The sequence below is a fragment of the Etheostoma spectabile genome, unplaced genomic scaffold, assembly GCF_008692095.1.
Source record: "Etheostoma spectabile isolate EspeVRDwgs_2016 unplaced genomic scaffold, UIUC_Espe_1.0 scaffold00007266, whole genome shotgun sequence".
NCBI classification, from domain to species: Eukaryota; Metazoa; Chordata; class Actinopteri; order Perciformes; family Percidae; genus Etheostoma; species Etheostoma spectabile.
In genome coordinates this window covers 1-70,279 of record NW_022603473.1, presented here as the reverse complement: position 1 = coordinate 70,279, position 70,279 = coordinate 1, and the positions used below count along the sequence as shown (strand labels likewise).

General features: G+C 39.7%; 6 protein-coding genes and 2 long non-coding RNA genes across 11 annotated transcripts; all 8 read right to left on the bottom strand.

Annotated features, from left to right (window-relative positions):
* Positions 1-2,262: 2,262 nt before the first annotated feature.
* Positions 2,263-4,482, bottom strand: LOC116678399 (CD209 antigen-like protein C). The gene is made up of 8 exons (XM_032508319.1): positions 4,425-4,482; positions 3,902-3,973; positions 3,654-3,743; positions 3,027-3,161; positions 2,785-2,813; positions 2,655-2,729; positions 2,463-2,575; positions 2,263-2,386 (listed from the first exon to the last, which is right to left on the bottom strand). Exons 1-8 carry the CDS (start codon positions 4,450-4,452, stop codon positions 2,263-2,265), a joined length of 666 nt encoding a protein of 221 aa, XP_032364210.1. The 5' UTR covers positions 4,453-4,482.
* Positions 4,483-5,253: 771 nt separating this feature from the next.
* Positions 5,254-5,619, bottom strand: LOC116678405 (uncharacterized). Its single transcript, XR_004329235.1, has 2 exons — positions 5,510-5,619; positions 5,254-5,433 (listed from the first exon to the last, which is right to left on the bottom strand). It is a non-coding gene; the product is annotated as an uncharacterized LOC116678405 (long non-coding RNA).
* Positions 5,620-6,437: 818 nt separating this feature from the next.
* On the bottom strand, positions 6,438-9,822 carry LOC116678400 (C-type lectin domain family 12 member B-like). The gene is made up of 7 exons (XM_032508320.1): positions 9,572-9,822; positions 9,392-9,463; positions 9,117-9,206; positions 8,486-8,677; positions 8,235-8,398; positions 6,563-6,582; positions 6,438-6,459 (listed from the first exon to the last, which is right to left on the bottom strand). The coding sequence occupies exons 1-7, from the start codon at positions 9,597-9,599 to the stop codon at positions 6,438-6,440; spliced, it is 588 nt and encodes a 195-aa protein (XP_032364211.1). The 5' UTR covers positions 9,600-9,822.
* A 1,677-nt stretch (positions 9,823-11,499) lies between these two features.
* LOC116678404 (CD209 antigen-like protein E) lies at positions 11,500-13,338 on the bottom strand. The gene is made up of 7 exons (XM_032508328.1): positions 13,152-13,338; positions 12,970-13,044; positions 12,668-12,757; positions 12,261-12,423; positions 12,014-12,179; positions 11,762-11,874; positions 11,500-11,685 (listed from the first exon to the last, which is right to left on the bottom strand). The coding sequence occupies exons 1-7, from the start codon at positions 13,297-13,299 to the stop codon at positions 11,553-11,555; spliced, it is 888 nt and encodes a 295-aa protein (XP_032364219.1). The 5' UTR covers positions 13,300-13,338; the 3' UTR covers positions 11,500-11,552.
* Positions 13,339-16,658: 3,320 nt separating this feature from the next.
* LOC116678406 (uncharacterized) lies at positions 16,659-17,094 on the bottom strand. The gene is made up of 3 exons (XR_004329236.1): positions 17,082-17,094; positions 16,900-16,974; positions 16,659-16,700 (listed from the first exon to the last, which is right to left on the bottom strand). It is a non-coding gene; the product is annotated as an uncharacterized LOC116678406 (long non-coding RNA).
* A 4,273-nt stretch (positions 17,095-21,367) lies between these two features.
* On the bottom strand, positions 21,368-45,550 carry LOC116678401 (CD209 antigen-like protein C). 4 transcript variants are annotated; one of them, XM_032508323.1, is made up of 8 exons: positions 45,449-45,550; positions 36,775-36,851; positions 36,524-36,613; positions 35,909-36,043; positions 35,523-35,686; positions 35,331-35,443; positions 35,137-35,254; positions 34,653-34,742 (listed from the first exon to the last, which is right to left on the bottom strand). In XM_032508323.1, the coding sequence occupies exons 1-8, from the start codon at positions 45,487-45,489 to the stop codon at positions 34,737-34,739; spliced, it is 744 nt and encodes a 247-aa protein (XP_032364214.1). In that variant the 5' UTR covers positions 45,490-45,550; the 3' UTR covers positions 34,653-34,736. The 4 variants fall into 4 exon arrangements, with proteins under 4 accessions (XP_032364213.1, XP_032364212.1, XP_032364214.1 ...); XM_032508324.1 differs by lacking the exon at positions 45,449-45,550 and adding an exon at positions 37,299-37,356 and having other exon boundaries at positions 35,523-35,692; positions 36,775-36,846; XM_032508322.1 differs by lacking the exons at positions 34,653-34,742; positions 35,137-35,254; positions 35,331-35,443; ... (3 more) ...; positions 36,775-36,851; positions 45,449-45,550 and adding exons at positions 21,368-21,836; positions 21,913-22,025; positions 23,079-23,242; ... (2 more) ...; positions 24,248-24,325; positions 37,299-37,361.
* On the bottom strand, positions 38,132-42,480 carry LOC116678402 (C-type lectin domain family 10 member A-like). Its single transcript, XM_032508326.1, has 7 exons — positions 42,363-42,480; positions 42,183-42,254; positions 41,909-41,998; positions 41,299-41,469; positions 41,048-41,211; positions 38,391-38,503; positions 38,132-38,314 (listed from the first exon to the last, which is right to left on the bottom strand). The coding sequence occupies exons 1-7, from the start codon at positions 42,388-42,390 to the stop codon at positions 38,179-38,181; spliced, it is 774 nt and encodes a 257-aa protein (XP_032364217.1). The 5' UTR covers positions 42,391-42,480; the 3' UTR covers positions 38,132-38,178.
* A 758-nt stretch (positions 45,551-46,308) lies between the features above and the next one.
* On the bottom strand, positions 46,309-47,993 carry LOC116678403 (C-type lectin domain family 10 member A-like). Its single transcript, XM_032508327.1, has 4 exons — positions 47,803-47,993; positions 47,549-47,712; positions 46,631-46,743; positions 46,309-46,554 (listed from the first exon to the last, which is right to left on the bottom strand). The coding sequence occupies exons 1-4, from the start codon at positions 47,990-47,992 to the stop codon at positions 46,422-46,424; spliced, it is 600 nt and encodes a 199-aa protein (XP_032364218.1). The 5' UTR covers position 47,993; the 3' UTR covers positions 46,309-46,421.
* Positions 47,994-70,279: the final 22,286 nt, after the last annotated feature.

The following is a 70,279-nucleotide window of genomic DNA, read 5'->3' as shown; positions in this document are numbered from 1 at the left end:
TTTATTTTTTTAAATAGTGATGTTTTTTAGGCCACGATAAATCAATACAGGGTCTGAGGGTCTTATCCTTCTTAACAAAAAAGAATCCTGCTGCAACCGGTGATGAAGATGGACGGATGATACCGGCTGCCAGAGACTCTCGAATGTAATCCTCCATCACCCGAGTCTCCGGGCGGGAGAGACTGTACAGGCGACTGTTGGGATAAGGGGGGCCAGGCTGGAGATCCACGGCGCAGTCAGACGGCCGGTGAGGAGGAAGAGCCGTAGCGTTGTGTTTGCAGAATACAGATGCCAGGCTGAGATATAATTAGAGCAGAGAGATCAGAGCAGAGAGATCCACGAACTGCAGTGGGGCTTGGTGTGGGGTCTCAACTTTAGTGTCAGCTGGGTTCATGTTCTGGTCAGATCATACGTGTGACACTATGTTGAACCCAAATGCAGACAACAACGCAGAGACAATGTCCAGGTTAGGGAATGCAACAGGGAAAAGCCAAGTCCAAATCAAATGGGAATCGGGGTAAAGAGCGTGCGTGGTACCGTGTTTCCAAAGGCCTGTGTCCAATGATCCAGAGGTCCAGTGTGGAGAGCAGGACTGATGGATAGCAGGAGTCAGGTTCACAGAACTGTGGCAGAAAGAAAATAATCAGGGCGAGTAAAACCACAAACAACTAGTACAAACGGGTAGAGTGACGACAAGACTCACGTGGTCGTCTTGACTATGATCTGACGAAGAGTGGTAGGCTGACCGGGTATTTGAAGCAGAGGTGATTAGTGTAGATGAGCTGCAGCTGGAACCCTGACTCCTGCACACCAGGCTTCACTCCTGCATATGAGGACAGACAGAGGGGGGGAGAGACAGAGACAGAACTACCAGCAGCAGCAGGCCTAACAGAAAAATTCACCAGAATGCAGAAAATGAAGTGTTTCAGTTTTGCTCGACAGTGGAGATCTCAACCCCCCCCCCCTATTTTGAACCCAAAGTTACGCCCTTGTGACTGTGAACTGTGTTGCGTTGTTGGGTATATGGATTGGACATGGCTCTGCCCAAAGAACTTCCTGATGGATACATAAAGTTCAGTGAACTGAACTGAATTGAAGGCCAGAGCTGCTTCTGTCTCATCTGGATTAGACATGTTCTGAATAAGGTTGGTCCTTCTCGTAGTTTATTAACATGTGCTGACATGTTCGAGAAAAATAAGAGAAAGAAAACAATATCTGGCATACACTTTATTCAATGTAATGGACTAAAATATGAAACTGTTTCTAGATAGAAAGATGACACTTAACCATCAGCTGTATAAGTACATATAGAAACAGACTCTGGAACATTGTGTTGAGAACAAGTGATGCACCGCCCTCTGCTGGCCAATCAGGAGCAACACAATAAAATGTCATAGAAACAGGAAATATAAGCACTGCCAAAGATCCTCTAACCGGTCTCTGGCATTGCATCTCTAACAAAGAAGAAGAAGAAAATCACCTTTAAAATTATTGATAATTAACAGTTTAGTGCCCTTCAGGACAGTCACTGTATGTTCTTAAATGTTGGTGTCACACATAGACAATATATTATTGATATTAACGGTCTATGGTGTCACACCATAACTCTATAATCCAACGTCTAACTCAGTTACATTTAATCTAGGTGTCTACTTTATCAGACACACAAAAAAAGCATTGAAAGTCTTCATAGTTTCATATCTATAAGCCAGTTGATATTCTCATGCAGAACATGACTGCAGTGTTTAACCCTCGTGTTGTCTTCACGCCGACCTGCAAAGTTTGGTTTTTCTGAGTCAAAATTTAAAAAGAAAAACCTTTTATCAACATTTCGCTTGTCTTTGGACACTTTTGAGTCTTTCCCCCGAGGTTTTTGTCACTTTTTTTGACATTTGTCAACTTTTTCCGACCCTTTTGAAATTATTTTTTGTTGAGTTTTCTCCGAAATGTTTTTATTTTTTTATTTTATTTTTTTATTTTTTTACATTTGTCACTTTGTTCGGCATTTTAGTCACTTCTTTATACATTTGTTCACATTTTAGTCACTTTTATTGACATTTTTCTTTTTTTATCTTTTTCTTTATATATATATATATTTTTTTTTTAAATATATATAATATATATATATATATAAATATATATCTTTAAAATTGAAAACAGAAAAAGTTCAATAAAAGTTCAATTTGTTTGAAAGAAACCTAAATTTCTGATGTAGAAACTTTTTGAAAAGGGGTCAAATTTGACCCGAAGACAACAGGAGGGTTAAACTCCTAAAGCCTTCTTTTTGCAGATCCATCGTTTTCTGTCAGCACAGCTCGCTGATGTCCAACCGACGCCCTGGACAGAAACTGCACAATGACCGTCAAAGGGAGGTCCTATCCAGAAGCTGAGGGAAGAACAAGACACTTAGATCAAGGAAGATAAAACTTTATCATTCAAAGCGTTAGGAATATGTATCTTACTCTACAGCCAGATCACTTCCATCAATCCACTTCCATCTCCCATTTTCAACTCTCAGGCCAATCCAGTAGCCACTCTCATCCTGCGTCCCCCAGCTGTAACCACTGATCATATCCTGACAGACACACACGGTCATCACATATTTAAACATGATCTACATCTCACTTTCAAAGTTCCCGCAGATTTCTCATTACCTTTTCCTCTTGTCTATGTACAACAACAATCTGCGTTGTATCTCTGCAGTTTGCCCGAGCTTCTTCCCAGGTTTTCTGATCAGAAGGATCGGCGTCGTGTATCTCATAGCAGTTGGACTCGTTGAGGAACCAGTCCTCCTGACAAGCGTCTCTCTGAAACTACAGACACCAACCAAACAACTGCATCGTCATGGTATTCTATTGATTATTGTTTGACTTAAAGCAACACTGGAGAACCTTTCCCACTTCGATCCTCCTACAGGTTGGAAGCAGAATTGTCCGTTACGTTAAATTACCCCCTACCAACCTGCAGGGGGACCGAAGCGGGAAAACTTCTCTAGTGTAGCTTTAATTAAATGGATCCGTACAAACCGTTATTTTCTTTGGGGCAGTAATCATCAACTGTGGTCATGTTTTGTATCTGTGTCTCCAGCTCCTGGTTTCGGGCTTTAAGCTGCTGGTTTTCTGCCCTCAGCTTGGCGTCATTTTCAGAAATGACAGAGGTAACTATAGTGACAGAGTTTGGGGCGTTGAGACTTTGTTTAAAGGGAAGAATCATATTATAGAAAGACAACGAAAGAAGCAACTTACATGATCATATTAGAGATTAAAAGATTGGTTGACATGTTTTAAATCTATCTTTAAACAATAGTCAGGTGTTATATGGACATTGAAACGGGGGTTTCTTGCTCTGATCATTCCTCCAGTTCATTCTGGAGAATAATCGATCCCTTTCTAATGTACTTCCATTATAACGGAAAGGGGACAAAGTCCACAGTCCTACTTCTGTGATAAAACACATTTGTAGCTTTATCTGAAAGCAACAGGAGGTTCAAGTAGTGTAAATATCTTCCTTGTCTCATCTTCATCGTTGCAGGAAGAGGAGAAAGGATAACAGCAAGAAAGAAGTGTTTCTACGTACATATGGGCATCTGACAAAATGTGAACCGGTCCTTTAAATAAAGACCAAAAACAACAAGCTAAGACAGTGGTACTCACAGTAGATCCGAAGGCCCATGATGACTAACAGTATCAGCCAACACACTGCTATCAGTGGAGAAGACCGAGAGAAGAAGAGAGACCTCTGGTCTGAGAGAAGAAGAAGAACTCAGTTAAATACATGTTGATTTAAAGGTACAGTTCAAGATGCTTTGAAAACATCCCAGACAAGATTTCGTGACAGATAAATAAAGATCATTAAACATCATATCATGCTCAGCAATAATAAATAAATGTGAGAAATGTACCTGGAGGGGCTGCCACTTTCTCCACAGTACATACTGGAGCATTAACATAGCTAGCTTCTTCTATGATTTCCTCTGGAAGATCAGAATCAAACACACGTTTACATGTTTAAATTCAGTTTAACTGCAAATATGTTGAGAAAAGAGGGATTATATGATCAATGTTAACATGGTAAAATCATTTTCTGACAGTCATGCAAAGCAAGAAGATCAATAATCAACAATCCTAAAATCCTCCTTTTTAAAATACACAATTTTATGTTTCCTTAAGTTGATAAATCGTCAGGTTTTTTTCACAATTTACACAGACTAAATAAATCAAATCATTCCCAATGTGTTGAGCAAAGCAGAAAACTCACAACACGGCATTGGAGATGAATGTGGACATTTTAAAAACCTGTTGTAAAGCATAAAAAAAAACATCTCACATTTGAAAACGCACAAAGAATGTAGACAACATACTGGTAAGCATAAATATCTAGTAGATAAGATGTACAAATATAATAAAAACAATTTTTTAAAGTACCAATTTCCTCCTGTGGGTTCCTCTTCATCCTGACCAGATGTGTGAAGTCCTGCTGCAGTCCTGTATGAGGGCTGTTAGGGGGGGTCTGCTCCGCTGTGATGCTCTCATTTGAGGTTGTGTCCTATTTTTCTCAGTTTATGGTTGATTGTCATTTTTTCTTTCAATGTGCTTCTCTCACACATCCTGTTCAATGATGTTGCAACTTCCTGAATTATGTTTGTTCTACATCGGTGAAGATAGTTTCAATCAGCATTATGTAAGAACAATAAGAAAGACAATGTAAGACAATAACATGTCACAGCGTTTTTATTTAATGGAATAAATCATGCATTTGCTTCTAGATAGATAAATAGAAAACATTTTACACGTTAATATTCCTAACATGCTAAAACCAAAATCTCTGAGGACATTCTGTTGAGAACGAGTGATGCAGTGCCCCCATTTTGGCCAATGAGTAGCAACAAAATATGCCACATGATACACAGGAAACAGGAAACTGAGCAGTCTGTCTGTCCCTGTCATCAATCTGCTGATATACAAATTATAATCACATCTCTAATAAAGCAGAACAACATTCAGGTATCAATGATAACAGTGCCCCTTCAGTCTAGTCACTGAATGTTTCACAGACTTAACATTAGAAAACCTTCATAATCAAATATCTAAATGCATGTCTGTTTTTATTTAAACGAAACGTACAAACAACTTTTAGAAATAACTCACTGTAACTATTACTTTTCTCTTCTTTTTCTACAAAATAAATCACCCTGAATATTTTTAGTTCTGAAGACAAAACATTTAAATTGTAAGTAGAAGTATTCATAGTTGATATTTATAAGCCAGTTGATATTATCATGCAGAGTCTGACTGCTGTGTTTAAACAGATAAAGCCTTCATTTTGCAGATCCATCTTTTTTTCTCACCACAGCTCACTGATATCCAGTTATAGTTCTGGACAGACATTACACACTGACCGTCAGTAGCAGGAGGAGGCTGTGGTGTCCAGTAGCTGAGGGAAGAACATGATGTTTAGATCAAGGCTGATAGATTTTAGGATTCAGAGTGTTTAGGAATGTGTCTCTTACCTTTCAGTCAGATCACTTCCATCAATCCACTTCCATCTCCCTCCTTCAGCTCTCAGACCAAACCAGAATCCATCAGTTCCTGAACTACCCACGCTGACTGCATTGAGTATATCCTGACAAGAGAGAACAGTTATCAGATATTTAAACACTATAACTAAATAATCACACTGTTATCTACAGACTCAGTGTTCAAACCTGGAACCTAGAGGATATGTGTAGTAAGAAGTCTGGCAAAGCTGTTTTATATTTACATGACTGACTTTGTTCGGCTCATTTTATAGAACCAGTGTGGAGCATGAAAGCACGGGGGGGATTAGCAAGCTAGCCCACGCTAAGAAGGTAAATCTGTTTCATTGGGTTTTGAAATATAAAAAGCTGTTGAATTTCTAGCACTGAATATATTTATGTATTAAAATTATTTCACATGCAATTGCAGGCGTAATGACATCACTGGTCAGCAGACACACACGTCATTATTATTCATAAGTACAGTGAGGAAAATAAGTATTTGAACACCCTGCTATTTTGCGAGTTCTCCCACTAAGAAATCATGGAGGGTCTGAAATTGTCATCGTAGGTGCATGTCCACTGTGAGAGACATAATCTAAAAAAAAAAATCTAGAAATCACAATGTATGATTTTTTACTTATTTATTTGTATGATACAGCTGCAAATAAGTATTTGAGCACCTGTCTATCAGCTACAATTCTGACCCTCAAAGACCTGTTAGTCTGCCTTCAAAATGTCCACCTCCACTCCATTCATTATCCTCAATTAGATAAGCACCTGTTTGAGGTCGTTAGCTGCATAAAGACACCTGTCCACCCCATACAATCAATAAGAATCCAACTACTAACATGGCCAGGACCAAAGAGCTGTCCAAAGACACTAGAGACTAAATTGTACACCCCCACAAGGCTGGAAAGGGCTACGGGGACATGTCCAAGCAGCTTGGTGAAAAAAGGTCCACTGTTGGAGCAATCATTAGAAAATGGAAGAAGCTAAACATGACTGTCAATCTCCCTCGGACTGTGGCTCCATGCAAGATCTAACCTCGTAGGGTCTCCATGATCCTAAGAAAGGTGAGAAATCAGCCCAGAACTACACGGGAGGAGCTGGTCAATGACCCGAAAAGAGCTGGGACCACCGTTTCCAAGGTTACCGTTGGTAATACACTAAGACGTCATAGTTTGAAATCATGCATGGCACGGAAGGTTCCCCTGCTTAAACCTGCACATGTCAAGGCCCGTCTTAAGATTGCCAACGACCATTTGGATGATCCAGAGGAGTCATGGGAGAAAGTCATGTGGTCAGATGAGACCAAAATAGAACTTTTTGGTCATAATTCCACTAACCGTGTTTGGAGGAAGAAGAATGATGAGGACCATCCCAAGAACACCATCCCTACTGTGAAGCATGGGGGGGGGTAGCATCATGCTTTGGGGGTGTTTTTCTGCACATGGGACAGGGCGACCGCACTGTATTAAGGAGAGGAGGACCGGGGCCATGTATTGCGAGATTTTGGGGAACAACCTCCTTCCCTCAGTTAGAGCATTGAAGATGGGTCGAGGCTGGGTCTTCCAACATGACAATGACCCAAAGCACACAGCCAGGAGAACCGAGGAGGGGCTCTGGAAGAAGCGTATCAAGGTTCTGGCGAAGCCTAGGCAGTCTCCAGACCTAAACCCAATAGAGAATCTGTGGAGGAAGCTCAAACTCCGTGTTTCTCAGAGACAGCCCAGAAACCTGACTGATCTAGAGAAGATCTGTGTGGAGGAGTGGGCCAAAATCCCTTCTGCAGTGTGTCAAACCTGGTGAAAAACTACAGGAAACATTTGACCTCTGTAATTGCAAACAAAGGCTACTGTACCAAATATTAACATTGATTTTCTCAGGTGTTCAAATACTTATTTGCAGCTTTATTATACAAATAAATAGTTAAAAGATCATACATTGTGACTTCTGGATTTGTTTTTTTAGATTATGTCTCTCACAGTGGACATGCACCTACGATGACAATTTCAGACCCCTCCATGATTTCTAAGTGGGAGAACTTGCAAAATAGCGGGGTGTTCAAATACTTATTTTCCTCACTGTATGTTAAAGAGACGTATCTCTCCCACTCATCTGACTGCTTCTCTGAATCTAGAATCGATTGCTTTTCCTTGGGTTCCCCGATGTTCACACTGGATTTTAAACATCCCATTTTGCAGCTGAATTTGGCATTTTGAGTTTGAGCCAGTTGAAAATAAATGAGTTGAAATTTATACATCGTATGTTGCATCTGAGTTTTAAGAAAAGAATCCCACGAGCCCCTCAGACTTCTGCCTAGCATTAACGTAAAGGCAGAAAACCAAACAGTGGACCAAACCACTGTGAGCCAGTGGACCAAACCACTGTGAGCCAGTGGACCAAACCACTGTGAGCCAGTGGACCAAACCACTGTGAGGCAGTGGACCATACCACTGTGAGCCAGTGGACCATACCACTGTGAGACGAGGGAGGAGGGACTCCAAATGTTTCTGAACCTAAAACCTATTTGTTGTCCTGTTTGCATTTGTATTATTTAACTATTTACACAAATATGTGAAGTATTTAATTATCTACCATACACAGAGTGGTTTTAAATATTTTGGGGGTCGGTCCTGACCCCCCACCCCCACCCCCCGGTTCATCCCCAATTTCCGTCTATGTGTGTAATAAAAATAACCAGTTTTCTCATTACCTGATCCGTTTGACTTTGTACAACAACCAAATCTGAACTCCTTCCTCTGCAGTCTTGTCGAGCTTCTTCCCAGGTTTTCCGATTAGGAGGAGCAGCGTCAAAATACGCATAGCAGTTAGAGTCTCTGAGTCCCCAGCCCTTCTGACAAGCTGTACACTGTCTCTCTGAAACAACAGAGACCAACCAATAAAACATTATGATATCATTATTATTGGTTATTATTGGATCTAATTAATAGGATCTGAACCTACCTTTATCTTTGGGGCAGTAGGCATCAATGCTCCACTGAGCTCGACTGACGTTGAGTTTATTCCAGTTTGTCTCCAGGTCTTGTATTTGTTTTGTTAAGTTGTTCCTCTGGGTCTCCAGCTGCTGGTTTTGTGTCTCCAGCTGCTGGTTTTGTGTTGTCAGGTTTGTGATCTTGCTTTCTAAGACAATACCAACTGTAAAATGAAAATGTGCTTCTTAATTATAATGCTCATGCAATTTTCATTTTTTTAGTCATGCAACTTGTTATTATTATTATAATAACAGACTTCCATCCATTACAGGATGGCCTCATGTGTTCAAAATCTATTTTATAAACAGTTAGGTGGTACATGATCACTGAAACTGGGTTTCCTTTCTCTGATCATTCCTCCTGTTAACTCTTCTGCTGCAGAAATCTTGTCTCAGAAAACAGAATAAAGTTTGTACAAAAAACGTCTCTTACTCAGACTTCTGAGCTTCATGTTAGATTCTGATAAACCTTTGAATACATATTTGCACAGAGCAAGTATGAAGAGATTACAGCAAGAAAACAGTTTCTATGTATATATTGGTAATGTGAACCTGTCCTTTAAATAAGGACTACCACCAACAAGCTGAGACAGTGGTACTCACAGTAGATCCGAAGGCCCATGATGACTAACAGTATCAGCCAACACACTGCTATCAGTGGAGAAGACCGAGAGAAGAAGAGAGACCTCTGGTCTGAGAGAAGAAGAAGAACTCAGTGGAGTTAATCATGTTGATTTAACAGTCAAAAGGTGATTTTAAGTCTTACAGAACAAAAAGAGCTGAGTTTTTAAACATTCATATTATTATCATTATCACATTTTTTGAACATAAAGACAATAAAATCTCATGTTTAACAATATTAAACATGTGAAATGTACCTGGTGGGGCTGCCACTTCATCCACAGTCCAGGCTGGAGCATTAACATAGTTATCTTCTTCTTCCATTTCCTCTGAAAGATTAACATCAAACACAAATATATTTAAACATTGTGGTACATAAATACATATAGTAGATAATATCTTACATGCAGACACTTAAACAGAATATGTTAAAGTACCAATTTCTTCCTGTGGATTCCTCTTCATCCTGACCAGATGTTTGAAGTCCTGCTGCAGTCCTGTATGAGGGCTGTTAGGGGGGCGTCTGGTCCTCTGGGATCCTCTACACTGGACTTCAGCTTCGGATTAGTCGTTTTTTGCATTTCTACAGCTAATAATAACGTGTTGTTGAGAAGGGGAAGTCCAGTGTTGGACGTTACTGTCTGCAGTGTCTCTAATGAAAGAATACATTTTACCATTTCAAAAGTGTTTGCTTCCATTGTGTCCTTCAAAAGCATCATGCATTATGAAAAGTAATAATACAACATACTGTTGCACAAAAAGAGAGATGTTTAAAGTTTTATTCTATTATACATATATTATAATATCTCACCAGCAGAAAAACATTAACCTTTTAAGGAAGGAACAGAGCCGGTGTGAAGGCTGAAGGGAAATGATAAAGTTAACAACCAACCAATTTATATTTCTAAGAAATGTGTGTAATGTTTAGTTCTATTTTGAAGTCGAGACAGAGTTCCTGTTTGGTTAGCAGCTAATGTCTCAAGTCTTCTCTTGTAGGGAGAATTATAAAAAACTACTGATTAAAGCAGTATTTAGATCCATTGATTCTGTTGAGAACAAGTGATGCAGAGCGCTCTGTTGACCAATCCGGACCAACAATATAAAATGTCAGAAACAAGAATAACAGAAGAAAATCACATTTCAAGTTATTGATAACAGTTTAGTGTCCCTTCAAGCCAGTCACTGTGTTTTCCTAGATGCTGGTGTCAGCAGCAAACACACCACACCTCTCCAGTAGAAGAAGCGCCCGCACCTCATCTGATTAACGTTGAATTCAGCCAACTTTTTGTAAAACTCAGCGCTTCTTAAGGGCTGAAGAAAATCTTTTAAACTGACCTTTGTCAAACTGAAATGAAGACAGATTCAGAAACTGCTTAGTGTATTTCTCGCATAAAATGTTTTCATGAACACGTTTCGGTGAACTATTTACGTAAAATATGAGATTGTATTCCATTATGGTCAGTTTTGAAAATCAGGAGCAGCTAGCCCCACGTGATGCAATCATCCAATCAGGACGAGTTTCTCCACATATGGCGTTGGTGGGGATTTGCAATTAGAGCCGCTCAGATTATATTAATTACTTTTAATATGCTTGTTTTATGTGGTGGTTTTATTGCTTATGTTTTTAATGTGCTATATGAGCTGGTTTTACTGTAAAGAGTCGGAGTAACATGTGATACACTATAAACTATTATGATGGCATTTTAATTTAAATGTAGCAGATTTGTCAGCTAAACGCTCATTCTGTGAACTGTATTCATTTATAAAATGATAAAAATAGTTTTTTCACCCCAAAGTGACCCTACCTGTATTATGTAACTTATCAGACAACTGTTGCCTGTTTTTTAGGTGGTAAAAGTGAAAATGAATCAGCCTCAACATTTGTTGTGTTCACGTTTCACAACGATGAAGAAAGTTAGAGAACAGTTGATTCTTTTCTTTGGCAGCTGTCATGTTTTTCCTAAATAATGTACAGATTTTTTTTTAACACATTTTATTTTTAAAATGGCTTGAATAATTGTGCATATGTCTGCTGCCAAAACTGGCCTAATGTGACATTATGTTAGGTCATGTTATGTTAAAGAGTCAATAAGCAATATGTACAAAAAAGACAATAACACCAACAATGTGCAGCGTTTTTAATCAAAGTAATAAAATCATTAGTCACCTCTTCATTTTAACATGATTTCCATCAGGATACACACACTTGAAGACAAGTTTGTTGGGAACATCGTGGTGAGGAGGAGCGATGCAGCGCCTCCTGCTGTAACAAGTTCAACTTTAAAATAACAAGAGGAAACAGGACGTTGTTCCCTTTCATCAATCTGGTTTAAAATATGTAATCACTGCATCACAGCACAAACGTATGTGATATTTATAAGCCAGTTGATATTATCATGCAGAGTCTGACAGCTGTGTTTAAAAAGATAAAGCCTTCACTATGCAGATCCATCGTTTTTTCTCAGCACATTTCACTGATTGCCATGCTGCGTTCTGGACAGACATTGCACACTGACCGTCAGTAGCAGGAGGAGGCTGTGGTGTCCAGTGGCTGAGGGAAGAACATGATGTTTAGATCAAGGCTGATAGATTTTAGGATTCAGAGTGTTTAGGAATGTGTCTCTTACCTTTCAGTCAGATCACTTCCATCAACCCACTTCCATCTCCCTCCTTCAGCTCTCAGACCAAACCAGTATCCATCAGTTCCTGAACTACCCGCGCTGTATTTGTTGATTACGCCCTGACAAGATAGAAAAAGTTATCAGATTTAGTCACTAAACCTAAATACACTGATCAACAGACTCACATAGCTCAAACCAACAGGAGATATATTTCAATGTTCACCAGTTTATAATCAAAATTCCCAGTTTTCTCATTACATGTTCCTCTTTAGTATAAACAGCCAAATCTGAACCCTTTCCTCTGCAGTCTTCTCGAGCTTCTTCCCAGGTTTTCCGATAAGAAGAAACAACATCGTGGACCTCATAGCAGCTGGGCCCGGTGAGTTCCCATCCCTCCTGACAGGCTTTACACCGTCTCCCTGAAACAACAGAGACCAACCAGTCAACATTACTGCATTATGATATTATTATTATTGGATCTAATTAATAGGATCTGAACATTCCTTTATCTTTGGGGCAGTAGGCATCAATGCTCCACTGAGCTCGACTGACGTTGAGTTTATTCCAGTTTGTCTCCAGGTCTTGTATTTGTTTTGTTAAGTTGTTCCTCTGGGTCTCCAGCTGCTGGTTTTCTGCCGTCAGCTTGCAGTCGTTGATGACAGGAGTAACTACAGCAACAGAGAGAAGAGTTGGCCTTTAACACTTTGTTTCAGGGCAAGATCATTTGTACAAAAGATGTGTTGTACATTATAATAAAATACATACAATCTATCTTAAAAGAATAGTCAGGTGTCCATATGAAAACTGAAACTGGGTTTTCTTGCTCGGATCTTAAAAGAGATACCTGAACCTCGCAGGTTTTAGGACTTTTTTTTAGGACTAAAATCAACAAGCTAAGACAGTGGTACTCACAGTAGATCCGAAGGCCCATGATGACTAACAGTATCAGCCAACACACTGCTATCAGTGGAGAAGACCGAGAGAAGAAGAGAGACCTCTGGTCTGAGAGAAGAAGAAGAACTCAGTGGAGTTAATGATGTTGATTTAACAGTCAAAGCTGCTTTAAATACATTTTAAGTCCTACAGGGAAAAGTACTGAGGTTTTACACATTTTACACACCCACATTTTTAATATAATTCTTTATCATTTAAAAAAAAAAACATTTTGGATAAATAAATCTCATGTTTAACAATATTAAATGTGTGAAATGTACCTGGGGGGGCTGCCACTTCATCCACAGTCCAGGCTGGAGCATTAACATAGTTATTATCTTCTTCATTAATTTCCTCTGAAAGATTAACATCAAACACAAATGTAGACAACATGGTGGTACATTAATACATATAGTAGATAATGTCTTACATGCAGACACATAAATAGAATATGTTAAAGTACCAATTTCCTCCTGTGGATTCCTCTTCATCCTGACCAGATGTTTGAAGTCCTGCTGCAGTCCTGTATGAGGGCTGTTAGGGGGGCGTCTGCTCCGCTGTGATGCTCTACACTGGACTTCTGCTTCGAGGTTGTGATTATCGTTTTTCATCAATTCGGCAGCCAATAAGAACTTGTTGTTGTGAACAGGAAGTGTAGTGTTGGGCAATACTGCAGCGTTTCTTATCAAACGAGCACAGGGCTGAATTAAATCGAAAATGTGGCCTAAAAGAAGAATGTGTTAACCCAAATGTTTGATTATATCAGGGCGGTGAATTTGGTCATTTTAAAAGCTTTTGCTGCCTTTGTGTTGTCATTGTGTTGGCATATACTGTTACCAATTTGTGGCCACGAAATGCTAATTTCTTTACACAAAATAGCGTTTTGTGGCAACACCATAGCCCAACCATAATGAGGACATGTTCTGGCTATTTTGGCACACTTCTCAGCCTCATCGTTGACTTATTGGTGATGTAATCAAAATGCGTTGGCGTCTGGCCCTTTTTCTAAGCAATGTAAACGGCTTGTCCACTATGTAAATTATGCTCTTCAATACAATGTTCATTTTTTCCCTGTTTGACTCTCAGGACAAAGGAGAACTGATTAAGGCAGCAACGTGTGTAGCATTGCTGGGTGTGATATCAATAAATATGTAAGATTCAATTCTTGTTTATTTTTTTGTCCGATACCTTTATTTTTATCTATTTTTTACATTAAAGTGACTTCTCGCAGCAGTAATATTCTTATAGCCTAGTTTGTTCTTATTGTTTTTTTTGTTTTTTACAGACTGACTGTGCTTGATGTTGGGTTGATGTTTTAGCTTTTTTAGAAAATAAAACCATGCGGACCATAAGTTGTCCAAAAATACCTTAGGGCTCAGTTGTGTCATCCAATCTCCCACAGTTGTCTCATTACCTTTTCCTTTTCATAAAGTCCAACAACCAAATCTGAACCCTTTCCTCTGCAGTCTTGTCGAGCTTCTTCCCGGGTTTACGATCACGAGGAGCGTCATGAAACACATAGCAGTTAGAGTCTCTGAGAACCCAGCCTTTCTGACAAGCTGTACACTGTCTCCCTGAAACAACAGAGACCAACCAGTCAACAACATTATTGCATTATGATATTATTATTATCTGATCTAATTAATAGGATCTGAACATACCTTTATCTTTGGGTCAGTAGGCATCAATGCTCCACTGAGCTCGACTGACGTTGAGTTTATTCCAGTTTGTCTCCAGGTCTTGTATTTGTTTTGTTAAGTTGTTCCTCTGGGTCTCCAGCTGCTGGTTTTGGGTCTCCAGCTGCTGGTTTCGTGTCTCCAGGTTCTGGACGTCTGCAGTCAGGTTTGTGATCTTACTTTCTAAGACAGTTTAATAAATCGATGACCTGACACAAAACTATACTAACGAGCTGGCCCCGCTAGTCGACCACAACCTGAAATTTTGAAGAAGCAACATGCAGTCAGTGTCATTCCCGTTAATCTGGATTGATTATTATATGGGGGCGGCTGTGGCTCAGTGGTAGAGCGGTTGCCTGCCTCGGTTCGATCCCCGCCCCTGCAGTCATTGTCGAAGTGTCCTTGGGCAAGACACTGAACCCTGAGTTGCCCCCGGTGCTGCGCATCGGAGTGTGAATGTGTGTGAGTGTTTATCTGATGAGCAGGTGGCACCTTGTACGGCAGCCCCGGCCACAGTGTATGAATGTGTGTGAATGGTGAGTGTTTCCTGTAGATGTAAAAGTGCTTTGAGCAGTTGTTAAGACTGGAAAAGCGCTATATAAATACAGCACATTTACATTTATACAATGGTGTCACGCTAGTCAACCGGCGTATTTCTACATAATGTCCCTTCAAAATCGCTTCAGAAGAGTAACGTTAGTCACAGCGCTTACTTGCTTTGGTGTTTGTAAAGCATTAAAGTTTCACCGCAGTAGTCGAGAATGATTTATTATTTCCAAATAGAGGTATTTGTGATTTTTCAAAAATTACTTTTTATTTTTTCATATCGCAATATATAATCGCAGGGGGAAAAATATCACAATGTCAGATTTTTCAAATATCGTGCAGGCCTAATACAGTGCATGTGTATTTTCTCATCGGGGCTTCTGTTTCATTCTGAATGTGGCAAGTTCATCACTTATATCAAATATTGGTTTCAGACAAAAAACTGCTACTCTTATTCTTTAAGGTTTGTCCCATGTCTAAGTGTGAGTTCATGGACTGCCTGTTCAGTAAACTTACGGTGGTAGACGATGACTGCTATGATGACGGACAGCAGAATGACACAAAGAATCCCCAAACAACAGGCCAGCCGCTGATACTGGACATTACAACATCTGTTGTTTGCTCTCTTGTCTTGGTAGAATTCTGCTGAGACTAAACACACAAAGACATTTGCAATCTAAGTTAACCAAATCAAGAAAGTATCTTTCAAAGATCGTGTTTTGGTACAAAATTATTTATTTTCGTCAATATTCCTATACAAGGAAACCCTGTCTGAGATAACACAGAGAGAGAGAGAGAGAGAGAGAGAGAGAGAGAGAGAGAGAGGAGAGAGAGAGGAGAGAGAGAGAGAGAGAGAGAGAGAGAGAGAGAGAGAGAGAGAGAGAGAGAGAGAGAGAGAGAGAGAGAGAGAGAGAGAGAGAGAGAGAGAGAGAGGCTTAATTCAACTAACTCAGACTGCTGAAGCCTGCTGTCAGTTTCAGATAATCTTTAGAATATATTTTAACAGAACGAGGACTGTAGATCTGGTCCTGCATATCTCACACTGCAAGCAAATTAGGAAAAGATCTCTTGAAATCTCAATATTCACATAACATGCAACAGCTTAAAAACATGGAAACCTCTCCTAAAAGAAAAAAAGATTAGTGTCATTATGCTTAAATATAGCAGTAGAAACAATAACATTAAAACTAAGTATTTATAGTGTTTTTGTAGTAGTAGTAGTGGCTGTAACATGAAGCACTCGTCAAACACTGTCCTGACGAAAATAGATTTTAAAAAGTACAAACTCGACACAAGGGCTTGAAATGGACCTAAGATACATACGTAGACCTTATTATACCAAATGAAACCAATTAGAAAATCAAAAGGAGATCCTCATACACTGTAGACACCATTTTACTCCCAGTAGATATGAAGGCCCATGATGACTAACAGGATCAGCCAACACACCATCAATAAAACTCTTCACTGGGTGCTGATAAGACTCTGAGACACCACCATACTGCACTAAGAGCAACTTGCACAACTGCTTTATCTACATTTCATTACTATTTAAGCAGTTGCACATTTTTTGTATTCCTTACTTGTATATATTCAAATATTTATTCTTGTATTTTATTCCTATTATTACTTCATGTATATTGTATGTATGTATATTGTATCCTAGTATGTCATTTTTATTTATTTTCTGTGTGACTGTTTTTGCTGCTGTAAGACTAATTTCCCATTTTACTGAGATCAATAAATATCTATCGGTGGAAAAGACCGAGTGAAGAAGAGAGACCTCTGGTCTGAGAGAAGAAGAAGAACTCAGTTGAATGTAATGTTGATTTAACAATGAAAAGGTGCTTTGAATACATTTGAAGTCCTACAGGGAAAAAAGAAGCTGAGTTTTTAAGCAATCATATTTTTAGCATCATCACATTTTTCTAACATAATGACGAAAAAAAAAAATCTCATGTTTAACAATATTAAATGTGTGAAATGTACCTGGAGGAGCTGCCACTTTATCCACAGTCCAGGCTGGAGCATTAACATAGTTATCTTCTTCTTCTTCCATTTCCTCTGAAAGATTAACATCAAACACAAATGTAGACAACATGGTGCTAGATAAATACATATAGTAGATAATATCTTACATGCAGACACTTAAACAGAATATGTTAAAGTACCAATTTCCTCCTGGTTCCTCTTCATCCTGACCAGATGTTTGAAGTCCTGCTGCAGTCCTGTATGAGGGCTGTTAGGGGGGCGTCTGCTCCGCTGTGATGCTCTAATCTGGACTTCAGCTTCGGATTAGTCGGTTTTTGCATTTCTGCAGCTAATAATAACGTGTTGCTGTGAAGGGGAAGTCTAGTGGTGGACGTTACTGTCTGCAGTGTCTCTAATGAAAGAATACATTTTACCATTTCCAAAGTGTTTGCTGCCACTGTGTCCTTCAAAAGCATCATGCATTATGAAAAGTAATAATACAACATACTGTTGCACAAAAGAAATGTTTAAAGTTTTATTCTATTATTATACATATATTATAATATCACACCAGCAGAAAAACATTGACCTTTTAAGGAAGGAACAGAGCCGGTGTGAAGGCTGAAGGGAAATGATAAAGTTAACAACAAACCAATTTATATTTCTAAGAAATGTGTGTGATGTTTAGTTCTATTTTGAAGTCGTGACAGAGTTCCTGTTTGGTTAGCAGCTAATGTCTCAAGTCTTCTCTTTTAGGGAGAATTATAAAAAACAAAAACTACTGATACTGAGTCTGATTCCACAGTCTGCTCCCAGACTGTGGAACAAACTACCCCCTGACATCCGCACCACTACTGACCTCAGCCTTTTTAAAACAAAGCTTAAGACCCACTTTTTTAAATTAGCATTCAATTCTGATTAGGGCAATACGGTCTCTTAGTTGTCCTCCTTTTTGTCTGCTCATTTCTTTGCATTTCTGGAAGGCTTTAATGTCCTGCAGCGCTGCACCACTACAGCACTTTTAATCATATCTGTACGTTTTGTATGGGTTATGTACTGTTTTATGGCTTTGTTGTAAAGCACTTTGGGTACCTTTCGGCTATTGTAAAGGGCTATACAAATAAACTTGATTGATTAAAGCAGTATTTAGATACATTGATTCTGTTGAGAACAAGTGATGCAGCTTCCTCTGTTGACCAATCGGACCAACAATATAAAATGTCAGAAACAAGAATAACAGAAGAAAATCACATTTCAAGTTATTCACAACAACAGCTGAGTGTAAGGCTGTGCATTTATTTGAATTTTGATTTCAATTTTAGCTCCAACAATCACCAATATAGTATAAACGGAAAAACAAGGATTTTACCATGTTGTGTTTTGCAATAACACTCTTATTTGGTCTAGTGTTATGAATGGCTCGTGTGCACATCTGCCCCCCCAAAGCCATAAAATCTCCCAGCAGTCAGGGGGGGGGCAAGTTGTGTTCATGGCAACCGCTGGAATTTAAAAACCCAGCGTGAGTACAGAAGGCAGAAGGAGGGCAACCAAACCAAAAGAGTCAACGTGAGTCACGTAACGTTATTCTAAGGTACCGTCTATGTGCTGGATAATTCCTTACGTATCTAGTAAATACGCCCACTGAGGGCGACATTATTGTTCATATTTTGGCATAGAGTGAGTAAAAGTGTGACGTGTGATGCAATACTGTGTTATGTATCTGGAAATGTCCATTAGCAGTGTAACATTCTGTGTGATATCTGTAAAGATGAACTGACTACACAGTTGTAAAACAGAATTTATTCTGATGCAAAGACTACAAATGCAAAGAGATAAAGAACACTAAAAGATTATACCCTGTAATTATTAAAAATTCAAAACAAATGCAGCAGTTGCAGTTTCAACCTTTTGCCCTTCATGGCAAAGCTAAAGTCAATATCAGTAATATAGCAAATATGAATACTAAAAGGCACTTTAAACACTGTCACCTGCAGTTATATTACTCAAAACCTCAACAATCAGAATATGAATATAGACCCACATTGTGAACAAAATGCCAGCAATTGTCTTTTACACTGACCCCCCCCCCCCCCCCCCGGTGCAGGACTATCGGCGGGCCACACTCACCCCGCTGACGTTTAGGTGACCTCGGTAGTAGACTCGGTCCTCGGTTACCTCGGTAGTAGACTCGGTCCTCGGTTACCTCGGTAGTAGACTCGGTCCTCGGTTACCTCGGTAGTAGACTCGGTCCTCGGTTACCTCGGTAGTAGACTCGGTCCTCGGTTACCTCGGTAGTAGACTCGGTCCTCGGTTACATCGGTAGTAGACTCGGTCCTCGGTTACCTCGGTAGTAGACTCGGCCCTCGGTTACATCGGTAGTAGACTCGGTCCTCGGTTACATCGGTAGTAGACTCGGTCCTCGGTTACCTCGGTAGTAGACTCGGTCCTCGGTTACATCGGTAGTAGACTCGGTCCTCGGTTTCCTCGGTAGTAGACTCGGTCCTCGGTTACATCGGTAGTAGACTCGGTCCTCGGTTTCCTCGGTAGTAGACTCGGTCCTCGGTTACTCGGTAGTAGACTCGGTCCTCGTGGGCGGAGACCACGGGTCCGCGGTCAACAGTCCGGTGGAGAGAGTCTCTCTGCTCCCACATCCCCAGAGGGGCAGCTGGGCTTTACCTAGTCCCCCAGTGCGCTACCTGGTTCCTTGTCGTCCTCTCCTCTTTCTCGCCGTCTCGGTGTCCTACCTGAGGCGGCTGGGCTCGAGAGAGTGACGAACTGCTCTCGCACTAATTATCCTTCTCCAGGTGTTCTCCCGCCACCAACCAATCAGCAGCTAGGGATCATGGCGCCGCCTCCAGACCGACTAATTAGAAGATGAAGACACAAACAGCAATACAGGATGCAGGTTAGGTTTTAACACATCACCACCTGTAATTACAGCACATATTAAAGAAACGTGTTGCATTTACTGTCTTTAGTAAATTCCACTACTCCAATATAAATGGATATATTATTAATGTACAGTCTATATACAGTCTAAGATTCAAACATTAATTGAGGAAGGATTACACTGAGCAAGAAGTGTTTTTATGTGCATATGAGCATCTGACAGACTTGACCAAATATGAACCTGTCCTTTAATTTTAATTAATCAACAAGTTAAGACAGTGGTCCTCACAGTAGATATGAAGGCCCATGATGAAAAAGAAGAACTCAGTTGATTTAATGTTGATTTAACAGTGAAAGGTGCTTTGAATACATTTGAAGTAGGCCTACAGCTGAGCTGAGCTTTTAAACACTCATACTTTTAATTCTTCATCATTGTCACATTTTTAAAAACATTTCTGATCAATACATCTTATGTGTAACAATATTAAATGTGTGAAATGTACCTGGAGGGGCTGGAGCGTTACCGTCCTCCATGCGTCCTGGATGAGGGCTGTTAGGAGGCCGTCTGCTCCGCTGTGATGCTCTTTTACTGAAACACTGGCTTGTACAAATGCTGTTGTAGTGCAGTGTGAACATGGAGAACGTACAGGGTGAACATAAGTAGAAATTTAATATAACTTTGATGGTTTTAACCCCCACTGTGTGTTGTCAACCTTTCATCAACAGACAATAACTTTTATCATAATCAAATAGAGTCAATCATTTCTTTCTGCAGAGACCAAAGACCCATCTGACAAATATTAATTTCTACTTTTTGATCAACAACGTGATCGTGGAGTGTGTTTTGGGACCAAACACGGTGAGAATAAAGAACTTTAAGACGAGCAGCATTGATGGACGCAGTGATGTATCCATGAGCTCTTAAACATTAAACTTTCAACACAGCTCATTATCACATCTTCTTAACCCTCGTGTTAAAATAAAAAAGGACTACATTTGACATTTGTGTCCCTTTTTAAGACTTTTTTTTAAAGTTTTCACTAACACCACCTTACTACCACTACTTTCACACTACATTTTGGAATTCATGGTCAATAACTCATTTATATAGAATTATACCAAATATTTGTGTTAAAAAAACAGAAATTATGAATTATTTTGACTAATATTTAAGTTAATCAGAGGAACGTACAGATGAGTTTAGTCAGGAATGAAAGTGATCAATTGTATTGGCAAAGAGCGTTGGAAGAAATCCAATCCATTTTTTGTGGTAATTTGGTTAAAAAGAAAATCATATTTCAGATATAGACATTTATTAAAGGAGTCAAATTTGACCCGAGGACAACAGGAGGGTTAAGCAATAATGAGGAAAGACCAAATCAATAATTGTTCACACAGAAGTTGATTGTTCACCATACTGAGGACAAACATCCATCTCTCCTCCCCTGTACCCGTGTTTGTCTGTTAACAGGAGCATATCCCAGCATGCACTGCGTGAAAGGCAGAAACAGATCGACCTGCCCATGTTTGGACATTTTCAGGAAAAAGAGAACACCAACAAATGTTTGGCATAACATTTATTCAGTGTAATGATTTAAATATGAAACTGCTTCTAGATAGAAAGATACCACTCAACCATCAGCTGTATAAGTACATATAGAAACAGACTCTGGAACATTCTGCTGAGAACAAGTGATGCACCGCCCTCTGCTGGCCAATCAGGAGCAACACAATAAAATGTCATAGGAACAGGAAATATAAGCACTGCATCTCTTAAAAGGAAGAAGAAAAGCTAACTGCAGGTATATGTTTAATCTGAGTGTCGGTTTTTTTAGACACACACAAACAGCTTTGAAAAACTGTGAAGTAGAAGTCTTCATAGTTGATATTTATAAGCCAGTTGATATTATCATGCAGAGTCTGACTGCTGTGTTTAAACAGATAAAGCCTTCATTACGCAGATCCATTGTTTTCTATCACCACAGCTCACTGATATCCATCCAACGTTCTGGACAGACATTACACACTGACCGTCAGTAGCAGGAGGAGGCTGTGGTGTCCAGTAGCTGAGGGAAGAACATGATGTTTAGATCAAGGCTGATAGAGTTTAGGATTCAGAGTGTTTAGGAATGTGTCTCTTACCTTTCAGTCAGATCACTTCCATCAATCCACTTCCATCTCCCTCCTTCAGCTCTCAGACCAAACCAGTATCCAGCAGTTCCTGAACTACCCACGCTGTATTCATTGAGTGCATCCTGACAAAAGAGAAACAGTTATCAGATATTTAAACACTATAACTAAATAATCACACTGTTATCTACAGACTCAGTGTTCAAACCTGGAGAAAATACATTTGAATTTAATAATTGTGTTCATGGGCGTAAATTTCATCTAACAGATTGGTAGGACATTAAAATTAAAATGTGTTAAGAGCAATACACAGTTAATGCATACACAGTGGTACATGTAGAGGATATGTGTAGTAAAGCTGGCAAAGCTGTTTTATATTTACAGGACTGACTTTGTTCGGCTCATTTTCTATAACCAGGGTGGAGCATGAAAGCACGGGGGGGGGGGGGGGGCGCGGAATTAGCAAGCTAGCCCACGCTAAGGAAGTAAATCTGTTTTATTGGGTTTTAAAATATAAAACCTGATGAATTTCTAGCACTGAATATATTCATGCACTGAAATTATTTCACAACCAATTGCAGTTGTAATGACATCACTGGTCAGCATACACACACACACAGCATTATTTATTATTCATAAGTATGTTAATGAGAGACGTATCCCTCCCACTCATCTGACTGCTTCTCTGAATCTAGAATCGATTGCTTTTCCTTGGGTTCCTGGATGTTAACACTGGATTTTAAACATCCCATTCTGAATTTGGCTTTTTGAGTTTGAGCAAGATGAAAATATGAGTTGAAATTTATACATTGTATGTTGCATCTGAGTTTTGAGAAAAGAATCACACGAGCCCCTCAGACTTCTGCCTAGCATTAACGTAAAGATAGAAAACCAAACAGTGGACCAAACCACTGTGAGACAGTGGACCAAACCACTGTGAGATGAGGGGGGAGGGACTCCAAATGTTTCTAAACCTAAAACCCATTTGTTGTCCTGTTTGCAGTTGTATTATTTTACTATTTACACAATTTTTTTTTAAGGAATTAATTATCTACCAAACACAGTGTGGTTTTAAAGACATTTTTCAGAGGGGGATAACCCCCAGATTGGGTGGGTCCTGACCCCCCCCTCCAATTTCCATTTATGTGTGTAATAAAAATAATCAGTTTTCTCATTACCTTTTCCTCTTGACTTTGTACAACAACCAAATCTGAACCCTTTCCTCTGCAGTCTTGTCGAGCTTCTTCCCAGGTTTTCTGATTAGGAGGAGCAGCGTTATTATACACATAGCAGTTAGACACGTAGAGAAACCAGCCATTCTGACAAGCTGTACACTCTCTCCCTGAAACAACAGAGACCAACCAATAAACAACATTACTGCATATAATTTTTATTGGATCTAATTAATAGGATCTGAACATACCTTTATCTTTATCTTTGGGGCAGTAGGCATCAATGCTCCACAGAGCTCGATTGACGTTGAGTTTATTCCAGTTTGTCTCCAGGTCTTGTATTTGTTTTGTTAAGTTGTTCCTCTGGGTCTCCAGCTGCTGGTTTCGTGTTGTCAGGTGCTGGACGTCTGCAGTCAGGTCTGTGATCAGCCCACTTTCATCACTCTGATGACTTCGTGTATAAACTGCAAAAGGAAAATTAGCTTCTTAATTATAATGCTCATGCAACTTTCATTGTTTTAGTCATGCAACTTGTTTACATTATAAGAACAGACTTCCATCCATTACAGGATGGACTCATGTGTTCCAAATCTATTTTATAAACAGTTAGCTAGTCTATGATCACTGAAACTGGGTTTTCTTTCTCTGATCATTCCTTCTGTTCACTCTTCTGCTTCAGAAATCTTGTCAGGGAAAATGAGTGAAGTTTGTACAAAAAACGTCTCTTACTCAGACGTCTGAAGCTTCATGTTAGCTTCTGATAAACCTTTGAATACATATTTGCACAGAGCAAGTATGAAGAGATTACAGCAAGGAAACAGTTTCTATTTACATATGGGTAATGTGAACCGGTCCTTTAAATAAGGACTACCACCAACATGCTAAGACAGTGGTACTCACAGTAGATACGAAGGCCCATGATGACTAACAGTATCAGCCAACACACTGCTATCAGTGGAGAAGACCGAGAGAAGAAGAGAGACCTCTGGTCTGAGAGAAGAAGAAGAACTCAGTGGAGTTAATGATGTTGATTTCACAGTCAAAGGGGATTTTAAGTCTTACAGAACAAAAAGAGCTGAGTTTTTAAACATTCATATTTTTATCATTATCACATTTTTTGAACATAATGACAAAAAAAATCTCATGTTTAACAATATTAAATTTGTGAAATGTACCTGGGGGGGCTGCCACTTCATCCACAGTCCAGGCTGGAGCATTAATATAGTTATTATCTTCTTCTTCTTCCATTTCCTCTGAAAGATTAACATCAAACACAAATGTATTTAAACATTGTGGTACATAAATACATATAGTAGATAATGTCTTACATGCAGACACACAAACAGAATATGTTAAAGTACCAAGTTCCTCATGTGGATTCCTCTTCATCCTGACCAGATGTTTGAAGTCCTGCTGCAGTCCTGTATGAGGGCTGTTAGGGGGGCGTCTGCTCCGCTGTGATGCTCTACACTGGACTTCTGCTTCAGAAGGCTGTGAGGGAAATGATAAAGTTTACCGTGTACCAACATATATTTCTCAAAAGTGTGTGGTTTCTACTTCTGCTTTGAAGTTGTGAAAGAGTTGTTTGGTTAGCAGCTAATGTCTCAAGTCTTCTCCTTTTAGGGTGTGTTTTACGGTGTTAACCCAGACTGTGTCTGCAGCATCTTCCCCAAAGAAACAATGATGAATACAAAAATTGATAACCGTTCTCATAGAAGTTCATTGTTCTCCATACTGAGAACCAACATCCATCTCTCCTCCCCTGAACCTGCTTATAGAGCCCAACAGTCCCGCCTACAGCGAGTTCTGGAAGTAAAAATGCAATGTCATTGCCATCCCCTCCCGCTCCCCCAGATCCTCCTCCTCCATCCACCTCACTGTCCCCCCAGCCCGACTTGTCACCATGGGGACCAGAGCCTTCAGCCGCTCTGCTCCCCAGCTCTGGAGCTCACTCCCCCTGTTCAAAACTTGACTAAAAACCCATCTGTTCCAACTTGCTTATCTGTAAATACACTGTTCCTGTTCCTGTTTGTTTGTTTTATTTGTTTTGTTATAACTCCTTACACCTTTCTGTTCCCTGTGTTCTGTCTTTTATTGTCTGTAAAGCGACCTTGAGTGTTCAGAAAGGCGCTGTTAAATAAAACGTATTATTATTATTATGTCTCCATCAACATTAGGGTATAAACCATAAAATGGTAACCGTCGATGGTAGACTTCCAACCAGCTACCACATGACTGAGGGATTGTATATGTTCATGTGCTGTAGATGCCAAAGGTTCATGGGGCACCAACCTTGTTTTGAGATTAATGTCTTTTATTCACGATGTCTTAGATAAGTACGTCATTACCCACAATCCTAAAGTGATGCCTCTGATTGGTGGAAGTCATGTTGGTGAGGAGGGGGAGCTGTATGGAGCCAGAATCGTTTATTACATGGGAGAGAAGAAAAAGATCTGAGAGTAAAAACAAGTTTGAGAGAAAAAGTTATCACAATGATAGCAAAAAGATTTTATAAGAGAAAAAAAAACAATATTAGAGCAAGACTTTTCATAAATAGCAAACATCTCTCAAAATCCTTTCTTTAAACTCTCATATGTATTTTTTGCTGGAAGAGTGAAAAAAAAAATCTCTCTCTTCCTTGTTCTCGAAAAGATAAACATTATACACACATTTATACCCTGGCACATATGGTTGGTATTGTATTAAAATGATCTACATTAACCAAAACAAAATCCCCCTTTGTAGAATACCCATTTGCTTAATCCCAAACAAGTCTTTGATACATAAGCTTCTTCTTTAGTTGACTGACACAAACACATTAAATCTCATCATTCCCAATATGTTCAGTAAAGTGAAAAAAAAACAGTGATCATAATTTGAGAATAGACAGCAACTTCCTGATTTATGTTTGTTCTACATTGGTGAAGATAGTTTCAATCAACATTATGTAAGAAAAAAACAATAACAACAATGTGTTGCAGCGTTTTTATTCAATGTCATAAAACATGAATTTGCTTCTAGATAGATGAATAAAAAACATTTACACATTAATATTCCTAACATGCTAAAACCAAAATCTCTGAGGACATTCTGTTGAGAACGAGTGATGCAGTGCCCCCATTTTGGCCAATGAGTAGCAACAAAATATGTCACATGATACACAGGAAACAGGAAACTGAGCAGTCTGTCTGTCCCTGTCATCAATCTGCTGATATACAAATTCTAAGCATCACATCTCTAATAAAGCAGAACAACATTCAGGTATCAATGATAACAGTGCCCCTTCAGTCTAGTCACTGAATGTTTCACAGACTTACATCAGCAAACCTTCATAATCAAATATCTAAATGCATGTCTGTTTTTGTTTAAACGAGACACACAAACAACTTTGAGAAATAACTCACAGTAAATATTACTTTTCTCTTCTTTTTCTATGAAATAAATCCCCTGAATATTTTTCGTTCTGAAGTCAAAACATTTAAACTGTGAAGTAGAAGTCTTCATAGTTTGATATTTATAAGCCAGTTGATATCATCATGCAGAGTCTGACTGCTGTGTTTAAACAGATAAAGCCTTCATTACGCAGATCCATTGTTTTCTATCAGCACAGCTCACTGGTATCCAGTTATAGTTCTGGACAGACATTACACACTGACCGTCAGTAGCAGGAGGAGGCTGTGGTGTCCAGTAGCTGAGGGAAGAACATGATGTTAAGATCAAGGCTGATAGATTTTAGGATTCAGAGTGTTTAGGAATGTGTCTCTTACCTTTCAGTCAGATCACTTCCATCAATCCACTTCCATCTCCCTCCTTCAGCTCTCAGACCAAACCAGAATCCAGCAGTTCCTGAACTACCCCAACTGTATTTATTAAGTGCATCCTGACAAGAGAGAAACAGTTATCAGATATTTAAACACTATAACTAAATAATCACACTGTTATTACAGACTCAGAGTTCAAACCTGGAGAAAATACATTTCAATTTAATAATTGTGTTCATGGGCGTAAGATTCATTTAACAGATGGGGAGGACATTCAAATTAAAATGTGTTAAGAGCAATACACAGTTAATGCACACACAATGGTTCTTGTAGAGGATATGTGTAGTAAGTAGTCTGGCAAAGCTGTTTAATATTTACAGGACTGACTTTGTTCAAAAAGAAAATAAAAGAATCCCACGAGTCCCTCTCGTCCCTTCTGCCTTCTGTAAAGGCAGAAAACCAAAAAGTAGACCAAACCACTGTTTTGGCAGTGGAGTGGACCAAACCACTGTGGGGCAGTGGAGTGGACCAAACCATTGTGAGGCAGTGGACCAAACCCCTCTGAGGCGAGGGAGGAGGGACTCTAAATGTTTCTGAACCTAAAACCCATTTGTTGTCCAGTTTGTTTGCAATTGATATTATTTTCCTATTTACACAATTATTTGAAGTATTTAATTATCTAACAAACACAGCATGGTTTTAAAGACATTTTTTCAGAGTGGGATAACCCCGATTTCTACCCAATTTCCATATATGTGTGTCATAAAAATAACCAGTTTTACCATTACCTGATGCTCTTGACTATGTACAACAACCAAATCTGAACCCTTTCCTCTGCAGTCTTGTCGAGCTTCTTCCCAGGTTTTCTGATCAGGAAGTTTAGCGTTATTATACACATAGCAGTTAGAGTGGGTGAGTTCCCAGTCTTTCTGACAAGCTGCACACTGTCTCCCTGAAACAACAGAGACCAACCGATAAACAACATTCCTGCATATTGATATAATTATTATTGGATCTAATTAATAGGATCTGAACATACCTTTATCTTTATCTTTGGGGCAGTAGGCATCAATGCTCCACTGAGCTCGACTGACGTTGAGTTTATTCCAGTTTGTCTCCAGGTCTTGTATTTGTTTTGTTAAGTTGTTCCTCTGGGTCCCCAGCTGCTGGTTTTGGGTCTCCAGCTGCTGGTTTCGTGTTGTCAGGTTTGTTATCAGCCCACTTTCATCACTCTGATGACTTCTTGTAGCAACTGCAAAATGAACATCAACTTCTTAATTATAGTAATATTTGTTGTTGTTGTTGTTGTTGTTGTTGTTGTCATTTAGCCACCTTTGGAAGTTATTTGCTGTCCGTCTCACTCTAGGTTCTCCAGCCTTTTGGAAGATTTCAACAAATCCCTTGATAAGACTCAAACCAACTCTTAGTCTCTCTCACAATGTTTTCTGACTTCCCCAATGGACCCTGTATTCCTCAGGCCCAAGCTTAAACTTAAGATCACACTAAAGACTATAAATATCTTATATTGCATAAAACAGCTGACAACTAGTTTTAAGTCAACATTACTCAAACAGGAGTAAACAGTAGAATAGAAGAGTGTACTTGTTGGTGAATTCTTTCAGTTACTGGTCAGGTGCCATATTGAGACACATTTGGTCGGGACTCTGGGTGTTACACATTGACGCTCTGTGTCAGGACCCTTTGTGTCACTCAGATTTTATTTTTGCACTACCAGCTATCATTGTCGCACTCAATATTACGTCATCTTACAGCGCCGCGGTCGTGCTGCTGCTCTGGCCGGTGCTTTCCAATCAAATTTTGGTTTCAGACAAAAAACTGCTACTGTTATTCTTTAGGTCTTGTCTCATGTCTAAGTGAGAGTTCATGCATGGACTGCCTGTTCAGTATACTTACGGTGGTAGACGACGATGACTGCTATGATGCCCGACAGCAGAATGACACAAAGAATCCCCAAACAACAGGCCAGACGCTGATACTGGAGATGTCTGTTGTTTGCTCTCTTGTTGATCAACAATCCTGCTGAGAATGAGAAAAGACCTTATTGCCAAGTATGTAACGGTAGTACAATTATAAAATCATTTTACATTAACAGCTTACCGTTTGTGTCAGCAGTTTCTTCAGTTGTTTTCTCCTTCACTTCATCGTACACAGTTTCCTCCTCCTTTCTAGCTGAAAGGTTGAAGGACACAATCTCATAGTTAATGACTGCGTATGGGGTGAAATAAAGACTTTAAAGGCTTATTTGTTCATGTCAAAGTAACAAAAATCCCTCCAGATGAGATGGCCGTTTAATACGGAGGCCCTGAAGCGCCTTAAGTAATATTCTTTCTTATAAGCACAATATAATCACTTATGAGAACAAGTTAGTTTTCTTTGAAATATACTGTTGGGTGTAATGGTTGATATATGTATATTTGCATCTATGGATTGGATTTTAGTGTCTATTGTATTTCAAACTTGTATTAATAATTGTATTAGCTGTATTAGTGTTTGCGTCGACCTGCCCAGGGACTACAGATTATTGAGTAGCTAAATCGGGTACAATGCATCTCTTCTTCTTATGTGATAATGATGTTGCACACAGCCACCATATCATTTTCAGAGCTCAGCAGCTTAAGATATTTAGAGACTTTAGGGGCTCTGTGCTTTAGTCCTTTAAAGTCATAACATGTTTTCAGACAGAGAACTGTCTAAAACCACAGATGTTGAAATTGTCTCACACTTAGCAGACCCTAGACAAAAAGGGGAAACTCTACCTTTTAAGGGGAAATACTTAAACCATTAAAACCGTCTCACACACACACAGTAAATAAGGCACTCCTATAAGGCCTCTACTGCCTTAGCAAACTGGATCCCCCAAATGACTTGATGTGATTGGTCGAGCCAGCTGTCAGTCAAGACATCACTATCCAAGATAACACCCAGCTAATGCAAATGCTGCAGCTATTTGGATTCACTATTCTGATCAGAACTGTATTTTCTATCCAGTATTAGTGAAGAAAATACCAGTACAAGAATTCAACGTTGCATATGATCACATGAACAAAGATACACGATCTGATGAATAACAAAAGCATTAGTTAAAGATATCTGTAATTGATATACTGCATTATGAAAAATACTACACTTACCTTGGGGTGGAGGATGTTGGTCACTTTTGAATACAACCGAAGCGTAGCTGACCTCCTCCTCCGCCATGGTTCCAGTCGCTCTGTTGGGTTCTGCCTGACTTGCAGACAGAGAAGTACTGCTGAAATAAAACCACAGCGCATCTGTAAGTCTGAGAACAACTTCTGTTTTTGGTTGAGCAAGGTATTTGCAATCATGATTGGCTGAATATGATCTTCCAAACCATATACAGTGTTTTCTTTAGCATGCTTGCTCAACGTGCTTCAAAACAAGCGTTATGTCTGTTATCTATATCTGTACTGTCACTAAGTCATACAAGGCACACTGCTCACAGATAGATAAGTCTTTTCTAAACAATGACCTGTTTACTAGTCATAAATTACACATTACATATTTGTTCATATTGCATTCATTGCTCATCATTCTGAGAATAAACATCCATCACTAATCCCTATTCTCAGTCAGTTTACCTGTGCGTATCCCAGAATGCACTGCGTAAAAGGCAGAGGGAACATGTAAACTCTAAAAGCTGCAAGGACACTGAGGCCAGATCTGCTTCTGTCTCATCGGGGTTTAAACATGTTAAATAAACTGATATTTACAATAGAAAGAGAAAAATCAAGCCAGCATCTAACTGACGTGATACATTTAATTCAAGTGTCAATTTTTCAGACACACACCAACAGCTTTGTAAAACAGTCTTTGTGAAGACTGATAGGAAAATTATACAGTTTACATTGTATTCATTTTAATTCCTCAGAAAAGTGTGTGGATTATAGTTCTGCTTTGGAGCTGTGAAAGAGATGTGGTTTGGTTAACAGCTAATTTCTCAAGTCATTTAATGGTTTTAACCCATACTGTGTCGGCTGCATCTTCCCACGCTGCTGCCGTCAACCTTTCCACCAACAGTACCTTTCATCAACAATACATTCAATAACTTATTTCTGCAGAGATAGAAAACCCATTTGACAACATAAAATTCTACTTTTCAAGGCCTATTTCCTATAGGCTTTGCCCTCTCAGAGCTGTCCCTATTGGGTTAACCCTTCAGTCGTGAAGATTTGTTTTGCGCCCTTGTGCCCTGCAGGTGGGTCAATCAAAATGTATTTATACATCAACCAGCAGGTATCCAAAGTGCTTAACATCAGAAATCAAGAGTAAAAACACATGTACAATAAAAAGAATGAACATAGAAAACAGTAAAATCAGAAAAGAATGAAGAAACATCCGGACCCTGTCATCTAAGGCTGTAACGATATGGAAAATAAAACCAAAATCGCGACACTCAGCTCAACAAACCTGTGTCGTGGAGTGAGAAGGCAGAATCGCAACCAGAGGTGGGTAGTAACGAGTTACATTTACTCCGTTACATTTACTTGAGTACGTTTTTGAAAAACAAATTGTACTTCTAGGAGTAGTTTTAAATCACTACACTTTTACTTGAGTAGATTAGTGAAAAATAAACTGTCTTACTCCGCTACAATGAGCTCGTTTTCTTTTTACCTCTTTGGTAATCTACTCGTCATTGTTTTTACCCCGCGTACGTCTCATTTTAATGTTTTATTTTGACAGAGAGAGTCTTCCGCTGAAGGCTCTACCACGTGACTGTTTCAATCAAACGTCGTTGTGCAGTCACGTGACCATACTCGATCTCAGCGTCGGGACAGGTTAGCTTCACGGTCGTAGCAAATCAAAGATGTCAGAATCAACCGTCGCCAAGGCAACGCAGACCAGGAGGAACCTCCCCCGGCCTCATAGTGAAAGCATGTTTACCTTTAGGAAAAGTGGGAAACAGCAGCTACATTGTGCGGCGTCTTCTGAGTCGACCAAAACAAACGGACATGTGAGCGTTCAACAAGTCAACATCTAACCTGAGGAGACGTAGCGGTAGTTTTAGTTTCTGCTGTGGAGAGGTGGATCTTTGTCTTTTAGGTTACATACAGTATGTTTTGCACATGCAGTATCCATCCAAATTTGATGTGACAAGTCTCTTCACAATTAATTTTAATTTATTTTATTGATTGGATGAACTATAATTTGCCTAAAGATGATTATTTTGTATTTTTGTCGGTCTGATTGATGCTTGTGTTAAGAAATAAATCAGACGTTACTCAACAGTTACTCACTACTTAAGTAGTTTTTTCATCAAGTACTTTTTTACTCTAACTCAAATAATTATTTGGAGAACTACTTGAGTCATATTATTCTAAAGTAACAGAACTTTTACTTGAGTACAATTTTTGTCTACTCTACCCACCTCACCCAGCTCCACAAACCTATGTCACGGAGTGAGAAGGCAGAATTGCGACACACCCTTCCAACTCCCAGAGTTATCCTTCCCATCCAGATCCAATGCTACCACATCTTTCAAATACCATTAGTATTCGTCCTGTTGGTGCCTTATTCCTGTTTTGTCTGGTAAATTTAGCTTAAAGCAAAAGGGGGGGCAGCATAACGCTAATGGAGGTGTAGCTAACGTTACGAATGGCTGATTCCGGTACCTGAGTCTGTTTCCCGACGGTTCAGTAAACTGCCATTAGCGACCTTAGCATTGGTGTGCTAGCTAACTTACCATTAGATTAGACATCTATCTATACAGTTAACATTACTGAGGAATTTGTGGGTTAGCCCAGAGTAGTTAACCGTGGTCAAAACAATCATACTAAAAATAACTGAGCGCGTTGAACGGTGTCGTAATCTTATGTTACCCACCAAGAATTACATTAGCTACATGTCAACCAGCACCTTTACAGTAGGTACCAAAGACCCTTTCCTCTTTGTTCCCCCTACAGGTTGGGAGGGGAAATGTTACCAATATTTTTATGTCTCATTCCAACGAGCTAATGAACCACTGAAACGATTTTGTAAACATTTTAAGGTCCCAAAAAAGAATCTTTGGTGTTGGATCGATCAATAAATACTGAAAAATCAATAAATGAGGTCTCTGTTGTATAACTGTGTTGCAAAGTGGGATGTTATCAATGACAAAACAATGCTATGAGACAGAAAAAAGTTGTATTACGTTTACTGAGAGCCCAAAAAATAATGAATAAAGGTTTGTATCGAATCGTGGGTCAGTCTGGCATCTGGGGTTGCCCTGGGCAGAGTGATGTCACACTGGGGGGCATGTGCGGATAACAGGTGGTGGAAGGGAGATGGCCAGTTTCTCCCCTCCCCCACATAAACTGCCTGTCCACGGTGCTGAAAGTGTTAAAGCACTTCGCCCAGCTGGCAGCAGGGAGCCGTGTCGTCGTACGGCCAGTGTGGAGGAAGAGCCGTAGCTTTGTGTTTGAAGATGCCAGGCCTAGATATACTTAGAGCAGAGAGATCCACGGACTGCGGTGTGGCTTGAGGTGTGGTCTCAACGTTACAGTCTGCTGGGTTCATGTTCTGGTCAGATCATACGTGTGAAACTAGGTTGAACCCATATGCAGACAACAACGCAGAGACAGGAGAGTTTAACAAGTTTAGTCCAATGTCCAGGTTAGGGAATGCAACAGGGAAAAGTCAAGTCCAAATCAAATGGGAATCGGGGTACAGAGTGTGCGTGGTACCGTGTTTCCGAAGGCCTGTGTGCAAAATCCAGAGATCCAGTGTGGAGAGCAGGATTGGTGGATAGCAGGAGTCCGGTTCACAGAACTGTGGCAGAAAGAGAATAATCAGGGCGAGCAAAACCACAAAACAACTAGTACAAACGGGTAGAGTGATGACAAGACTCACGTGGTCATCTTGACTATGATCTGACGAAGAGTGGTAGGTTGACCAGGTATTTGAAGCAGAGGTGATTAGTGTAGATGAGCTGCAGCTGGAACCCTGACTCCTGCACACCAGCATTCACTCCTGCATATAAGGACACACAGGGGGGGGGGGAGACAGAGACAGAACTACCAGCAGCAGCAGGCCTAACAGAAAAATTCACCAGAATGCAGAAAATGAAGTGTTTCAGTTTTGCTCGACAGTGGAGATCTCAACCCCCCCCCCTATTTTGAACCCAAAGTTACGCCCTTGTGACTGTGAACTGTGTTGCGTTGTTGGGTATATGGATTGGACATGGCTCTGCCCAAAGAACTTCCTGATGGATACATAAAGTTCAGTGAACTGAATTGAAGGCCAGAGCTGCTTCTGTCTCATCTGGATTAGACATGTTCTGAATAAGGTTGGTCCTTCTCGTAGTTTATTAACATGTGCTGACATGTTCGAGAAAAATAAGAGAAAGAAAACAATATCTGGCATACACTTTATTCAATGTAATGGACTAAAATATGAAACTGTTTCTAGATAGAAAGATGACACTTAACCATCAGCTGTATAAGTACATATAGAAACAGACTCTGGGATATTGTGTTGAGAACAAGTGATGCACCGCCCTCTGCTGGCCAATCAGGAGCAACACAATGAAATGTCATAGAAACAGAAAATATAAGCACTGCCAAAGATCCTCTAACCGGTCTCTGGCATTGCATCTCTAACAAAGAAGAAGAAAATCACCTTTAAAATTATTGATAATTAACAGTTTAGTGCCCTTCAGGACAGTCACTGTATTTTCTTAAATGTTGGTGTCACACATAGACAAAATATTATTGATATTAACGGTCTATGGTGTCACACCATAACTCTATAATCTAAGATCTAACTCAGTTACATTTAATCTAGGTGTCTACTTTATCAGACACACATAAACAGCATCTAAAGTCTTCATAGTTTCATATCTATGAGCCAGTTGATATTCTCATGCAGAATATGACTGCAGTGTTTAACCCTCGTGTTGTCTTCACGCCGACCTGCACAGTTTGGAGTCAAAATTTCAAACAAAAAAACCTTTTATCAACGTTTTGCTTGTCTTTGGACACTTTTGTGTCTTTCCCCCGATGTTTTTGTCACTTTTTTGACATTTGTTGACTTTCTCCGACCCTTTTGAAATCGTTTTTTGTTGAGTTTTCTCCGAATTTTTTAAGTTTTTTTATTTCTTTTTTATTTCTTTACATTTGTCACTATGTTCGGCATTTTAGTCACTTCTTTATACATTTGTTCACATTTTAGTCACTTTTATTGACATTTGTCTTTTTTATCTTTTTCTTTATATATATATATATATATATATATATATATATATATATATATATATATATATATATATAACAGGAGGGTTAAACTCCTAAAGCCTTCTTTTTGCAGATCCATCGTTTTCTGTCAGCACAGCTCGCTGATGTCCAACCGACGCCCTGGACAGAAACTGCACAATGACCGTCAAAGGGAGGTCCTATCCAGAAGCTGAGGGAAGAACAAGACACTTAGATCAAGGAAGATAAAACTTTATCATTCAAAGTGTTAGGAATATGTATCTTACTCTACAGCCAGATCACTTCCATCAATCCACTTCCATCTCCCATTTTCAACTCTCAGGCCAATCCAGTAGCCACTCTCATCCTGCGTCCCCCAGCTGTAACCACTGATCATATCCTGACAGACACACACGGTCATCACATATTTAAACATGATCTACATCTCACTTTCAAAGTTCCCGCAGATTTCTCATTACCTTTTCCTCTTGTCTATGTACAACAACAAAATCTGCGTTGTATCCTCTGCAGTTTGCCCGAGCTTCTTCCCAGGTTTTCTGATCAGAAGGATCGGCGTCGTGTATCTCATAGCAGTTGGACTCGTTGAGGAACCAGTCCTCCTGACAAGCTTCACGCCGTCTCTCTGAAACTACAGACACCAACCATAAACAACTGCATCGTCATGGTATTTCTATTGATTATTGTTTGACTTAAAGCAACACTGGAGAACTTTTCCCACTTCAATCCTCCTACAGGTTGGAAGCAGAATTGTCCGTTACGTTAAATTACCCCCTACCAACCTGCAGGGGGACCGAAGCGGGAAAACTTCTCTAGTGTAGCTTTAATTAAATGGATCCGTACAAACCGTTATTTTCTTTGGGGCAGTAATCATCAACTGTGGTCATGTTTTGTATCTGTGTCTCCAGCTCCTGGTTTCGGGCTTTAAGCTGCTGGTTTTCTGCCCTCAGCTTGGCGTCATTTTCAGAAATGACAGAGGTAACTATAGTGACAGAGTTTGGGGCATTTAAAGGGAAGAATCATATTATAGAAAGAGAACGAAAGAAGCAACTTACATGATCATATTAGAGATTAAAAGATTGGTTGACATGTTTTAAATCTATCTTTAAACAATAGTCAGGTGTTATATGGACATTGAAACTGGGGTTTCTTGCTCTGATCATTCCTCCAGTTCATACTGGAGAATAACAGATCCCTTTCTAATGTACTTCCATTATATATATAGGGGACATAGTCCACAGTCCTACTTCTGTGATAAAACACATTTGTAGCTTTATCTGAAAGCAACATGAGGTTCAAGTTGTGTAAATATCTTCCTTGTCTCATCTTCATCGTTGCAGGAAGAGGAGAAAGGATAACAGCAAGAAAGAAGTGTTTCTACGTACATATGGGCATCTGACAAAATGTGAACCGGTCCTTTAAATAAAGACCCAAAACAACAAGCTAAGACAGTGGTACTCACAGTAGATACGAAGGCCCATGATGACTAACAGTATCAGCCAACACACTGCTATCAGTGGAGAAGACCGAGAGAAGAAGAGAGACCTCTGGTCTGGGAGAAGAAGAAGAAGAACTCAGTTAAATACATGTTGATTTAAAGGTACAGTTCAAGATGCTTTGAAAACATCCCAGACAAGATTTCGTGACAGATAAATAAAGATCAGTAAACATCATATCATGCTTAACAATAATAAATAAATGTGTGAAATGTACCTGGAGGGGCTGCCACTTTCTCCACAGTACATACTGGAGCATTAACATAGCTAGCTTCTTCTATGATTTCCTCTGGAAGATCAGAATCAAACACACGTTTACATGTTTAAATTCAGTTTAACTGCAAATATGTTGAGAAAAGATGGATTATATGATCAATGTTAACATGGTAAAATCGTTTGCTGACAGTCATGCAAAGCAAGAAGATCAATAATCAACAATCCTAAAATCCTCCTTTTTAAAATACACAATTTTATGTTTTCTTAAGTTGATAAATCGTCAGGTTTTTTCACAATTTACACTGAGACTAAATAAATCAAATCATTCCCAATGTGTTGAGCAAAGCAGAAAACTCACAACACGGCATTGGAGATGAATGTGGACATTTTAAAAACCTGTTGTAAAGCATAAAAAAAACCGTCTCACATTTGAAAACGCACAAAGAATGTAGACAACATCCTGGTAAGCATAAATATCTAGTAGATAAGATGTACAAATATAATAAAAACAATTTTTTAAAGTACCAATTTCCTCCTGTGGGTTCCTCTTCATCCTGACCAGATGTGTGAAGTCCTGCTGCAGTCCTGTATGAGGGCTGTTAGGGGGGGTCTGCTCCGCTGTGATGCTCCTATTTGAGGTTGTGTCCTATTTTTCTCAGTTTATGGTTGATTGTCATTTTTTCTTTCAATGTGCTTCTCTCACACATCCTGTTCAATGATGTTGCAACTTCCTGAATTATGTTTGTTTTACATCGGTGAAGATAGTTTCAATCAGCATTATGTAAGAACAATAAGAAAGACGATGTAAGACAATAACATGTCACAGCGTTTTTATTTAATGGAATAAATCATGCATTTGCTTCTAGATAGATAAATAGAAAACATTTTACACGTTAATATTCCTAACATGCTAAAACCAAAATCTCTGAGGACATTCTGTTGAGAACGAGTGATGCAGTGCCCCCATTTTGGCCAATGAGTAGCAACAAAATATGTCACATGATACACAGGAAACAGGAAACTGAGCAGTCTGTCTGTCCCTGTCATCAATCTGCTGATATACAAATTATAAGCATCACATCTCTAATAAAGCAGAACAACATTCAGGTATCAATGATAACAGTGCCCCTTCAGTCTAGTCACTGAATGTTTCACAGACTTAACATTAGAAAACCTTCATAATCAAATATCTAAATGCATGTCTGTTTTTATTTAAACGAAACGTACAAACAACTTTGAGAAATAACTCACTGTAACTATTACTTTTCTCTTCTTTTTCTACAAAATAAATCACCCTGAATATTTTTAGTTCTGAAGACAAAACATTTAAATTGTAAGTAGAAGTATTCATAGTTTGATATTTATAAGCCAGTTGATATTATCATGCAGAGTCTGACTGCTGTGTTTAAACAGATAAAGCCTTCATTTTGCAGATCCATCTTTTTTTCTCACCACAGCTCACTGATATCCAGTTATCGGTCTGGACAGACATTACACACTGACCGTCAGTAGCAGGAGGAGGAGGCTGTGGTGTCCAGTAGCTGAGGGAAGAACATGATGTTTAGATCAAGGCTGATAGATTTTAGGATTCAGAGTGTTTAGGAATGTGTCTCTTACCTTTCAGTCAGATCACTTCCATCAATCCACTTCCATCTCCCTCCTTCAGCTCTCAGACCAAACCAGTATCCAGCAGTTCCTGAACTACCTGAGCTGACTGCATTGAGTATATCCTGACAAGAGAGAACAGTTATCAGATATTTAAACACTATAACTAAATAATCACACTGTTATCTACAGACTCAGAGTTCAAACCTGGAACCTAGAGGATATGTTTAGTAAGTAGTCTGGCAAAGCTGTTTTATATTTACATGACTGACTTAGTTCGGCTCATTTTATAGAACCAGTGTGGAGCATGAAAGCACGGGGGGGGGGGGATTAGCAAGCTAGCCCACGCTAAGAAGGTAAATCTGTTTCATTGGGTTTTGAAATATAAAAAGCTGTTGAATTTCTAGCACTGAATATGTTTATGTATTACAATTATTTCACATGCAATTGCAGGCGTAATGACATCACTGGTCAGCAGACACACACGTCATTATTATTCATAAGTACAGTGAGGAAAATAAGTATTTGAACACCCTGCTATTTTGCAAGTTCTCCCACTTAGAAATCATGGAGGGTCTGAAATTGTCATCGTAGGTGCATGTCCACTGTGAGAGACATAATCTAAAAAAAAAATCTAGAAATCACAATGTATGATTTTTTACTTATTTATTTGTATGATACAAATGCAAATAAGTATTTGAACACCTGTCTATCAGCTACAATTCTGACCCTCAAAGACCTGTTAGTCTGCCTTCAAAATGTCCACCTCCACTCCATTCATTATCCTCAATTAGATAAGCACCTGTTTGAGGTCGTTAGCTGCATAAAGACACCTGTCCACCCCATACAATCAATAAGAATCCAACTACTAACATGGCCAAGACCAAAGAGCTGTCCAAAGACACTAGAGACTAAATTGTACACCCCCACAAGGCTGGAAAGGGCTACGGGGACATGTCCAAGCAGCTTGGTGAAAAAAGGTCCACTGTTGGAGCAATCATTAGAAAATGGAAGAAGCTAAACATGACTGTCAATCTCCCTCGGACTGTGGCTCCATGCAAGATCTCACCTCGTGGGGTCTCCATGATCCTAAGAAAGGTGAGAAATCAGCCCAGAACTACACGGGAGGAGCTGGTCAATGACCCGAAAAGAGCTGGGACCACCGTTTCCAAGGTTACCGTTGGTAATACACTAAGACGTCATAGTTTGAAATCATGCATGGCACGGAAGGTTCCCCTGCTTAAACCTGCACATGTCAAGGCCCGTCTAAAGTTTGCCAACGACCATTTTGATGATCCAGAGGAGTCATGGGAGAAAGTCATGTGGTCAGATGAGACCAAAATAGAACTTTTTGGTCATAATTCCACTAACCGTGTTTGGAGGAAGAAGAATGATGAGTACCATCCCAAGAACACCATCCCTACTGTGAAGCATGGGGGGGTAGCATCCTGCTTTGGGGGTGTTTTTCTGCACATGGGACAGGGCGACTGCACTGTATTAAGGAGAGGAGGACCGGGGCCAGGTATTGCGAGATTTTGGGGAACAACCTCCTTCCCTTAGTTAGAGCATTGAAGATGGGTCGAGGCTGGGTCTTCCAACATGACAATGACCCAAAGCACACAGCCAGGAGAACCGAGGAGGGGCTCTGGAAGAAGCAGATCAAGGTTCTGGCGAAGCCTAGGCAGTCTCCAGACCTAACCCAATAGAGAATCTTTGGAGGAAGCTCAAACTCCGTGTTTCTCAGAGACAGCCCAGAAACCTGACTGGTCTAGAGAAGATCTGTGTGGAGGAGTGGGCCAAAATCCCTTCTGCAGTGTGTCAAACCTGATGAAAAACTACAGGAAACGTTTGACCTCTGTAATTGCAAACAAAGGCTACTGTACCAAATATTAACATTGATTTTCTCAGGTGTTCAAATACTTATTTGCAGCTTTATTATACAAATAAATAGTTAAAAGATCATACATTGTGACTTCTGGATTTGTTTTTTTTAGATTATGTCTCTCACAGTGGACATGCACCTACGATGACAATTTCAGACCCCTCCATGATTTCTAAGTGGGAGAACTTGCAAAATAGCGGGGTGTTCAAATACTTATTTTCCTCTTTGTATGTTAAAGAGACGTATCTCTCCCACTCATCTGACTGCTTCTCTGAATCTAGAATCAATTGCTTTTCCTTGGGTTCCCCGATGTTAACACTGGATTTTAAACATCCCATTTTGCAGCTGAATTTGGCATTTTGAGTTTGAGCCAGTTGAAAATAAATGAGTTGAAATTTATACATCGTATGTTGCATCTGAGTTTTGAGAAAAGAATCCCACGAGCCCCTCAGACTTCTGCCTAGCATTAACGTAAAGTTAGAAAACCAAACAGTGGACCAAACCACTGTGAGCCAGTGGACCAAACCACTGTGAGGCAGTGGACCAAACCACTGTGAGACGAGGGAGGAGGGACTCCAAATGTTTCTGAACCTAAAACCTATTTGTTGTCCTGTTTGCATTTGTATTATTTAACTATTTACACAAATATGTGAAGTATTTAATTATCTACCATACACAGAGTGGTTTTAAATATTTTGGGGGTCGGTCCTGACCCCCCACCCCCCCCCCCGGTTCATCCCCAATTTCCGCCTATGTGTGTCATAAAATTAACCAGTTTTCTCATTACCTGATCCGTTTGACTTTGTACAACAACCAAATCTGAACTCCTTCCTCTGCAGTTTTGTCGAGCTTCTTCCCAGGTTTTCTGATTAGGAGGAGCAGCGTCAAAATACGCATAGCAGTTAGAGTCTCTGAGTCCCCAGCCCTTCTGACAAGCTGTACACTGTCTCTCTGAAACAACAGAGACCAACCAATAAAACATTATGATATCATTATTATTGGTTATTATTGGATCTAATTAATAGGATCTGAACATACCTTTATCTTTGGGGCAGTAGGCATCAATGCTCCACTGAGCTCGACTGACGTTGAGTTTATTCCAGTTTGTCTCCAGGTCTTGTATTTGTTTTGTTAAGTTGTTCCTCTGGGTCTCCAGCTGCTGGTTTGGTGTTGTCAGGTTGGTGATCTTGCTTTCTAAGACAATACCAACTGTAAAATGAAAATGTGCTTCTTAATTATAATGCTCATGCAATTTTCATTTTTTTAGTCATGCAACTTGTTATTATTATTATAATAACAGACTTCCATCCTTTACAGGATGGCCTCATGTGTTCAAAATCTATTTTATAAACAGTTAGCTAGTCTATGATCACTGAAACTGGTTTTCTTTCTCTGATCATTCCTCCAGTTCACTCTTCTGCTTCAGAAATCTTGTCTGCGAAAATGAGTGAAATTTGTATAAAAAAACGTCTCTTACTCAGACTTCTGAAGCTTCATGTTAGCTTCTGATAAACCTTTGAATACATATTTGCACAGAGCAAGTATGAAGAGATTACAGCAAGAAAACGGTTTCTATGTATATATGAGTAATGTGAACCGGTCCTTTAAATAAGGACTACCACCAACAAGCTAAGACAGTGGTACTCACAGTAGATCCGAAGGCCCATGATGACTAACAGTATCAGCCAACACACTGCTATCAGTGGAGAAGACCGAGAGAAGAAGAGAGACCTCTGGTCTGAGAGAAGAAGAAGAACTCAGTGGAGTTAATGATGTTGATTTCACAGTCAAAGGTGATTTTAAGTCTTACAGAACAAAAAGAGCTGAGTTTTTAAACATTCATATTTTTATCATTATCACATTTTTTGAACATAAAGACAATAAAATCTCATGTTTAACAATATTAAACATGTGAAATGTACCTGGTGGGGCTGCCACTTCATCCACAGTCCAGGCCGGAGCATTAACATAGTTATCTTCTTCTTCCATTTCCTCTGAAAGATTAACATCAAACACATATGTATTTAAACATTGTGGTACATAAATACATATAGTAGATAATATCTTACATGCAGACACTTAAACAGAATATGTTAAAGTACCAATTTCTTCCTGTGGATTCCTCTTCATCCTGACCAGATGTTTGAAGTCCTGCTGCAGTCCTGTATGAGGGCTGTTAGGGGGGCGTCTGCTCAGCTGTGGTCCTCTACACTGGACTTCTGCTTCGGATTAGTGGGTTTTTGCATTTCTGCAGCTAATAACGTGTTGCTGTGAAGGGGAAGTCTAGTGGTGGACGTTACTGTCTGCAGTGTCTCTAATGAAAGAATACATTTTACCATTTCCAAAGTGTTTGCTGCCACTGTGTCCTTCAAAAGCATCATGCATTATGAAAAGTAATAATACAACATACTGTTGCACAAAAGAAATGTTTAAAGTTTTATTCTATTATTATACATATATTAGAATATCTCACCAGCAGAAAAACATTGACCTTTTAAGGAAGGAACAGAGCCGGTGTGAAGGCTGAAGGGAAATGATAAAGTTAACAACCAACCAATTCATATTTCTAAGAAATGTGTGTAATGTTTAGTTCTATTTTGAAGTCGTGACAGAGTTCCTGTTTGGTTAGCAGCTAATGTCTCAAGTCTTCTCCTTTAGTGAGAATTTTAAAAAAAACTAAAGATTAAAGCAGTATTTAGATACATTGATTCTGATGAGAACTGTGATGCAGAGCGCTCTGTTGACCAATCCGGACCAACAATATAAAATGTCAGAAACAAGCATAACAGAGAAGAAAATCCCATTTCAAGTTATTGATAATTAACAGTTTAGAGTCCCTTCAGGCCAGTCACTGTTTTCCTAGATGCTGGTGTCAGCAGCAAACACACCACACCTCTCCAGGAGAAGAAGCGCCCGCACCTCATCTGATTAACGTTGAATTCAGCCAACTTTATGTAAAACTCAGCGCTTCTTAAGAGCTGAAGAAAATCTTTTAAACTGACCTTTGTCAAACTGAAATGAAGACAGATTCAGAAACTGCTTAGAGTATTTCTCGCATAAAATGTTTTCATGAACACGTTTGGGTGAACTATTCACGTAAAATATGAGATTGTATTCCATTATGGTCAGTTTTGAAAATCAGGAGCAGCTAGCCCCACGTGATGCAATCATCCAATCAGGACGAGTTTCTCCACATATGGCGTTGGTGGGGATTTGCAATTAGAGCCGCTCAGATTATATTAATTACTTTTAATATGCTTGTTTTATGTGGTGGTTTTATTGCTTATGTTTTTAATGTGCTATATGAGCTGGTTTTACTGTAAAGAGTCGGAGTAACATGTGATACACTATAAACTATTATGATGGCATTTTAATTTAAATGTAGCAGATTTGTCAGCTAAACACTCATTCTGTGAACTGTATTCATTTATAAAATGATAAAAATAGTTTTTTCAGCCCAAAGTGACCCTACCTGTATTATGTAACTTATCAGACAACTGTTGCCTGTTTTTTAGGTGGTAAAAGTGAAAATGAATCAGCCTCAACATTTGTTGTGTTCACGTTTCTCAACGATGAAGAAAGTTAAAGAACAGTTGATGATTCTTTTCTTTGGCAGCTGTCATGTTTTTCCTAAATAATGTACAGATTTTTTTTAACACATTTTATTTTTAAAATGGCTTGAATAATTGTGCATATGTCTGCTGCCAAAACTGGCCTAATGTGACATTATGTTAGGTCATGTTATGTTAAAGAGTCAATAAGCAATATGTACAAAAAAGACAATACCAACACCAACAATGTGCAGCGTTTTTAATCAAAGTAATAAAATCATTATTCACCTCTTCATTTTAACATGATTTCCATCAGGATGCAAACACTTGAAGACAAGTTTGTTGGGAACATCGTGGTGAGGAGGAGCGATGCAGCGCCTCCTGCTGTAACAAGTTCAACTTTAAAATAACAAGAGGAAACAGGACGTTGTTCCCTTTCATCAATCTGGTTTAAAATATGTAATCACTGCATCACAGCACAAACACATAGTTGATATTTATAAGCCAGTTGATATTATCATGCAGAGTCTGACTGCTGTGTTTAAACAGATAAAGCCTTCATTATGCAGAGCCATCGTTTTTTGATCCAAGAAAATTCGTAGAAATGTGGCAACATGCGGCTCACCGCATTTGTCTGCTATGGCCACTGAACAGGCTACACTTTTTTTTTTTTTGCCAAAATTGCAAATTGCGTGTTTCTATTATGAGGAATTCAAACTTGCAGTTTCTATCAGAGGTCTGTCACGGTGGTTGCAAACAGCCAGGGCTCGCTTGCCAGGTCCGCCGGTCATGGTAGCGGTTATCGGTGTTAGCGGTTACCGGTGTTAGCAGTTACCGGTGTTAGCAGTTACCGGTGTTAGCAGTTACCGGTGTTAGCATACCGGCATTAGGACTAGTCAGGATCACTTCACCGGCTGTCTCAATTGTTTTCTGCGAGTAACTAACTTTCTGTATAAGTCAACGTGAGTACACCAATGTTGAAATGACGGAAAATGCCCGATAAATTATTCTAAACCTTAATGCTTACCTGTTAAAATTGAATTATGTTTGGCACTTATCATCATCTCAGACGGTTCATGATGGATTAAAGAGTGGAACACAAAATGTTTTAAATTAACTTTTTTAATTTACTTACAGGAGGAGGAAGTCACACTGTCAGCTGCAGTGGAAGATACAGAGGCGTACTGAGGTTAACACCTTTAAAATAACAGTCGTACTAATGGCAGAGTTTGTTGCCATAGTAACTGACTTAGAGTTATGCTGAACTAACTTTGTGAGGCGTCATTAGGCCGTATTTGTTGCTATCACCTAGCGACCGTCTCTAAACTCTAAATGCAGCAAACACACTGAGACCAGGTCTGCTTCTGTCTCATCTGGATTCAACATGTTACAGCATCCTGAATACGGTTTGGATCCCATTCAAGCCAGACACTTGTACCATATACAATGAGCCAGTTGATATTACCATGCTTTTATGATTAGGATTCAGTGTTTAGGAATGTGTCTCTTACCTTTCAGTCAGATCACTTCCATCTCCCTCCTTCAGCTCTCAGACCAAACCAGTATCAATCAGCTCCTGAACTACCCACGCTGCATTCATCGAGTACTTTCTGACAACAGAGACAGTTAGAGCTGGAGGGGCTGCCACTTTATCCACAGTATACTGGAGCGTCAACATAGTCAGCTTCTTCCTCCATTTCCTCTGAAAGATCAACTTCAAACACACATACAGAAAATATCCTGGCACATATGGTTGGTATTGTATTAATATTATCTACATTAACCAAAATAAAATCCCCCTTTTTAAAATGTATTTGTTTTTTCCCCCAAATAATTCTTTGATAAATAAGCAACTTCTTCTTTAGTTGACTGACACAAACATTAAATCTTATCATTCCCAAGATGTTCAGTAAAGTGAAAAGAATCATAAGGATCATAGTTTGATGATAGACAACTTCCTTATTTATGTTGTTCGTTCTACATTGGTGAAGATAGTTTCAATCAGCATTATGTAAGAAAAACAATAACGACATTGTGTTGCAGCGTTTTTATTCAATGTGATAAAACATGAATATGCTTCTAGATAGACAAACAGAAAACATTTTACATGTTAATATTCCTAACATGCTGAAGCCAAAATGTCGATCAAACGAGTGATGCAGTGCCCCCATTTTGGCCAATGAGTAGCAACAGAATATGTCACATGATACACAGGAAACAGGAAACTGAGCAGTCTGTCTGTCCCTGTCATCAATCTGCTGATATACAAATTATAAGCATCACATCTCTAACAAAGCAGAACAACATTCAGGTATCAATGATAACAGAGCCCCTTCAGTCTAGTCACTGGATGTTTCACAGACTTAACATTAGAAAACCTTCATAATCAAACATCTAAATGCATTCAAATCTAAGTGTTTTTATATGTGAGACACATAAAAAGCTTTGAAAAATAACTCACTAAATATTTACTTTCTCTTTTTCTATGAAATAAATCCCCTGAACATTTTTAGTTTTGAAGACAAAACATTTAAATTGTGAAGTAGAAGTCTTCATAGTTTGATATTTATAAGCCAGTTGATATTATCATGCAGAGTCTGACTGCTGTGTTTAAACAGATAAAGCCTTCATTACGCAGATCCATCTTTGTTTCTGATCACAGCTCACTGGTATCCAGTTATAGTTCTGGACAGACATTACACACTGACTGTCAGTAGCAGGAGGAGGCTGTGGTGTCCAGTAGCTGAGGGAAGAACATGATGTTTAGATCAAGGCTGATAGATTTTAGGATTCAGAGTGTTTAGGAATGTGTCTCTTACCTTTCAGTCAGATTACTTCCATCAATCCACTTCCATCTCCCTCCTTCAGCTCTCAGACCAAACCAGTATCCAGCAGTTCCTGAACTACCCACGCTGACTGCTTTGAGTATATCCTGACAAGAGAGAAACAGTTATCAGATATTTAAAACACTTGAACTAAATCATCAAACTGTTATCTACAGACTCACTGCTCAAACCTGGAGAAAATATATTTCAATTTAATAATTGTGTTCATGGGCGCAAATTTAATCTAAATTAAAATTTCATAAGAGCAATACACAGTCAATGCATACACAATGGTACTTGTAGAGGATATGTGTAGTAAAGCTGGCAAAGCTGTTTTATATTTACATGACTGACTTTGTCCGGCTCATTTTCTATAACCAGTGTGGAGCATGAAAGCACGGGGGGGGGGGGGGGGGGGGCGGAATTAGCAAGCTAGCCGACACTAAGGAAGTAAATCTGTTCAGTATACCCACACTGGATTTTAAACATCCCATTCTGAATTTGGCTTTTTGAGTTTGAGCAAGATGAATATATGAGTTGAAATGTATACATTGTATGTCGCATCTGAGTTTTGAGAAGAAAATCCCACGAGCCCCTCAGACTTCTGCCTAGCATTAACGTAAAGGCAGAAAACCAAACAGTGGACCAAACCACTGTGAGGCAGTGGACCAAACCACTGTGAGATGAGGAGGAGGGACTCCAAATGTTTCTGAACCTAAAACCCATTTCTAGTTGTATTATTTTACTATTTACACAATTATTTGAAGTATTTAATTATCTACACAGCGTGGTTTTAAAGACATTTTTCAGAGGGGGAAAACGCCTTAACAGGATAACAGATTGGGTGGGTCCTGACCCCCCCCCCAATTTCCATTTATTTGATTAATAAAAATAACCACTTTTTTTCATTACCTTTTCCTCTTGACTTTGTACAACAACCAAATCTGAACCCCTTCCTCTGCAGTCTTGTCGAGCTTCTTCCCAGGTTTTCTGATGATCAGGAGCAGCGTTATTATACACATAGCAGTTAGACATGTAGAGAAACCAGCCATTCTGACAAGCTGCACACTGTCTCCCTGAAACAACAGAGACCAACCAATAAACAACATTACAGCATTATGATATTAATATTATTATTGGATCTAATTAATAGGATCTGAACATACCGTTATTTGTTCTGGGGCAGTAGGCATCAATGCTCCACTGAGCTCGACTGACGTTGAGTTTATTCCAGTTTGTCTCCAGGTCTTGTATTTGTTTTGTTAAGTTGTTCCTCTGGGTCTCCAGCTGCTGGTTTTGGGTCTCCAGCTGCTGGTTTTGTGTTACCAGGTTCTGGACGTCTGTAGTCAGGTTCATGATCTTGTTTCAGTATAGTTTTGTGTCAGGTTGCCCAACTGGACTGTCAGATTGTTGTACACATCAGGAGTAAGCAGTAGAATAGAATAGTGTACTTGTTGGTGAAGATAGTGGCAAAATTTCAGTCTTAGTATTACTTGATCTCAGTGCTGCATTTGACACGGTCGACCATGACATATTACTGGACCGATTGGAAAACTGGGTTGGTCTTTCTGGCTATAGTCCAATACAAAAACTGACTAACTGCATCAAACAAATTAACGACTGGATGTGCCAGAACTTTCTGAAATTAAATGAAGGAAAAACTGAGGTGGCTGTTTTTGGAGCAAAAGAGGAACGATTAAAAGTCTGCGCTCAGCTTCAAACAACAATGTTAAAAACAACAGACAAAGCCAGAAATCTTGGTGTAGTCATGGACTCAGACCTGAACTCTAACAGCCACATTAAGATGCTTACAAAGTCAGCCTACTATCACCTTAAGAATATATCAAGGGTTAAAGGACTTATGTGTCAACAGGACTTGGAAAAACTGGTCCATGCTTTCATCTTCAGTAGACTTGACTACTGTAACGGGGTCTTTACAGGTCTCCCTAAAAAATCAATCAGACAGCTACAGCTGATTCAGAACGCTGCTGCTCGGGTCCTCACTAAGACCAAGAGACTGGCTCACATCACTCCAGTTCTCACTAAGACCAAGAGACTGGATCACATCACTCCAGTTCTGAAGTCTTTACACTGGCTTCCTGTGTCTCAAAGAATCGATTTCAAAGTACTTTTGCTAGTTTATAAATCACTAAACGGTTTAGGGCCAAAATACATTTCTGATCTGCTACTACACTATGACCCCCCCAGACCCCTCAGGTCATCTGGGACAGGTCTACTTTCTGTCCCCAGAGTCAGAACTAAACAGGGTGAAGCAGCTTTCAGTTTCTATGCTCCTCATATCTGGAATAAACTCCCAGAAACCTGTAGATCTGCTGCTACTCTCAGTTCTTTTAAATCAAGGCTGAAGACCTTTTTTGATGCTGCCTTTCTTGAGCTTCCTGCTTCTTACAGTGCAGACGCTTTTGCTGCTTGCTCCTGCCTCTGCTTGCATATTTTTGCTGATAATCTTGCTTTTCCGCTGAGAGAAACTATGAGCAGCGGCTCTTGGACACTTCAAAAACACTGGACTTTACATTTTTTGTAGACAGTAGGCTATTGCCATATTTTAACATTATTCTGCGTGAGTGTGGCGTACCAATAGCTTAAACCTGTCCTACAGTGATTGTAGCTAAAGCTAATTAGCAGCAAGATGCCTCCTTTCTCCGTGGAAGACTACTACAAACTCCTTCAGAAGATTGCACTTCTGGAAACCAAGGTTCACCGACTAGAAGTGAATGTGGAAGTGAACGGATCTTGTGGAAATGACACCACTTTACCATGGACCCATAACAATGGACAGAAGCATGCTAACACACGGCTAATTAGCACCAACAAGACTACAAAGAAACAGGAGGGTGGAACTGGTAATAAATCAACAAGTGGCAGTCCTCCCTGGAACTCGTCCGGGGCGAAGCCTAAGACTAAATAATTTTCCTGGGAAATGGGAGGACGACTAACGGGCAGGGCACAGCGCCCTGAGATTTGGGATATGACCGGCTGGCCTGCACTATCATCTGGGCAGAGCGCCTCTTCAACCCCTGTACCTACTAGGACACAGCCGTGGACAGCTGCAAAAGGGAAAATAAGCAACAAAATGCCCCCCCAACAACCTGGTGTGCAACTGGATAACAGATTTGCTCCTCTGCTGCAAGACGCTGGACAGCCATCTGATGACCGGGACTGCGTTTCATCGCCACACAGCAGGGTAAGGACTGAGAGCAATTCAAAAAGTAAAAAGCTAACAACTGGGCCTCAAACCCTGATTGTGGGTGACTCTGCTGTAAACGATTTAAAAAACAGTAAAAACACCAAAATACTCTGTTTTCCCAAAGACACGGTGTCTGACTTGACCCAAAAAATCCCAGATATCGTGGCAGCACACCCAACTGTGAAGAACATTATACTGCATATAGGGTCACGTGATGTTGTAAAGCAACAGTCTGAATTGCAGAAACTGGACTTTAAGGAACTGCTGGACACCGTCAGCTCTCTAAACGCAGATGTGTTTATCAGTGGCCCTATACCGTCAGTCAGAAGAGGAGATGAGAGATTCAGCCGACTGTTGGCACTAAACAAATGGCTTTCAACTGAATGTACCGTCCACTCTCTGCAGTTCATTGACAATTTAAACATTTTCTGGGAGCGCAGACATCTTTTTAAAGCAGATAGACTTTCCCTTAACAACCCAGGAGTAAAGCTGTTCACCTCTAATCTGCTTTACTTTCTGCGCTACACATCTGCTCCCTCTGCCAAGGACACGAGACAAGACGAATCAAAACAAAAGGAAGACACAACAAAGTGCGGCAGTGATCCAGCACAGCACCCACCTGTGCAAAGATTTGACCATGGGAGACCAGAGAGCAGAGACACGAAACCTCCACTCCCCTCTTCACCTGTCCAGCACCCCTCAAACCCCCCTACCAACCCCGAACCTTCTGAGGATTCATCGCTGTCTCTACTGATGTCTCCACACTCCCTTTCCCTTTCCCCCATCAATTATACACCCCTTCCTACCCCCATGGCTCAACCCCGGGCAAAAGTAAAACGCCAAGCACCACTACCAGGATGTCAGAAAACTCCTTCCCTCCAGACTGATAAGGACGCTTGTGTGCAAAATCTGGCAAGCACTATCTGATATGTGTCGGGCCTTGGCTGCAGGACTAGTTTACTAATGACTTTTTCCAAGACAAGCCTGGGCCCTGTGGATTCAATTCTTCCTCAATTTATGTTGTGATAGGCAATAGGAAAAGAATGGTGAATAAGCACTTAACTGCAAACTTAGCAAATTTAGCATCCATTCCTCGTCAGCTACAGCCTGTCCCAAAAAATGAAAACACACTAACACTAGCCTTACTAAACGTCAGGTCTTTGGCAGGAAAATCATTTTTAATCAATGATTTTATTATTAAGCACAATCTAGATTTTATGTTTAACTGAAACCTGGTTAGACCATAATAGCAGCGCTGCTGTTCTTATTGAGTCAGCTCCCCCAAACTTCAGTTTTATGAGTGAGAATAGAGTGAATAAGAAAGGAGGTGGAGTTGCTATTTTGTTTAATGACTCATTCCACTGTACGAAAATATGTTATGGAAATTTTGTTTCTTTTGAATATGTTGCTCTTCAATTAAGATCTTCCCCTCAAACGATATTTCTAAATATCTACAGGCCACCTAAATATTGTGCAACCTTCATTGATAACTTCACTGAACTGCTGTCTATAATTTGTATTGACTTTGATTGTGTAATCATTGCGGGTGATTTTAACATTCATGTTGACAACCCCCAGGACAGGGGGACCAAAGAACTGTGTTGTGTTTTTGAGAACTATGGACTGACTCAGCATGTGACAGAGCCCACTCACAATAAGGGACACACTCTGGACTTGGTTGTCTCCAAGGGTCTGAACATTTCCAAGGTTGTGGTGACTGACGTTGCTCTCTCTGATCATTCCTGTGTTTTCTTTAACGGCACTATCTCTGTGCCCAAAAGTGTCCAAACAAAGATAATCAGAAAACGGTATTTCACTGAAAACACCAGTGAAACATTTATTCAGCTTTTTTCCTCCACACCCGCCCTCTCTGGGCTATCAGTGACTGAGCTTGTAGATAATTTCAACTGTAAAATTACAAATGTTATTGATGCTATTACTCCCACTAAGGTCAAAGTTGTCTCTGGTAAGAAAAGGTCTCCATGGAGAAATGTCCCACTGGTGAGAACAGAAAAAAGAGAGTGTCGGAAAGCTGAACGAAGGTGGCGAAAAACAAATCTCCTGGTCCATTATAACACCTATAAAGAGAGACTTCGCATTTATAATTTGGAACTGAGGAATGCAAGAAGGTCCTTCTGATATTATATCTAGAAACAATAATAATTCACGTGCTTTGTTTGCTACTGTTGATAGGTTAACAAACAATCCAGTGCCAGTAGCATCTGAACTTTTATCTACCAAAGCCTGCAATGACTTTGCCTCCTTCTTCAAAGACAAAATTCTGAAGATTAGACAAACAGTCAGTGCCTCCATATCAAGTTCAGGACATGTGTTGTCACAGTGTTCAAGCAAAACTATTTCCAATATGACAGAATTTCATATAATCAACCATGAAAACCTGGAGGACATTATACAACATCTGAAATCCTCCTCCTGTTGCCTTGATATTCTACCAACGGGTGTTTTCAAAAGTGTTTCGACTTGTTTGGCTTCTGATCTTCTACAGATTGTGAACACGTCTCTTCTTTCAGGTATCTTTCCACAGGCCCTGAAAACTGCAGTAATCAAGCCTCTATTAAAAAAGAACAATCTAGACACATCAATAATGAGCAACTATAGGCCGATATCAAACCTTCCGTTTTTAAGTAAAATCATTGAAAAAGCGGTTTTTCTACAACTTAGCCATTTCCTGTCACTAAACAACAGTTTTGATACCTTTCAGTCGGGTTTCCGACCACACCACAGCACTGAGACGGCTCTCGTCAAAGTTTTTAATGACATCCACCTTAACACAGATAGTGGCACAATTTCAGTCTTAGTACTACTTGATCTCAGTGCTGCATTTGACACAGTCGACCACGACATATTACTAAACCGATTGGAAAACTGGGTAGGACTTTCTGGCTCAGTACTAAACTGGTTTGAAACCTACTTACAGAATAGGGATTACTTTGTGACAATAGGTAATTATACATCCGAGCATACAAATATGACGTGTGGAGTTCCCCAAGGCTCTATTCTGGGGCCTCTTCTGTTTAACATCTACATGCTCCCACTGGCCCAGATTATGGAGAACAACAAAATAAGTTACCATAGTTATGCGGACGACACACAAATTTACATAACCTTATCGCCAGCGGACTATAGTCCAATACAAAAAATGACTAAGTGCATTGAACAAATTAACGGCTGGATGTGCCAGAACTTTCTGAAATTAAATGAAGGAAAAACTGAGGTGGTTGTTTTTGGAGCAAAAGAGGAACGATTAAAAGTCTGCTCTCAGCTTCAAACAACAATTTTAAAAACAACAGACAAAGCCAGAAATCTTGGTGTAGTCATGGACTCAGACCTGAATTTTAACAGCCACATTAAGACAATTACAAAGTCAGCCTACTATCACCTTAAGAATATATCAAGGGTTAAAGGACTTATGTGTCAACAGGACTTGGAAAAACTGGTCCATGCTTTCATCTTCAGTAGACTTGACTACTGTAACGGGGTCTTTACAGGTCTCCCTAAAAAAAATCAATCAGACAGCTACAGCTGATTCAGAACGCTGCAGCTCGAGTCCTCACTAAGACCAAGAGACTGGATCACATCACTCCAGTTCTGAAGTCTTTACACTGGCTTCCTGTGTCTCAAAGAATTGATTTCAAAGTACTCTTGCTAGTTTATAAAATCACTAAACGGTTTAGGTCCAAAATACATTTCTGATTTGCTACTACACTATGAACCACCCAGACCTCTCAGGTCATCTGGGACAGGTCTACTTTCTGTCCCCAGAGTCAGAACTAAACAGGGTGAAGCAGCTTTCAGTTTCTATGCTCCTCATATCTGGAATAAACTCCCAGAAACCTGTAGATCCGCTGCTACTCTCAGTTCTTTTAAATCAAGGCTGAAGACCTTTCTTTTTGATGCTGCCTTTCTTTAAATGACTAATCATTTCTTTAAATTTCTTATGCTGCACTGTAACTTTTATTCTTGTGTTTTATGTGTCTATTTTTTTTAACCGTCTATTCTTGTGTTTTACCGGTTTTTAATGCTTATAATTTTTAACTGTTTTTACTTGTGTTTTATCTGTTTAACTGATTTTGTGTAAAGCACTTTGAATTGCCCTGATGCTGAAATGTGCTCTACAAATAAAGCTGCCTTGCCTTGCCTTTAAATGACTGCTCATTTCTTTAAATTTCTTATGCTGCACTGTAACTTTTATTCTTGTTTTTTATGCGTCTTAATGTTCTTATTTTTAATTCACGTGTTTTATCTGTTTTTATTATTTATTTTTTTTAACTGATTTTGTGTAAAGCACTTGAATTGCCCTGTTGCTGAAATGTGCTCTACAGATAAATCTGCCTTACCTTGAAGTCTTTCAGTCACTGGTATGATGCACTTCCAAGCCTTTATGGCAGCAGGACGGTTTATGTGGGATTGACTCAAATTTAGACTGGCCATTTTCATTGTTATGCAACAGTGTGGCTCGCAGATGTGTGTTTAATAGTTTTATTATAGCTGTATTCATTGTTGTAATGTCTGTTGAAATCTTTTACAGGCATATGGTAATCTTAGAAGACATTCCACACGTGAGTTCAGGCTTTGATACACACAAACATTTTAATGGTAGACACATTTATTGTTGGTTTGGTCTGATTATGGAAAGAGAAATTTACCTGACTTAAGTACTTTTATGCATACAGTGCATGCATATTTTCTCATCAGGGCTTCGGTTTCATTCTATATTGTGGCAAAGTCATCATTTATATATCAAATATTGGTTTCAGACAAAATTACTACTCTTATTCTTTAGGTCTTGTCTCATGTCTAAGTGTGAGTTCATGGACTGCCTGTTCAGTATACTTACGGTGGCAGACGACGACTGCTATGATGACCGACAGCAGAATGACACAAAGAATCCCCAAACAACAGGCCAGCCGCTGATACTGGACATTACAACATCTGTTGTTTGCTTTCTTGTCTTGGTAGAATCCTGCTGAGACTAAACATACAAAGACATTTGCAGTCTAAGTTAACCAAATCAAGAGAGAATCTTTCAAAGATTGTGTTTTAGTACAAAATTATTTATTTTCGTCAATATTCCTATACAAGGAAACCCTGTCTGGGGGGGTAGAGAGAGAGAGAGAGAGAGAGAGAGAGAGAGAGAGAGAGAGAGAGAGAGAGAGAGAGAGAGAGAGAGAGAGAGAGAGAGAGAGAGAGAGAGAGAGATATATATATATATATATATATATATATATATATATATATATAGAGACCGCTTAATTCAACTAACTCAGACTGCTGAAGCCTGCTGTCAGTTTCAGATAATCTTTAGAATATATTTTAACAGAACGAGGACTGTAGATCTGGTCCCGCATATCTCACACTGCAAGCAAATTAGGAAAAGATCTCTTGAAATCTCAATATTCACATAACATGCAACAGCTTAAAAACATGGAAACCTCTCTTAAAAGAAAAAAAAGCTGTGTCATTGTGCTTAACTATAGCAGTAAGAACATTAACTTTGGAAGTATTTATAGTGTTTTTGTAGAAGTAGTAGTGGCTGTAACATTAGCTGCACATGAAGCACTCGGCAAACATTGTCCCAAAGATAGATTTTAAAAAGCACAAACTCACAGTTCAAAGTTAAAAATATTAGAATTATAATTTTTGACAACCTACCGTTTGTGTCAGCAGTTAGTTCAACTGTTTCACTCCGCCCCTTCACTTCATCGTACACAGTTTCCTCCTCTTCAGCTGAAAGTTTCAATGACACAATCTCAGAAATACTATTAGGGCTTGTATTGGACCTAAGATACATACTTACACCTTATTATACCAAATTATACTAATTAGAAAGCCAAAAGGAGATCTAGTAGTGGACACCATTTTACAAGATTGTAATCTAGATATAAATAGTTTCAGGTCATATGATCACATAAAACACAGATACAGTATCTGATCCACAGCAACAGCATTAGTTTCAAGATATCTATTATTGATATACTCTATTTAAAAAAATAAATACTACACTTACCTTGGGTTCGAGGAGGTTTGTTACTTTTGAATACAACCGAAGCGTAGTTAACCTCCTCCTCCGCCATGGTTACAGTCGCTCTGTTGGGTTCTGCCTGACTTTTGGGCGGATACATTAAGTACTGCTGTTTTAAAACCGCAGCGCATCTGTAAGTGTATCTTTGGACATGTTCAGATGCTGCATCAGTGTCTCTAGCGGCTGGTTTTCTGACGTCAGTCGGACATTGTTTTCAGAAATGACAGAAGTACCTACAGCGACAGAGAGAGGATGTTGTTGAAAAGTGTGAACCTGTCCTTTAAATAGAGACTACCACCAACAAGCTAAAACAGTGGTACTCACAGTAGATACGAAGGCCCATGATGACTAACAGTATCAGCCAACACACCATCAATAAACCTCTTCATCACTGGGTGCTGATAAGACTCTGAGACACCACCATACTGGACTAAGAGCAACCTGCACAACTGCTTTATCTACATATTCATCATTACTATTTAAGCATTTGCACATTTTCCTAACTTGTACACATTCAAATATGTATTATTGTATTTTATTCCTATTATTACTTCATGTATATTGTATGTATGTTTACTGAATCCTGGTATTTCATTTATATTCGGTGTGACTGTAATTTTCCATTTTACTGAGATCAATAAATATCTATCAGTGGAAAAGACCGAGAGAAGAAGAGAGACCTCTGGTCTGAGAGAAGAACTCAGTGGAGTTAATGATGTTGATTTAACAGTCAAAGGTGATCTGAATACATTTAAAGTCATACAGAAAAAAAGAAGCTGAGCTTTTAAACATTCATATTTTAAATCTTCATAACATTTTTTTGGCCTGATTGATTAATAAATCTCATGTTTAACACTATTAAATGTGTGAAGTGTACCTGGAGGGGGTGCCACTTTATGCAAAGTCCAGGCTGGAGCATTAACATAGTCATCTTCTTCTTCTTCTTCTTCTTCAATTTGCTCTGATATCCAACCATAGCGGACCTGATCACATCTCAGATGGTTCATAATGGATTAGAGACTGGAAGAAAACATGTTTTAAATTAATATTTTTTAATCCACTTAGAGGAAGATGACGTCACACCGTCAGCTGCAGTGACAGATACAGAGGCGTATAAAAGTTAACACCTTTAAAAATAACTTACCCTTACTGATGGTGTACCCTGATAAAACTTCCTCTCTTAAACAGACCAATGCTGGTAATTACAAGGACGAAGAAGAGAGGCCATGCACCTCTACAGCCCAACATGGCTCTGTAGGATGTTCAGCATCAGCCCATGACTTACACTGAAGTTAAGAAGGCCTGGCACTGGGAAAATGTAATGTTGTGTTCCTGTAGCTCCCTGTGAAACAGCTGTACAAGTTCTACTATAGAGAATAAGATTAGAAATCTGGAAATGACCACATAAAGCTGCAGATAGAGACATAATTCAAAATTCAACAGCTATAACAGATCAGATAAAGTTGAGTGAGGTGGATGAGTTTACTTTACAACATGACAAATACAGTAGGCTACTGCATCTGTACTTGTAGGAAATAAAGAAGACTTCATTAAAGAAAGGCATATTGTTTTTTAGACATGGAAGGTTAACACGTTGGACTTCTTACATGTTTTTGTAGAATTCATGGTAGAGGGGTTGGTTTTTCCGGGCAGCTCCGGGGTCCGACCATCATGCTTTATTTGTTGCCATCACCTAGCAACTGTCTCTAAGTGAGGGACCCTGTGAAAGGTGTATTTTCGGGGGAATCGTAGCCAAATCAGTCGAGTAAATTGATGCCATCAACACAAAGTTTAGGAGCGCAGTACTACTGATTCTGTTTGAAGTTTCCAGTCTACGGTTCAGACTCAAACACACAGAGCTGTGCGTTGCTTAGTGTTCTCTCTCTCTGTAAAATAGAGATGGGAGCACGCCTTCCGTGGTCTGAGCAGCTTCAAGTTTATAGTGGACTCGCTCTGCTGTGGGTATAATGCTGCAGATGGGTCTCGGTTACAGCCAGAGTCTCAAACGGGGCTCTGTGTCCATCAGACGGTCTGAGATCCACATCAGCAGAGCAATCCCATGATGCACAGCAGACTACTGAGCAGGTAGATTATTTTCTGAAATATAGTGACTTTATTCTTGTAATAGCCTATTTTATAATCACTTTATTTATTATCTAAATTTCACGACCAAATCTCAGAGAACACAGATGGGATTAGTTATATTATGAGCCGAAATCTTCTCAAACCCATCTGAAATACAGTGAGGAAAATAAGTATTCTAACACCCTGCTATTTTGCAAGTTCTCCCACTTAGAAACCATGGAGGGTCTGGAATAGTCATCGTAGGTGCATGTCCACTGTGAGAGACGTAATCTAAAATAAAAAAAAAATCCAGAAATCACAATGTATGATTTTTTAACTATTTATTTATGTGTACGAGCTGCCTGTCCGCTGAACACTGTATAAAAATAAATAACGAGGTCTCTGTAGACAGCCCAGGCTCCACAAACACCAACAAAATAATCTGTGCCAAGCTGCACCACCAAACATAAACAGAGTTCCAGCCAATGACCGACAAGAATTAGTTGGTTGAGCCATAACCGCAGCAGCATTAGCACGTAGGCTACTTCCACAATGCACCTTTATTATTGTTTCAGAAAGCTCCAAAAGGAGGAGGAGGAGGGGATGAGATTAGGAGGAGGGAGGGGTGAGCTAGCCTCCATTTTGTTTGACGTCAACAATAAGTTATGTCACCCAACATCGCTTAGAGCAGTGATTCATGAAGTGGAGGTCGGGACCCACAGGGGGGTTGCGAGCCAGAGGGGGGGGGGGGGTCGCAAGTTGATTTCTAGAAATAAAATTAAAAAATGATTAGAAATAGCATATGTTAGCCATGATTTTAACACAAGATAAAACCGTTTTTATTTTGTGTTGTCAATATGCTCGTATTTGGAAACGCCTGCAGTGCGTGCGTGGTTGCGCGCAATGTTTATATATGTTTATAGTGGGGGGGGGGTGTCGCAATTCACTTGCACCGTTACTTTGGGGGTCGTGGGCTGAAAGTTTTGGGAACCCCTGGATTAGAGCACCTTTAACTTTGGGCCAGACGCATTAGGACGGCAACTGGGAGCGTTTGATGAAACCGTCTATGTGAGGATGCTTTGAGTCAAGGCTGTGTTACTAGGGTGACCAGACGTCCCCGGTTTCCGGGGACAGTCCCCGATTTTGGCTACCTGTCCCCGGCTGGATCTGTCCCCGGAAATGTCCCCGGTTTTCACTGTGACTGAAAGACCCGAAATTGGAATGAAAGAAAGAAAAAACTGACAAAACATAGCCGATAATCGCACATCCAACACACGCAGGCTCTAGACAGCCAGAGCCAGCGGTGCTCAGAGAGGTTTCAGAAGCCGTGTGTTACGATGCTAAAATCACTGATTATTTACATGGAGTAGGGTGGGTTTAGCGAACGCAATTTCGGACTTTTATGTTTTAAAAAGGATCTTAATCTTTAACAGAAAGGTCGAGCTCCTTAGAAATCCTTCCCATAATGTTGTCAGACACTTAGAATATTAATCTGAGTGTTAGCAGCTAAACGAGCACTTACACAATTATCCTATTAACTTCCATTGCAGCGATCTCGTTTAATACTGCATCAATGTCAAAGGAAAATATGTCCTCAGTAGTTTTTGTTGTATCTGATTCTCAATGAGCTGTTGCAGAAACACGCCTTGAGCAGTAAAGCAAAAGCTGTCAGTAGTTCAGTATACATTACAACATTATGAAATATTGAGACTTTCTATCTTGAAATATTAGGACTATAAGGACTTTCTATTTTGAAATATTAAGACTTTCTATCTTGAATTATTAGGACTTTTTATCTTGAAATATTAGGACTTTTTATCTTGAAGTATAAGGATGGATTTTTTATCTTGAAATATTACGACTTTCTATCTTGAGGTGTAGTGGAGTGGAGTAGGAAGTAGCAGCAGGGGTGGGTCTAGGATCAGACCTGTGGGGGGGGGGGGGGCTCAGCCCCTAATAAGAACAGCTCTAGGTCTAGTGTCCCCGTTTTAATTTTTACAAAAATAAAAACATTACTTGTTTTGGAGGTAAATACGCTTCTGAGCTGAAAATGTCCCCGGATTTTGTCTGAGAAATCTGGTCACCTTATGTTACGCTTCTGTGTCAACTCCACGCTGTAGCCACGCTGATGCTCCTCCTGCGTCGTGACTGTGTCGGGGTTGAACACGTTTTTTTGCATTGAGGTGAACACCGCCAGAACACTAAAGGGTGTGTGGTTTCTGGAGGGTCAATCACAAAACTGCCATTTCCGAGCGAGCGAGCGAGCGAGCGAGAGAGAGAGAGAGAGAGAGATTATTATGTTAGCAGCTTGCAGGCAAAGTGCAAATTACACTACTGATATAAATAGGTCACAGAAATTATAATGGCTATGAAATGAAAATGGCTGCCCAAACACCTGTCTAATGTAATTATTAAAAACTCTAAATAAATGCAGCAGTTGCAGTTTCAACCTTTTGCCCTTCATGGCAAAGCTAAAGTCTATAGCAGTAATATAGCAAATATGAATACTAAAAGGCACTTTAAACACTGTCACCTGCAGTTATATTACTCAAAACCTCAACAATCAGAATATGAATATAGACCCACATTGTGAACAAAAACAAAAAGCCAGCAACTGTCTTTCACACTGAACCCCCCCGGTGCAGGAATATCGGCGTGCACGGGGCCCCACTCACCCCGCTGACGTTTAGGTGACCTCGGTAGTAGACTCGGTCCTCGGTTACCTCGGTAGTAGACTCGGTCCTCGTGGGCGGAGACCACGGGTCCGCGGTCAACAGTCCGGTGGAAAGAGTCTCTCTGCACCCACATCCCCAGAGGGTAGTGATGGCCAAATGAAGCTTCATGAACCAGTGTCTTTACTTTCTGAGCCCACTAGATGGCGCTCTCTTTTCAACAAAGGGTTGAGAATACACTGAATTGCAATGCCTTAGGTCTTTCTTTTAAAACCAAGAGCGCCATCTAGTGGGCTCAGAAAATAAGACACTGGTTCATGAAGCTTCATTTGGCCATCACTACACAGAGGGCAGCTGGGCTTTACCTAGTCCCCCAGTGCGCTACCCGGTTCCTGTCGTCCTCTCCTCTTTCCTCGCCGTCTCGGTGTCCTACCTGAGGCGGCTGGGCACGAGAGAGTGACGAACTGCTCTCGCACTAATTATCCTTCTCCAGGTGTTCTCCCCACCACCAACCAATCAGCAGCTAGGGATCATGGCGCCGCCTCCAGACCGACCAATTAGAAGATGAAGACACAAACAGCAATACAGATGCAGGTTAGGTTTTTAACACATCACCACCTGTAATTACAGCACATATTAAAGAAACGTGTTTGCATTTATCGGTTCTTAGTAAATTCCACTACTCCAATAAATAATATTGTATATGTAATTAATGTAAGTCTATATTACATAATTGATCGAAGGATTACAATGAGCAAGAAGTGATTAAATTTAGCAGTTATACCTATGCATCTGACAGACTTGACAAAATATGAACCTGTCCTTTACTTATAATTAATCAACAAGTTAAGACAGTGGTCCTCACAGTAGATATGAAGGCCCATGATGAAAGAAGAACTCAGTTGAATTTAATGTTGATTAACAGTGGAAAGTGCTTTGAATACATTTGAAGTAGGCCTACAGCTGAGCTGAGCTTTTAAACACTCATAGTTTTAATTCTTCATCATTGTCACATTTTAAAAACATTTCTGATCAATACATCTTATGTGTAACAATATTAAATGTGTGAAATGTACCTGGAGGGGCTGGAGCGTTACCGTCCTCCATGCGTCCTGGATGAGGGCTGTTAGGAGGCCGTCTGCTCCGCTGTGATGCTCTTTTACTGAAACACTGGCTTGTACAAATGCTGTTGTAGTGCAGTGTGAACATGGAGAACGTACAGGGTGAACATAAGTAGAAATTTAATATAACTTTGATGGTTTTACATTACACACTGTGTTGTCAACCTTTCATCAACAGACAATAACTTTTATCATAAACATTAATTTCTACTTTTTGGTCAAACAGTGATCAATAACGTGATTGTGGAGTGTGTTTTGTGACCAAACATGGTGAGAATAACTACTTTAAGACGAGTAGTGGACTAAATTTGACATTTGTGTCCCTTTTTAAGACTTAAAAAAAAAAGGTTTTCACTAACACCACTTTAATTTCACTACTTTCACACTACTTTTTCGAATTCATGGTCAATAACCCTCCTTTATATAGAATTATACCTAATATTTGTGTTAAAAAAGCAGCAATTATGAATTATTTTGACTAATAGTTAAGATCAGAGGAACGTACAGATGAGATTAGTCAGGAATGAAAGTGATCAATTGTATTTGCAAAGAGCGTTGGAAGGAATCCAATTAATTATTTTGTGGTAATTTGGTTAAAAACAAACCCATATTTCAGATATAGACATTTTTTAAAGGGGTCAAATTTGACCCGAGGACAACAGGAGGGTTAATCAATAATGAGGAAAGACCAAATCAATAATTGTTCACACAGAAGTTGATTGTTCACCATACTGAGGACAAACATCCATCTCTCCTCCCCTGTACCCGTTTTTATCTGTTAACAGGAGCATATCCCAGCATGCACTGCGTGAAAGGCAGCAACAGATTGACCTGCCCCTGTTGGACATTTTCAGGAAAAGAGAACAACAACAAATGTTTGGCATAACATTTTATCAGTGTAATGATTAAATATGAAACTGCTTCTAGATAGAAAGATACCACTCAACCATCAGCTGTATAAGTACAATAAAACAGACTTGGAACATTCTGCTGAGAACAAGTGATGCACCGCCCTCTGCTGGCCAATCAGGAGCAACACAATACAATGTCATAGAAACAGGAAATATAAGCACTGCATCTCTTAAAAGAAGAAGAAAGCTAACTGCAGGTATACGTTTAATCTGAGTGTCGGTTTTTTAGACAACACAAACAGCTTTGAAAAACTGTGAAGTAGAAGTCTCATAGTTGATATTTATAAGCCAGTTGATATTATCAGGCAGAGTCTGACTGCTGTGTTTAAACAGATGCTGTGTCTCAAATCGCGCACTTCTGTACTAAATACTAACATATTTGAGTACATAGTGCGTTCACATGTCGAAGTACGGTCAAAATGCAGTTACTTAAAATACCGGATGGTGCACTCAAACGGTCACAGAGGGCGTTTCTCAATACCATTACGCAAAGAACGACTTGTGTTCTTGGGGAGACCGTACTTGCAGGTTGTACCTGGAACAGGCACGGCGTCATGGGTGGGGCCTGACGGCCTAGGCCCACCCACTTTTCAACAGGCCACCCACACAAAATTTTCATTAAAAAAAGAAATAATATATTTAATTATAATGATTATTAAAAGTGTCAATTATCTCATAATTGTGCTAAATTGTCTAAATCTTAAGTAGTATTTAACTTAATTTAAAAAAAAAGTTGTTTGTCTATTAAGTGACAGTGATCTGCGCAACATTTCCAACGCGCTAGACTGCCAGCTTAGTGAACTCAACACTAGATTCCACAGGGACACCTCTGGCCTCATGGCATCTGCAGCAGTCCTGATGTCTCCTAGCTTCAGAAAATGACACCATCAGCAGTCCTGATTTCTCCTAGCCTTCATACAATGACACCACTGGCAATGAGGACGTTTCCCCCAAATATCCATGCTTCCTAAAAGCTCTGATAACACTGCCGATGGCATCCTGTACAGTTGAACGCGTCTTTCCAGTGTCAACCGGATTAAAACACCAACCAGGAGCACCATGCTTACGTCTCGCCTTATGTCTCTGTGTCTGTTGACATAAGAGAGCTTACAGTAACTCTTAACTTCAATGATATCGACATTTACAGAGCAAACCCCGCCGACTACTGCTGTAATTTGTGTCAGTGTGGTGGGTGTGTGTGTGTGTGGTGTGTGTGTGGTGTGCGAGGCGACCTAAAAAACATGCGATGAATCCGTAAGGCTACATGTTGAAAGTTAGTTACATAGCAGAGAGAAAAGAGAAATGAAGATCTTCCGTGTTCGCTTCTTCTAGGCCTTTTTAGTGAGTTTATTGTGTACCACGAGGGGTAATAGTATGTGAAGGCTACTCTGTCTGTATTGAGATATATTAAATAATCAATTCATACCCCGTTACAAATCTACAGGCGCTTCTATTTCTATATCAGCTTGTTACTGTTCTTTTTCCTCCTGGGTTCCCCTTGTTATCAGCGCTGTGTCTGTGTTAATGTGATTTATTTCCTTTTGTTAAATATGTTTATACATGAATCACACTAAAGTAGCAGTGTTTGTTCTTAAGGAAATAACTTGAGTCTCGTTTTACACGACAGATGACGTCAATGAACCAGTTCTGTGCCGAGTATTGAATGAAACTGTCGGCCAGTGTTGTTGATTGTAGTGTTGAAACTTAAAACAATTAAACAGAATTGTGAAATATTCGTTCTCCTGTTATACGAGCAGAACTAAACTATTGTTTGGGGGAAATATTAAATGCTTACCACTGTCCAGTCTATGGAGCTTTGCGTAATAGCGCAGCCAGGTATGGTGCGTATGGAGATTCCAAAGCGCTCCTCTCTGGGCAGAACCAAGGAGAGCGGTCGCGGATAGGGTCGTCCTATACAACGAAACGTTTGAACAATGTTTTTTTTACAACATATTTAAGGCATCAAGCTATTGAAATCTATTGTAAGCACAGTAATATAACAGTATATTATAGTCATTTTATTAGGTTAAATAGTAATTGATATCATGTTTTAATTTAAGGCCCACCCAAATGGTCGGCCCATCCAAAACTGAAATCCTGGCGCCGTGCCTGCCTGGAAGACTGAACTCGCAAGTTCAGAGCACACAAACGCTGTTGACAGTTTTGAGACAAAGCGTTTCCCTGTTTTGCGCAACACCCCCAGCAAAGAGGGCGCTTTACTTTGGATGGGTGTATTCATAATAAAGCATGGACTGTGTTGGGATTAAATAAGATGTCGCCCAACAACGGTCACCTTTCACACCGCCTTTGTGTTGTGTACGTTTTCATTTAAAGTGCTATTAAGTATCACGGGCCAATAACTTATAAATAAACACACAACGGCGGGAAAAAAAATCCTTGTAACATTGTTCGGGATTCAATTTTAATGAAAGCAGAAAAGAAACGTTAAAATAGGTATTAAAATTATAGATGGACTGGGTAAAGTTAGGCACTGCCGTCTGTATACGTTACTGAGAGCAGAAGAGGAGCCTGAGAGGAGGAGAGCCAGGATGAAGAGACAGATATTATAGATGAGCGCGAAGAAATTGTTTAAAATATCTTACATTGTGACCGGGCTTTGCTGCAGGGGTCTGTCTAAATGTGGGACAGAGTGGTCTGTCTAGACGTGGGGCCAGAGGGGGTGGGGCTGTGAGCTGACTGACTGACCGGCTCGCGAGAGTCATTCCCGCTGGTCGGAGCAAGCTCACCCGCCGGGGTTGCGGAGCTTTCAAAACTAATACTCAAAATCTTCACAGCTGATTTCTCGCCTTAAAACATCTTAAAATGAATTTATTGATTTAATAATAGACGTAAATTGTGAAATATGTGTACCGAACGAAACCATAAGCGCTTTACACCCGAATTTGAATGCTGGATACCTGCCCGGCCAAGTTCACACAAGTTTACCATCCGATGTACCCTCGTAAAATGGGGGTGTTGAGATCACATCCGGGGATTTTAACTGTTCTGGCAAAATGCTAACTGTGTATTGGGTCAGTACTTTGGCCAACAAACATGACGTTTCACAAGAAACACAAGAACAGAAGTCCATAGAAGAACACAGATTGAGAAACGCCCAGAGTTAAGTGTAGTTGATGCACACTTTCCACACTCAACGGTCGCCATCTGGCTACGTAGCGGAAGGGGCGGAGCTAACAACCGTTGAAAACTAGATAGCGGCCGAAGACGCGATAGCGAAGACCAACGGAGCAATACAAAGTTGAACGTGAGTGTTTTTGCTAAACATATAAGCCACTTGTAAATGTATACTTGGTAATTTACAGTAGATAATACATTTTTGTACCAAGAATATAACGTTTATTAGTATACCGTAATTTGACGTGCTAGCAAGCCACCTTAGCTAGCTAACAGCGGCAGTTTAACCATATGGCAAATAAGATAAGCTAACGTTACAGTGTTGTAGTATACTGTTGTTTGTCCTGTTTATACTGCCTCCACCTGATGTAGATCCTGGATAACCCGTCTCTTCAGGGACAAACGGGAGTAGAGGGCCGTCATTTAGGGGCGACGATGGCCATCAGACCGTAGAAGGATCTCCTGGAGAGTCTGCTCCCCCCTCATGCCCCATCCCTACGGCCTGGGGGGAGCCTGCAGAACTACAAGCACATTTTAACTAAAATTATATTAAAAGTATAACTTTGTTATCTTTGTATTACACGTTGCATGACTGTAGCAAACATAATTAATATAAAGGAATGGTCCATTAAATGTCATTCTGTTACCTCTGCTTTACTATTGTATTGTCACTGTATGAAGACCATTTAGAACAAAAATACAAGTTATATAAAAGATGTAATGATGGTTTGTCTATTAGGTAAGTTGTAGGTATGTTATATTGTTATTATATTGTTATTATATTAATATAAGTTGTAAGGGGTAATGCTTCATACAACCGTATTATCTATGGGCAACAAGGATGTCCTCATGAAACCGTTGAGCATTTAAACGAAAGTAACGTAATGAATATTTACTTTACTATTTTTTAGAGCAGAAACATAAGTATATACATAAAGAGTGACTGCAAAGAATAGGTATATTAATGAATTAATGACGGCGGTGTCGCAGTCATCCTGGCGTGACACGGAGCAAATATATCACATTTATTTTGTTAAAATATCAAAACAAAGCAGGAATTATTTTCGCAAAACACAATAGCAGACTGGAATGCTCCCTGGTGAAATTCCCAATGTACAGAAGAAGAAGGGATGAATGTGATCGTCATTCCGGTAAGTGCACATGGTAGTGCGCGATTTGAGACAACACTCCTCTGTCAAAATTTCCGCACTATGCAAGATAGTACGTAGTGCACGAAGTGTACTTCTGTAGGCACTAAGGGAAGTGCGTGATTTGAGACACAGCCTTTAAAGCCTTCATTACGCAGATCCATTGTTTTTTTCTCATCACAGCTCACTGGTATCCAGTTATAGTTCTGGACAGACATTACACACTGACCGTCAGTAGCAGGAGGAAGAGGAGGCTGTGGTGTCCCGTGCTGAGGCTGAGAGGAAACATGATGTTTAGATCAAGGCTGATAGATTTAGGATTCAGAGTGTTTAGGAATGTGTCTTTACCTTTCAGTTAGATTACTTCCATCAATCCATCCATCTCCTCCTTCAGCTCTCAGACCCAAACAGAATCCAGCAGTTTCTGAACTACCCCACCTGTAGTAATTGAGTGCAACTATGACGAGAGAAACAGTATCAGATATTTAAACACTAATTAAATAATTACACTGTTATCTACAGACTCAGTGTCTAACCTGGAAAAAATACATTTCAACTTAATTATGTTTCAATTTCATCTAAACAATGGGGAGGACATTAAAAAGAGCAATACCGTATGAATACACCATGGTACTTGTAGAGGATATGTGTAGTAAGTAGACTGGCAAAGCTGTTATATTTACAGGTCTGACTTGTTCATCTCATTTTCTAGAAACAGTGTGGAGCATGAAAGCACATTAGCAATTATTTCACATGCAATTTTGGCGTAATGACATCACTGGTCAGCACACACGTCATTATTATTCATAAGTATTTTATAAAGAGACGTTCTCTCCCATCATGACTGCTTCTCTGAATCTAGAATTGATTACTTTTCCTTGGGTTCCCCGATGTTAACGCTGGATTTTAAACATCCCATTTGCAGCTGAATTTGGCATTTTGAGAATCCCACGATTAATGTAAAGATAGAAAGCCAAACAGTGGACCAAACACTGGAGCCAGTGGACCAAACCACTGTGAGACGAGGGAGGAGGGACAGAAATGTTTCTGAACCTAAAACCCATTTGTTGTCCTGTTGGTTTGCATTTGTTATTTTACTACTTACAATTTAAAGTATTTAGTTATCTATCATACACAGCGTGGTTTTAAAGACATTTTTTTAGAGTGGGATAACCCCAATTTCTCCCCAATTTCCAGATATGGTGTCATGAAATAACCAGTTTTCTCATTACCTGATCCTCTTGACTATTTCCAACAAACAAATCTGAACCCTTTCCTCTGCAGTCTTGTCGAGCTTCTTCCCAGGTTTTCTGATGATCAGGAGCAGCGTTATTATACACATAGCAGTTAGACATGTAGAGAAACCAGCCATTCTGACAAGCTGCACACTGTCTCCCTGAAACAACAGAGACCAACAAATAAACAACATTACTGCATATTGATATAATTATTATTGGATCTAATTAATAGGATCTGAACATACCTTTCTATTGGGTCAGTAGGCATCAATGCTCCACTGAGCTCGACTGAGGTTGAGTTTATTCCAGTTTGTCTCCATGTTGTATTTGTTCTGTTAAGTTGTTCCTCGGGGTCTCCAGCTGCTGGTTTTGGGTCTCCAGCTGCTGGCTTCGTGTTGTCAGGTTCTGGACGTCTGCAGTCAGGTTGTGATCTTGCTTTCTAAGACAGTACCAACTGCAAAATGAAAATGTTCCTCTTATTCCTAGTGCTCATACAATTTTCAGTGTTTAGTCATGCAACTTGTTTACATTATAAAAACAGACTTCCATCCAATACAGGATGGACTCATGTGTTCCAAACTATTTATAAACAGTTAGCTAGTCTATGATCACTGAAACTGGGTTTTCTTTCTCTGATCATTCCTCCATTTTACTCTTCTGTGCTGCAGAAATATTGTCTGGGAAAACAGAGTGACCAAAAACTTCTCTAAATCAGACTTCTGAAGCTTCATGTTAGCTTCTGATAAACCTTTGAATCCATTTTTGCACAGAGCAAGTTGAAGAGATCACAGCAAGAAAACTGTTTCTATTTACACATGGGCAATGTGAACCTGGCCTTTAAATAAGGACTACCCCACCAAGTGAAGGAAGTGGTACGCACAGTAGATCCGAAGCGCCATGATGACTAACAGGATCAGCCCACACACTGCTATCAGTGGAGGAGAAGACCGAGGAGAAGAAGAGAGACCTCTGGTCTGATAGAAGAAGAAAGAACTCAGTGGAGGTAATGATGTGTTATTGATGATGATACATTTGAAGTCTTACAGAACAAAAGAGCTGAGTTTTTTAACAATCATATTTTTTGAACATAATACAAAAAAATCTCATGTTAAATAATATAAATGTATGAAATGTACCTGGGGGGCTGCTTGCACTTCATCCTCAGTCCAGGCTGGAGCTTAACATAGTTATCTCTTCTTCCATTTCCTCTTGAAAGATTAACATCAAACACAAATGTAGACAACATAGAGCTACACAACATGTACATAAATACATAGTAGATAATGTCTTAATGCAGAACACATAAAGAATATGGTTAAAGTACCAAGTTCTCATGTGGATTCCTCTTCATCTGACAATGTGTGAAGTCCTGCTGCAGTCCTGTATGAGGGCTGTTAGGGGGGCGTCTGCTCCGCTGTGATGCTCTACACTGGACTTCTGCTTCGAGGTTGTGATTATCGTTTTTTCATCAATTCGGCAGCCAATAAGAACGTGTTGTTTGTGAACAGGAAGTGTAGTGTTGGGCAATACTGCAGCGTTCTTATGAAACGAGCACAGGGCTGAATAAATCTAAATGTGGCCAAAAAAGAGAATGTGTTAACCCAAATGTTTGATTATCATGGCGGTGATGAATTTGGTCATTTTAAACATTTGCTGCCGTTGTGTTGTCATTGTGTTGGCAGCCACGTTACTCTTACTAATTTTTGGCCATAAATGCTAATTTCTTTACACAAAATAGCATTTTGTGGCAACACCATAGCCAACCATAATGAGGACATGTTCTGGCTATTTCGGCACATTCTCACCTCATCGTTGACTTTTGTGTTGTAATCAAAATGCGTTGGCGTCTGGCCCTTTTTCTAAGCAATGTAAACGCTCTTGTCCACTATGTAATTATACTCTTCAATACAATGTTCATTTTTCCTGTTTGACTCTGGACAAAGGAGAACTGATTAAGGCACAACGTGTGTAGCATTGCTGGTTGTGATATCAATAACATATGTAAGATTCATTCTGTTTATTTTTTTTGTCCGATACTTTATTTTTATCTATTTTTTACATTAAAGTGACTTCTCGCAGCAGTAATATTCTTATAGCCTAGTT

Coding starts and splice junctions, on each gene's coding strand:
- LOC116678403 (XM_032508327.1), bottom strand. CDS start 47,992: ATGAACCTGACTACAGACGTCCAGAACCTGGTAACACAAAACCAGCAG. Junction 47,713..47,802: donor CTGCCCCAGAACAAATAACG/GTATGTTCAGAT, acceptor CTGTTGTTTCAG/GGAGACAGTGTGCAGCTTGT. Junction 46,555..46,630: donor GGAAGTAATCTGACTGAAAG/GTAAGAGACACA, acceptor TTCTTCCCTCAG/CTACTGGACACCACAGCCTC.
- LOC116678400 (XM_032508320.1), bottom strand. CDS start 9,599: ATGAAGAGGAATCCACAGGAAGAAATTG. Junction 8,678..9,116: donor CATGGGCCTTCGGATCTACT/GTGAGTACCACT, acceptor TTCATTTTACAG/TTGGTATTGTCTTAGAAAGC. Junction 6,460..6,562: donor GATCATGGAGACCCTACGAG/GTTAGATCTTGC, acceptor TTTTTCACCAAG/CTGCTTGGACATGTCCCCGT.
- LOC116678404 (XM_032508328.1), bottom strand. CDS start 13,299: ATGAAAAACGATAATCACAACCTCGAAGCAGAAGTCCAGTGTAGAGCA. Junction 12,424..12,667: donor CATGGGCCTTCGGATCTACT/GTGAGTACCACT, acceptor CTGTTGCTGTAG/TTACTCCTGTCATCAACGAC. Junction 12,180..12,260: donor GCCTACTGCCCCAAAGATAA/AGGAATGTTCAG, acceptor GGTCTCTGTTGT/TTCAGGGAGACGGTGTAAAG.
- LOC116678401 (XM_032508322.1), bottom strand. CDS start 37,326: ATGAAGAGGAACCCACAGGAGGAAATTG. Junction 24,063..24,247: donor TGAAGTGGCAGCCCCCCCAG/GTACATTTCACA, acceptor TTCTTCTCTCAG/ACCAGAGGTCTCTCTTCTTC. Junction 23,243..23,323: donor CCCCAAAGATAAAGATAAAG/GTATGTTCAGAT, acceptor CTGTTGTTTCAG/GGAGAGAGTGTACAGCTTGT.
- LOC116678402 (XM_032508326.1), bottom strand. CDS start 42,390: ATGAAGAGGAATCCACAGGAAGAAATTG. Junction 42,255..42,362: donor GAATCCACAGGAAGAAATTG/GTACTTTAACAT, acceptor TTAATCTTTCAG/AGGAAATGGAAGAAGAAGAT. Junction 38,504..41,047: donor TACAAAGTCAAACGGATCAG/GTAATGAGAAAA, acceptor CTCTCTTGTCAG/GATATACTCAATGCAGTCAG.
- LOC116678399 (XM_032508319.1), bottom strand. CDS start 4,452: ATGAAGAGGAACCCACAGGAGGAAATTG. Junction 3,744..3,901: donor GAAAGTGGCAGCCCCTCCAG/GTACATTTCTCA, acceptor TTCTTCTCTCAG/ACCAGAGGTCTCTCTTCTTC. Junction 2,387..2,462: donor GGAAGTGATCTGGCTGTAGA/GTAAGATACATA, acceptor TTCTTCCCTCAG/CTTCTGGATAGGACCTCCCT.